This window comes from Pezoporus occidentalis, unplaced genomic scaffold, assembly GCF_034315485.1.
Source record: "Pezoporus occidentalis ecotype Australia unplaced genomic scaffold, CSIRO_AGI_Poc_V1 ctg309, whole genome shotgun sequence".
In the NCBI taxonomy this organism is placed as follows: Eukaryota; Metazoa; Chordata; class Aves; order Psittaciformes; family Psittacidae; genus Pezoporus; species Pezoporus occidentalis.
The window spans coordinates 459,709-531,797 of record NW_026915041.1 but is presented as its reverse complement, the minus strand read 5'-3'; the positions used below and the strand labels follow the sequence as shown (position 1 = coordinate 531,797).

General features: G+C 41.7%; 3 protein-coding genes across 4 annotated transcripts in view; all 3 read right to left on the bottom strand.

Moving 5' to 3' along the window:
• Window positions 1–4,687, bottom strand: part of TRIM36 (tripartite motif containing 36) — a 20,823-nt gene extending 16,136 nt beyond the window's left edge. Inside the window, exons 1-2 of one of the 2 annotated variants that reach the window (XM_062627854.1) lie at window positions 4,587–4,687; window positions 3,514–3,745 (exon numbers count right to left, since the gene is read on the bottom strand). In XM_062627854.1, the coding sequence (XP_062483838.1) occupies window positions 3,514–3,745; window positions 4,587–4,658 (304 nt within the window). In that variant the 5' untranslated portion in view covers window positions 4,659–4,687. Of the gene's footprint in view, window positions 1–3,513; window positions 3,746–4,568 lie in introns of both variants that reach the window. The other variant, XM_062627853.1, reaches the window with a different exon arrangement.
• A 28,535-nt stretch (window positions 4,688–33,222) lies between these two features.
• On the bottom strand, window positions 33,223–69,656 carry PGGT1B (protein geranylgeranyltransferase type I subunit beta). The gene is given in 10 exon segments (XM_062627849.1): window positions 33,223–33,800; window positions 33,803–33,934; window positions 37,671–37,779; window positions 38,045–38,229; window positions 39,672–39,717; window positions 45,294–45,426; window positions 46,475–46,626; window positions 54,428–54,495; window positions 63,549–63,667; window positions 69,508–69,656. Coding segments are annotated over 10 exon segments (1,125 nt in total). The 5' UTR covers window positions 69,642–69,656; the 3' UTR covers window positions 33,223–33,753.
• A 2,106-nt stretch (window positions 69,657–71,762) lies between these two features.
• Window positions 71,763–72,089, bottom strand: part of CCDC112 (coiled-coil domain containing 112) — an 8,088-nt gene continuing 7,761 nt past the window's right edge. Inside the window, 1 exon segment of the mRNA XM_062627840.1 lies at window positions 71,763–71,998. Coding sequence (XP_062483824.1) covers window positions 71,865–71,998 — 134 coding nt within the window. The 3' untranslated portion in view covers window positions 71,763–71,864.

The following is a 72,089-nucleotide window of genomic DNA, read 5'->3' as shown; positions in this document are numbered from 1 at the left end:
TCAATGTTATAAAGACTGATTCAATAACTATACTTCACTACCAGGAAGTCAGCAGTTTCACTGGAACTTGACCATGTAAATTCTTGAAAATTAAAAAGCATGGGGCAGGGGGGGTGACTGTTGGGGTTTTATTTTTAAAGGGAAGAGAGAATATGCGGTTTTGCACCCATCAACATATGTTCAGACACAAGAGAAAAAAAATATAATTCAACTCCTAACTGAATTCCAGTCCAGTTGACCTTTAAGTCAGTGTTTAACAGAATGAAAAGCTTCCCTTATAGAAGTCCTTTGCTGTACCTTTGCTCACTGCAAAAGCAATTTTGTGGACTTGACCACTGACAAAAAGCTATATGCTAACCAACAATATTTAACTCGAGATCTAAATGCTAGACTACCTCTAGCCAGTACAAGAAAGGAAGCATTTCTACCTCTCCACCCAAAAGACCTCCTCTGTGAGGCTGTGAACAATGAATAGAAAGCCATTTAGAAACCCCAAAATGAGATATACCACTGGTTTACAATGGTTTAAATAAAAAGCATCAGCTGTTTTCTCTCCTGTGGCTGTTAAAACTCCTGCAGGGCTGAAAGGAAAGAATGTTTAATTCCCTAGCAGGTGAAACAATTGTAGTATTTAAGCAGAACAGAAAAAGGGAGAAAGAAGAGACTTGGGGTGGGGTGCAGAGAGGGGTATTTCAGACATTCTGTTTCTGCATCGTTCATCAGCACTGCACAAGTGTCACCATAACCACATTACACTCTTTAACTACACCAAGACTGTAATTAAACTAACATTATAGAAAATGGATCAGCAATAAGAAATAGCCTTTATTTTCATTTTATATGCAACATACCTTTTTTGACCAAAAATCATTTTATATACAACATAAACAGTGGGTTGGTTTGTTGGGTTTTTTTTTAACCAACACATTAGATTTGAAGAAGCACATATGCTCTATTTCAACTGAGAAATGGAGAGCTTTTACATTAAAATAAATTGTATTTGTAAATATGAGATTTGCATTCACAGCAAATACAAAACATGGACAAGTTTATTCTGGCATCTCAAGAATTTAAAACGCCAAAATCATTTTAAATAGATGATACTCCTCATGGAGATAGTAGGGATTCCCTTAAGTGGGAAAAAAGAAAAAGAAAAAACCCACAGCAGGAAGTTGTCATATACATTTTCAAGTATAACAATAATGTTTTGACAGTAACATGCCCTGCACAAGCCTATCAGAAATTCTAGTGGGTTTTTTGTTCTATGTGAGGCCTCACTTTGGATGTCTCCTGTACTTTTTCTCTCTTAAGGAGCTGTTTTATTTCAAATCCCGAGTATCATAGAACAAATTAACCAAGGCAATGCACACTGTGGGTGCTTCAGATGCAGGACAAGAATTGCAGAAATATAAATTGTGAGCTGTTTGAACATTACTGGTACCAAATGTCTGAGCACAAATCTCACACCCCACACAGCAATGGAACTCTGGTTGCAACATCAGAAGTGAACAGTTTAACCTGACTATCCAAATACATTCTTTAAAGCTCCCATTTCCATATGTTTTCCGTTTTGCAAATGTGAACTGCCTGAGATGATAATTTTCCTGTGATGTGCATCTGCCCGAAACTCTTTGAAGGAAGAGGGGGAAGCCCGTTATTTTCATGTCTCAACCTTCTCTTGCTACTACTCACCAACAAGTATGAAGTCTTTAGGAAAGCATTAATCTCCCTCAACTAGTAGGTTTGATGAGAAAATAACACACATAACTTCCAGTCACTTGCTGGGACGATGGCAGGCTACTGTGGATTCAAAGATTACAACCCCAGCAACAACTCGCATGCATATATCTCACGGCAGGCAGAAGCATCATGAACAGGTCTATGATTCTAAGATTCTAAGAGCAGCCAGTAACTATGGTAGCACTGCAAACTGAAACTCTGCATATCTAGAAGTATTTAAATGCCAGGTTCTCAAGGGAGCATGGCCTCCTTTGAGTACAGGGCACACTGACCCACAGCACCATGTGCAGGCCATGTTGTCCTAGATCACTGCCTGAATGAGACCCAGCTGAGCAGCTTCTGACGGGAGATAAAGCATTACCTCCTCACTTATGCTGCAGAAGGCAGCACGGGGGCTTCTCCCCACAGGCAGCCTGTCCAATTCTCCCACACTCCACAAGCCACAGCCTTCACAGGGAGGTCAGGCTGCCCACAGTAGACCTACCACTCCCTAATCACTCTGATGTTCACGTTGTAGAAACATAAATCTGCAGTGGAAACCAGGAATCACAGTCCATGCATGCAATACCATGCCAGAACATTATGCTTATTGAGGAAAAAGGGAATAGGCTTGGATCTGGGAGAAGGTAGGCACCAGTAGGCTCTATTCATTCAAGTGTCACGTAACACTGCAGTTGGAAAGCAGCTGACATGTATGCAGAGCTTGAACAGTAGCTGTGGGACTGCACACCCCACATCCATAAAATAGGACTGTAATGCAGATAACTAGCCATTCAGTTTGGCGATTCACACAAATCCTGTAAGCTTCTACCAGCCCAGCTACAGCAAACACAACATTCACTCATCAAACTGATTTGAAAAAGTACCAGTACTAACAACTGAGGAGTTGTAGAAGAGAAGCGGAGGAAATAAAACATCTGAACTTTGGAAGCTGGGAAGATGAATGTTAGTAATATGGGAAATGCAAGACACAGCTTTAAATTTTGTCTTCTGGGCAACTTATCCAGAACATTGGGGAGTCTGGTTTTAAAGGGGATAATTATGTCAGAAGGAAGCCTAAAGGCGCAGATCACATTTCTTTCAAGAAGTACACCATGCACAAAGCACCTTCGATTCATCTATGTAAAAGCAGATCAACTTATCCATGGATTATACAGACAGCTGTAAGAATCTTTCTAGTGTGAACCCATAACGAGCGTGAGCCTGACAGCCAAGCACTCCTTTGAGCAGACCATGCTGAAGGAGACTGTTGGTACAATTTTCTTACAGTCATCTGTCCCCAATTCTGCAATGATCATCATCTATGGGAAATTATTTACTGTAAGCATAATGAAACAGGTAGGACAAAACTACCATGTGCACAGTCTGCAGGAGGCTCAGATGGAAGCTGAAACTAATGAATTCAAGCTGGCTGAAACCTGAGAAAACCACCTCAACAGTACTACTGATAGGCAATAAAACTGCTGGAATCTACATCTCAACACTACTGAACATGATACTGTTGCATCTTGATGTAACTGAAACACAGGAACAAAACCACACAATGGTCACAAAGATTTACAGGATGCCACAAAGACAAATATATTATCTACAAAATAAAGTGCATTTTCCTTGAAAATATTCCCATTGTTCTTGCCACAGAATAAGACTTGCACTAACTCCAAGTCATCATCTCTTTAACTGCCTCAAACATTTTACCAGTGCAGACAGCATTCAGCTCAAGTCAGTCCAATACATTAAGTTAGGAAAACGCACAAAAATCCTGACACATACCTGATCTACTAATCCTGTCAACTCGATCCATGCTAGAAGAGATTTTAATTCGAGGGCTACTCTGATTAGAGGATTCGGAACCTCCATCACCAAAAGAGTCTTCAAATGCAAATAGTATTTCTTTCACACACTTGTGACAGATACTGTGCTGGCAAGGAAGGATCAGCGGATGGGTGAATAATTCCTTGCATGCTGGGCAGATGAGCTCTCTTTCAAATCCCTTAATGGCAACCTTCATGACAGAAAGAGGGAGAAACAAATGTAAGAGCAGAGAACATGAGCCAGCATGGCACAGCTGTCTGTCACCAAACCCCAGCTCTGCTGAATAATCGCTGCACAGTTCTAGCTGGTTTGAAGCACTCCTCCAGTTAACCCTGCAAACAAATTTATATTTATGAGAGCACTGACAACATTCATTTCAGCTGAAACGAAAGCTGCCACTAAGAAAATTCAGTTCATCTTTAGGTCACGTCTGCATTGCAGGGGAAGAAAAAGAAGAGGGGAGTAGTCTTAATTCCACTCAAGAACCAAGCGAGATGAAATAAACCATACTTCCTAACAATAGGAATACATACGTTTAATTCTGCTCGCTCACCTGCTTTTCAAGAAGCAGGAAAAAAAGAAGAAAAAAGGAAATAAACTGTCAGGCTGGTTCAACAACAGGCTTCCCTGCCCTGTAACTCACATTTAAGGAGAAACTATTCTGACTTCATTTGGCGAGTAGCTCGAGTCAGGAACATTGTTTGTTTGACGCACAAAGACCCGCCTGTGCACCACCAGGGCAGCTCTTCGCCAAGTTAACGACTCTACAGCCGCCTGGCGCCGGCTCCCGGGCCTGAACCCACCGGCACCTCCTCGCCGCGGCACTAGCCCGTGTCCGCGACTGTCCAACCCGCCGCCAAACTACACCACATACATGCAGGGGAATGAAACCCATCCCCTGCGCACCGAACCCCGGCTGAAGGTCCCTGTCCGAGCCATGCCCGCCGCCCCACACCGCGGGCTGCCGTCAGGACCCCTCCAGCCGGACGGGGACCGAGCAAACACACCCCTACCCCACTGTCGGCTCTCACCGCGCTTTCCCGCCGGTCGCCTTCCATCCCCACGCCTCCTTCTCCTGCCGATTCTGCGGTTACAGCTGCCATCCTGACGGGACACCGTCCCCCGAGGCGGAGGCGGGGAGGCAATGCCGTGCTCTGGGGCGGGGCCAGAGGCAACGCCCAGCTCACAATGGCGAGCGGCACCTGGCACAGGCGGCGCCACTTCCGCAGCGGCGGAGGGTCCGGCAGGGGGCAGCGCGGTGCAAGACCTGCCAAAGACCCCCCAGACACCACTCCTCCGCTTCCCTCTTCGCAGCAGCGGGAAGTGTGCATAGAGTCATAGACTCACAGAACGGTATGGGTTGGAAAGGACCTTAAGATCATCTACTTCCAAACCCCCTGCAATGGAAGGGACACCTCGCACTAGACTATGTCGCCTAAGGTCTCCACACAGCCTTCTCTTCTCCAGGATGAACAGCCCCAGCTTTCTCAGCCTGTTTTCATACAGGAGGGAAAGTTGGAGGGAAAACGGACCGTAGCCTTATGCTACACAACAGACAGACGTTTAGTGAATTAAAGTGGATGGAGCCTGAACTACATGAATGATGAAATGCTGTAAGTTTGACAAACCCTAAATTTGACCTATTTGCTTGTTTGAAAGACTAACATCAGGATAAGATCCTTTCTCTGCTCAGAATTACTGTTTCGATATGAGTCAATAAAACAAACACACTTGGAATGGCTTATTTCAGTTTTGGTCATTATTTACATCTGGGATTCAGTGTCCTAGACATGAAATTTGAATGAAAAATAGCATTCAGAAATTATGAAAACAGGAGACTGTATAGCATATTCAGTATTACAAAGAACTTTCTAGAGAACACATGTAAAGATGCTATTTCACATTTACTTTGGAAAACCGCCCTCATAAAAATACAGAGCACTGTGCTTGAAATAATTCTGATATTTAGTATTTATATTCAAACTGATTATAAATGCTCACAGTATTTATATTCAAACTGAAACATGTCACTTAATCACGCATGTGGGGAGAATGGGTTGGTAAGGACATGTGTGAGGATGGAGGCGTGGACCCAGAGGTAGAGTGCAAGCTGGATCGTTTATTGAAAAGATTACACGATATTTATATGCTTCCAAGCAATTAGCCAAGCACATCTGTGTTTGCTTTGCGGTTACATCAGGTGAAAGGTCTATCTGATTTTCTTATCGACATCCTCTTTCCAGTTCCGACGTCCTTGTGCCTTGCCAGTTCCAACATCTTCCAAGTACCAGTCAGGGACAGGTCACTCTTAATTGCCTGCTGTAATTTCTCCTTCCCATGGTCTCTGACAGTTTCGATACATTCCAACCCCCACAGTTCCCCCTTCTTGTTTTTGCAATGCAGTATACACATCTTTCAAAAGCTTGGGATAACATTTGCTGCATACATTGTAATAAGCAAGGTACAACACATATGATGGCAAAGAGAGCAAGCAAAAAGATCATTCCTCCCTTAACCAAAGTCAATAGCCACCCAGTGATACCCCAATCAGAGAAAAGTGATGATAACCAATCTTTATCATCCTCCCTTAACTTCATTACACTGTCTTTTAATTTACAGATACTTTCATGTATGGATTCTGAATGGTCTGACAAATTCATACAATACATTCCTTCCAAAATTTCACACCCATGTCCATGAGCTAAGAGGAGAAAATCAATTGCTGCTTGTCCTGGGTTCAGCAGTAGCAGTCATGTTTCTCCTTCGTGGTAGCTGGTGCAGTGCTGTGTTTTGACTTCCAGCCTGGGAACAGTGTTGGTGATGCCGATGTTTTCGGTTGTTGCTAAGTGATGCAAAGTCCCTGACCAAGGACTTTGTGAGGCTCATGCTCTGCCAGGGAGGAGGGGAAGCCGTGAGGAAGCAGAGATGGGGCGCCTGACCCAGGCTAACCAAAGAGGTATTCCATCCCACAGCACGTCATGCCCGGGATGTAACTGGGAGTTAACTGGAAGGGCTGGGCGGCTGTGGGGTTGGAGGAGGTATGGGTTGGTGCTTGGTTGGGCCTGGGGGGCGAGTTTTCGGTCGGCTTGTGGTGAGGTGTTGTATTCTCTTGCCTTGTTATTTCCTTTATCATTGTTATTATTGGTGGTAGCAGTAGTGATTTGTGTTATACCTTAGTTACTAAACTGTTCTTTTCTCAACCCGTGGGAGTTGCATTCTTTTTGACTCTCCTCTCTGTCCCCCTGGGAGCAGGGGGAGGCAAAGGGGGGGGGGGGGGGGGAAGTGAGTGAACGAGTTGTCTAGTTTGGTTTAAACCACAGCACTGCTCTATTTTGCAAAGTCACATGTCTTACAGAGTCAACATCAGTGAGCAACACAGAGAGAGCGGATGCTGTAGCATTAGTTTGCTTAGCAAGCCAACATCCTAACTTATTCAATGTTGCCAAAGCTTGAGCGCTAGCTACTCCGGGAGCTAAAAATGAAGCAGCTATTGTTTCACCTGTGTTCCAAAAATTTACTTTGTCATTGCAGCTTGGTTGAAAAGCGTGCTTTGACCTTCGAGAACGCAATCCTTGTTTATTTATTATCATAGTGTTATTAGGAATAAACATGCCTAAGGTCCCTACTGCACACAGGCCATCCTTTATATGGCTTAGGACCCTTTGCCAGGCCCAGTCTTGTGGCAACTGAGGCATGGACTCTGTTTCTGGCTACAAACAAAATCCCTTACTGAGTGAGCTTACAGGTTTTTATAGTATTCTGCTTAGCGGTTAGTAGTGGTTAGTTCTTTTGGTACTTTTCCATCACAAAACAATTTTATTGATCACACACTCTTTCAGCCAACCACATTACTATCCACACAGCTTTGCTTAATTATTTCTAAACATAGTTCTCTGCTATTACTACTCATTACAATCTCACTTCCACTTCCCCTTGACTACACATTCTTTATCTTGTCTTAAGCATCCTCCTGTTTCCAAATTTACAGTCCTCAGAAATTATCTTGATGCTCTTTCTTCGGTTCCACCCAGTGTTCTTTCTCCAGCTCTTTCTAACTTGTCCCATTCACTTCTCCCAAGGTTTGTGGCTGATAAGAATCCAGATGCCCGGGCTCTCGTCCATGTCTACTGGCGCAGCTTCTTGTGCAGCATTCCCCTCATCTCCCCCTTCTTTATAAACTAACAAAACATTAATAGACTTAACAATCAAACTATTTATACGAGAAATTAAACAAGGAGCTGTGATCAAAATATATAAAAATATTTTTACACAGGTTAATGCAATGTTAATAATGTTTTTCAAGCATGCACTGATGCCCTATTCTGACAGCAAACTTTCTAGCCAATTCCAGCTACTCTCCACTCGCAACTTCTTAACTCCGTCCTTTAGGTTTTGAATTGCGTCATGGACAGACTCAGAATGATCAGATAGATTCATGTAACACATTCTATCAAAGTCTTTACAACCATGTCCTTGAGCTAATAGCAAAAAATCTATGGCAGCTCTATTTTGAAGGGTAGCGTGTTTGACTGAATCGTTATCTGATGTTAACAGACCATTGCTGTGGGTGAAAAACCTCCGGGGCAGAGGCTGGGTTTCTTCCCGCCTCTCACCGGGACGAGTGAACCCCCCGCCGCCCAGCAGCGCGCATCTTGGCTGGCGCAGCGCGTCCCCGCGCCTGCCGGAGCACACAAAGGCGAGGGGCGGCCGAGTTATCACAGCCCTCTGCCCTCGGGCAGGCAGTGGGGGGAGCCCGCCGGAGCCTGCTGCTGCCGCCGCCGCCGCCGCCGGGCAGGTGACTGAGGTCGCGGCATCAGGGAGGTGGAAGCGGCGCGCCCGTGCTCCGCAGCTCCTTATCCCACCGCTGCCACCAGGCGCAGCCCCTCGGTCGGAGGGGAGCTCCCGCCGCAGCTTCCACCCAGCTCCTGCCGGAGCGCCGTTTTCCTCCCCACCGTCCAGCCCGCGGTTCGCCTCGTGACGGACGGGATGTGGAGCATTCAGGTTGTGGGGCTGGTTCACAGCACCTTGATTTTCCGCTTGTTTTTTAATGTTTTTCCACATATCATGCGGGTCAGGGCGGTAGAGGTCGGGTTCTCTGTAAGGGTCGATTGGTCCGGGATCAAAAGGGTCATCTTTGCTTGGCTCGTTTGCTGTTGCAGCCTGCCGGCGGACGTCTTCCCACAGATCGATAAGCACGGGAGGGTGTGTGAGCACCAGCAAAGCTTGTGTCGCATGACAGCCAATGCCAGGATCAGGCGGGAATAGATCTGGCTCGGTTTCTGGGTCTACTGGCCCCGGGTGTAGAGGATCCGGAGTGTTCTCATAGACTGAGTGCCATATGGCCAGCAGTCTGGGGGCCACTGCATCATCCCGTGTGTCTGCGTCCCAAAGGTAGACCCCAATCTTGTCCCATACTCCCTTCTGATAAATATTAGTTGATGTCGCCTCTGGGGCATGGGCTGAGGCCCATATTTGTAAGTCTTTCTGTTCATCTTCATTTACAGTAACCCCCTTCTTCGCTAGGAATTTTACTAGTACTCTGTACACCGATTTGTGCTCGGTGGATGCTGAGTTTCCCATGTTCCTGTTCCCAGCCGCTTACCTCAGTCAGAGGTATCAGTTAATTGCTGCAGCCTTTCGGAGTTTGGCAGGGCTCCTCACCGGTAGCCAAGACACGGCTCTGTGTTGTCCCTGTTCAGGCGCCATTTGTGAGGATGGAGGCGTGGACCCAGAGGTAGAGTGCAAGCTGGATTGTTTATTGAAAAGATTACACGATATTTATATGCTTCCAAGCAATTAGCCAAGCACGTCTGTGTTTGCCTTGCGGTTACATCAGGTGAAAGGTCTATCTGATTTTCTTATCAACATCCTCTTTCCAGTTCCTACGTCCTTATTCCTTGCCAGTTCCAACATCTTCCAAGTACCAGTCAGGGACAGGTCACTCTTAATTGCCTGCTGTAGTTTCTCCTTCCCATGGTCTCTGACAGTTTCAGTACATTCCAAACCCCACAGACATGAGTTGTCAGCCTTGCAGCTATGTTTTGCGTAATGATTTGCAAGCATCTGAATAACTATATTTTGCCTTAACCACCTCTACTACCGCCAAATGTCCTGGTGTTACAGGCAGGCTCTGAAGAATCTAGATCTTCGTAAGCCCTTGGCTATGTTAGCATACTACCCATTGGTGACACTGGGTGTGATAGTTTTGGGGTCAGATAAACTATCGGCCACAGACCAGAACAAAGGCCCTCTTGGCTCTGCTGGTGCCTTTTGAAACAGTATGAAGAGCTTTTGTCTTTGGTAGCACAGCAAGGCAAGCTGTTCTGTACTCCATGCCAGAGGTGTAGGTGACAGCAGAAGTGGGTCTTGCTAGTGTGGACGAACTTGGATGAAGCACATACTCTCCTACTGGCTTCTTACAGCCTGCACACAGGCCACAATGCAAACTACTGCTACAGTCAAGGCTGGTGGCTCCTTGTTGTATCTCTCAATAGATCATTGCCATATTAGCTTGCTTGTGTGCCTATTTGCTCTGGCTTTGGGGTAGTTTAGAGCATGATTTTAATTACCACCTCCTCTACCACATTAAGATATTACAGGATGAAGAGGTACTTGAAGGCTTAAGAAGGGCAGAATTCCCATGTCTGTTCTCACACCTTTTGCTAGCATTTCAATGCTTCCCAAGGCTAGGACTACTGCATTTGCCAGTACCTTTAAGGTACTGGGAGGAAAAAAGCAACAGCTAGGAGTCACTGGCACACTGAAAAGGCAAGAGCACAAATAACTGCCGAAGGAGGGTCCTGTCGTTTGCCTCTGCACAGTCACCCAAGTCAGACCTGCTCTTCTGCTTTGTTTCCAGCCACTTGTGCATCAACTGCAAACCTGTTCTGCTAACAAGGGACAACTTTTACATGAAGCAGTACCTGGAAAGTGTCAAGACAGGTCAACACATTCTTTATAATTCTCTCCTGCCCCTCAGCAGGCAGGGTCTGACCAGGTGTCAAGGGCATGCCTTGAGCTCCCATGACAGCAAGCACAACACAACTTGAGTGGGGGTTGTCATCCTATTTTCCCTCCCACCTCAGGTTCAGTGTGCTTGTTAATTTAATCTCTGGTACACAGCTGTCCCCTAAGCACTCATTTGCATTAACAGTCAGTACAATTCAATGAAGGATGGTTTTCAATGAGCCTGGTTTTCAATGAGCCATAAAAATCCTAGGTTTGTCGTTACACAATGTAACAACATTTGAGTGGTTGAGGCCCTACTGCATGAAGCAACACAGCCCTGCCCCAAAGTGCTCAGTTCTGTCAGCACCTCCCCTGCCTTTAGCAATCAGGATCCAAGACCAAAGCTTTCCAGGACACTTCTTTTCATGCAGCTTTTGCAACCATGGCTCAAGCCTAAGCAAGTTCCCAGCTGGTCCACTCCTCTGACTGAGCTGCTGAAGCCTGCCTTGCACCAGGCTTGCCTCAGAGCCAGAGCCAATGCTTCCATGGCAGAGGTATGAAAGATGAAGAGTGAGATTTGTTCCCAAGTTAACGTGACTTTCTTGGGCACTGAGGTACAAGGGAGACACATTTTTTTCCCCCTAAACAACAGTTGTATTCCTGCTAAGATGGATGTAGTGGGTGTTTAGCCCACATTCTGGTCTCCGTAAATCGTTAGTGATGCAATTTGCTGTAGGAGAAGAGGAGTTTGAGCTTGGTCAGAGTACACTGAGTGACCATAATTCTTTGGGGAACTAACTTTGAGCAAGACTCTGTAATCTTAGCTCTTTGGGGAGCTAACCTCAAGCAAGAAAAGTGGAGCAAAGAAGCGCAACAGAGAGGATGAAAACGAGAAGTAGATGAAGGAACTGAGAAGCGAGGAGAAGGTTGAAAGGAAGATGTCGAAAAGGCAGACTAACCGATTAAAAGCTTTTATTGTGCGCGTGGACAGCAGCAACTAACCAATTGCATTGTCCGTGTCTTGAATCCTCTCAAATAGTGACCCCGATGTGATTGCAGAACAAAAGGCGCAACTCGCGGAAGAGGGCTGCGTACTCTGGAGGGGACTGTCTTGGCTGAAAAATCGTCTTGCTGGCCAGACTGAGCAGACCAGAAATCTCCAGGAGTAGCTTCACCTGCTTCAGAGAAAAATTCAGGTGAGCAGCCAAGAGACAGGAGGGAAAGAGAGAGGATGGGTTCAAATATCTCGAGCGAAGAAAGGATGATAGTTAGGATGATGCAAGAGATGAGGAGGAAAATATGAAAGAAACAATGTGGAACTATTGCTAGCATGGTTAAAAAGTAAAGACTTGCCCGTGGAAACACCACGTGTATTTGACTGTGAAATTTGGAAAAAAGCTGGTAATCTGATCTTTGACCATGCTACAAGGGGTGACTCAAATGCCGTACATATACAATCGACATGGCGTTTGGTATATGAGACGCTGAAACAGATGCATCGTGACAAAACTGTGACAGAGGAAGTCAGTGGAGTGTTAGTGACTGGAGACCCAAATGAGGAATCCACTCACAGTGGAGAGTCAGCAAAACAGGAAATAGCAGTCCAGATGGACAAGAGTGAAGCAGAGCGGGAGGAAAGTGAGTCGTAAAGTTCAGATGAGGAGGGGACTGTGGTCTCACAAAAGATAACATCGTTGCCACATATATGACCTGCGGTTTCATGTAAAAAAGGGTTCAGGCAGTACGATGATGGCTGCAAGCTGCAGGGAGCAAAAAGAGAAAGATGAAGGAAGTAAAATAAGAGAAGGGTGGAGAAAAGTGCATTTAGACCTAATCAAGGAAGGGGAAGAGTTGCAATTAACACCTCACTTGGCATTTCCTGTGGTGGTCCAGCTCAGTCAGCCGGGGACCCATCAATTGGGAACTGGTAAAGGAGATTCAAAAAGCTGTGATGCAAAATGGGCTACAATCACCATTTACCCAAACTTGATTGGAAAATGTCTTGGGTGGACAGCTTGTGATTGTCATCAATTAGCTGCATTGATTTTAACACCAACCCAAAAAGTTGTTGTGGAAGGACAGATGGGCAGAACTGTGTGAGCTTCAGGCTTTAGAGAACTTGAATCGGCAACAGGGTGATCCACGCCTGGGAGGAAGAGTAGATCGTCTAATGGGGGCAGGTACATTTACTACTCCTGAGGTTCAGGCTCAAATGGTGCCATTTTAGGAGACTCAGCACACTTAGCATTAAGGGCATTTGTGACTATTCTGGAAATGGGAAAAAAACCTCTCTCATTTACCACAATAAGACAGGGGAAGAATGAGCCCTATATGCAATTCATAGATAGCTTGTGAGAAGCCGTAGATGGGCAGTTCGATCATCCAGAAGCAAAAGAGTCTTTGTTACTAAAATTGTCTATTGAGAACGTGAATGTGGACTGTAGAAAGGTTTTGCTGTCCTTGCCAAAATCTGCATCATTAATAGAGATGGTAGAGGCTGCGAATCACGTAGGCTCTCTAGAACAGCAACAAATAATGTTAGCTGGCACGTTTACTGCGGCCATGCAACCCCTAGGAACCGAAAATAAAAGGTGTTGTTTGCAGCAAACTAGGTCACCTTAGTTTCCAATCCCCAAAAGGCAAAGCAGCCAAATCCACGGGCCCATCAGACTGGGTCCCAGGTTGGTGCCCCGATGCCAAAAAGGTTGTCATTATGGCAACCAGTGTCAGTCCAAATATGATCGGGAGGTCAAACCCTTCACCAGGGATTGGGAAACTGGAAGCGCAGCATGGGGCAGGGCCGCACCATGACACAAATACCCCTGAATGTGGTGAGTGGACCCCCATCGTTAAACAACAACCTTCAGGGTGTTTGGACCAACTCACCACAAAAACTTGTGGAAGTGCCAGAGTGGATGTAGTGACAACTGAAGAAGTCACATTAATGACATCTACTGTCCACATGGTAGCGCTTAATGCACATGGACCGTTAGGCTGTGACTTTAGTACCCTGTTATCAGAACATTCTAGTATAACGCTGCAAGGTATCTTTGTGCTGCCTAGCATAATTGATGTGGACTATATGGGACAGATTAAGGTAATGGTATGGACTCCAAACCCTCCAGTACATATCCCTAAGAACACAACTTACTCCATTTTTAAATCAGGCACCCACAACTGGGTCAGAGAAAAGGAGAGCTGGAGGCTTCAGCTCCACAGGACGAAAAAAAATATTATGTGGACATTAGAGATTCAACAAACAAAACCACAGATTCGAATAACAGTGAACTGGGGAAATCGATCAGTGCAGCTTGATATGCTAGTAGACACCCGAGAGGATGTAACAGTAATTGCTGAGGAAAATTAGTCCCAAGACTGGTGATTTATTAATCCCCAGGGAACTTCAGTAGGTGTAGGAGGAAACACCACAACTAAACAAAACATTCATTTAGTGATCTTTCGAACATCAGATGGATCTCAGGGTTTCACCAGACCGTATGTGACTTTAATTCCCATGAATCTGTTGGGAAGGGACTTGCTAGGACAAATGGGATGTACTGTCATAAAAAAATTTTTAGGATGGGCCACTGATGGGTAACCAGTACTCAAACTGAAATGGAAATCCGAAAAACCGGTTTGAATAGATCAGTGGCCATTAACCACAGAAAAGGTTGCCATTTTGTGACAGCTCATCCAAAAGCCGGACACATTCAGCCATCAACAAGTCCATGGAACACCCTGGTATTTGTCATCCCAAAGAAATCAGGGAAGTGGAGACTGTTACATGATCTGCGTTGGATAAATGAAGTGATGGAAGATTTGAGGCCTCTACAGCCAGGGTTACCCTCACCCACGATGATTTATCAAGATTGGAACATTTTAGTTATTGATTTAAAGCACTGTTTTTTCACAATACCCATTTATCCTAGAGACAGTGAGAATTTGCCTTTTCAGTCCCTGTAACAAACAAAGAAAGACCTATGCAGACATATCAATGGGTGGTATTGCCACAAGACATGAAAAATTCACCAACAATATGTCAAGGTAATGTTGATGTAGCGTTTTGTCCATTTCGGGAAAGGCATCCCGAACTATTAGTATATCATTATATGGATGATACACTGGTGGCTGGGGAAATTACCTAGAATCCGTTAAGCAAGAAGTTTGTTCCATGTTGCAACGACATAAATTGCAAATTGCCCCTGAAAAGGTTCAAGATACCACACCATGGAAATATTTGGGTTGGAAAATTTTAGATCACACCATTGAAGCTCAAAAATTAACCATCAAGATCGATATCCATACACTTAACGATGTGCAAGTCTTGTTAGGAAATATCAATTAGATTCAAACATTACTGGGAATTGACAACAAAACTTTAGAACCATTGTTTGAATTGTTGAAGGGTGACACAGACTTAAATGCACCCAGACAATTAACACCAACAACAAAATAAGCAATAACGATGGTAGAAACAGCATTAAGTAAGAGACAGACACATCCTGCGGAGAATGGAATTCCTATTGAGTTTTTGATTGTCAATAATGTTTTCCAACCAGTAGGATTAATCATGCAATGGGTTGAATCTGATAAGGAAAAAGTGAAAATTCTCAAGTGACAATTTTTGTCACATCAACCATCAAAAAACATTGTAACAAGACCTGAAATGTGTGCTCAGCTAATTATGAAAGGAAGAGATAGCATTTTAGCTCTATCTGGCAAAGAACCTCAAACCATAATTATTCCCATGACAGGACAATATTTGCAGTGGTGTACGCAGAATAGTTTAGCACTACAGATAGCTCTAGGAGGATTTGATGGAGCAATCAAGATCCATCATCCTAGCTATCGAATATTGATATTTATTCAGCAGGAATGTAGAGAGGAAAAACACAAGTGTAGTCTGAAACCTGTGAATGATATCACAATCTTTACAGATAACAGTGGAAAATCAGGGAAAGCAGCTATTACCTGGCAAGAACAGGGCCAATGGAAATCACAAATAATTTTTCTGAGGGATCACCCCAGACTGTAGAATTTAAGGCAGTGATTGAGGTGTTTAAACAGTGGAACACATGTCCAATCAATATAATTTCAGCATATGTAGTAGGAGTTGTACAACAGTTAAAAAGGGCTTATTTGAAACATGTTACAGTCGAAACCTTGTTTAACAATATGAAACAGTTACGGTTGTTGTTAAAACAAAGAACTGAAGTGTACTGTATATGTCACCATCGTAGTCATGCAAACTTGCCAGGATTCTGTGCAGAAGGAAATGCTAGAGCAGACCATCTAGCGCTGATAACAGCGCTGATAACACCGATTCTGTGAAGATTTTGAAGGCATGTGCTGCATGAATTTGTTGGACCATTCAGAATATATTCATAAAGCTATTCATGAGCTGAAAAAAGGAGTAACAAAATTACAAATAGATGATGGATTTTTTGGATTAGGAAACTGGATTAGGAAACTTGACTTTCTAGGACTTGGGACATGGTTTGTTTCGTTGATCAAAGGAGGTCTTACAATGCTATTCATTGTTATTTGTATCTTACTGATTGTTCCATTTTTATTGAGTTGCCTGCAGCAGATGTTAGAAAAAATGGTAAAGCAAATAATGTTTTTAGAAAAACAAAAAGAGGGAGATGTATGAGAAGAGGAGTTTGATCTTGGTCAGAGTACACTGAGTGACCTTAATTCTTTGGGGAACTAACTTTGAGCAAGACTGTAATCCTAGCTCTTTGGGGAGTTAACCTCGAGCAAGAAAAGTGGAGCAAAGAAGCGCAACAAAGAGGATGAAAACGAGAAGTAGAAGAAGGAACTGAGAAGTGAGGAGAAGGTTGAAAGGAAGATGTCGAAAAGGCAGACTAACCAATTAAAAGCTTGTATTGCGCACATGGACAGCAGCAACTAACCAGTCGCGTTGTAGCTCTGAGCGTGTGGACATAATCTAAAACATATATAATCTTTGTAATCTGAAGTAAAAGGGTCTTCGACTTGTAATCAGAGTCCGTATCTTTAATCCCCTCACTTTGCTTCTCAACCCTGAGCAGTTGAACCTTGAAGATGACTGTTTTCCCCAGGATTTTCTCAATCATGCAGGCTGAAAGATACATTGTTTGCTCAGCAATAAGGCAGGAATTTATGCTGCCTGAGAGAAATGTGCCTGTTTTGGCTCAGGAACATAGGCTCTTCTTTGTCTATTTGATGTTTACCCTTCAACTGTGTCACCCCAAACAACCAGCAAGGGCCTTAGACCCTGGGGTTTCAAAATGAAAATAACAATGATTTGAGAATCTCTTGTCATAAAACAAAAAATATCGACCCCTAACCCTTTGATTCTGCTCTGCGGAGATGTGCTACAGGCCCAGAAGCGTCACAGTTGGATGAGTTTCCTGACAGATCCCTAACTTTATAAACTGGACCAAACAAGTGTGGAAGGTCACACAAACACTCAGAGCACTCAGGCAATAAAGACTGCACTTATCAACCGCCAGAATATTTGGACCATAATCAGCTTTGGGTAGGATTTGTAGCTAGCACTTCTCAAAGCATGCTAAACTGGCTCAGTATACTTCTACTTTTTTCAGTTACTGCCATGTGTAATGTACTCTGCTTCAACCTAGTACATCCAGAAAGCAGCGGTTACAGAAGATCCAAAGAGAAGACAAGAGTCCACACAGAGGACTCTGCTGTTTCCCCCTGCACTTGCCAAGCGAATGAAGGAATTGTAATGAAAAAGCTTCCAAAAAACACATGACATTTAAATCACAATATCTTCCAGCTCTGAACTATGGAAGAACATACCTGTAAACAAATTATTACTGTTTAGCAGAAAGTAAAAGTACAGATTATTTTTAAAAGGACTTAAAATATAAAAAGTTTACATTAAAATAAAAAGCCCTGAAAACTTACAGGAAGCTCAACCACAGACTCAGTTTCTTACACGATAAAGATATGCACAAAGAAACACAAACCATTCAGACATCGTGCATGGGGAATTGCTATTCTGTCCTGCTGCCTTCCTTCCTTCACCTAGCTATACCCAAGGCTGCTGGCCCTTCATAGAATCATAGAATGTTTAGGGTTGGAAAGGACTAATGGTGTCCCCATGGGCAGGGATGCCTCACACCAGACCATGTTGACCAAGGCTCTGTCCACCCTGGCCTTGAATACTGACAGAGTTGGAGCCCTTGCCATGTTATGTCCCATGCTCTTGAAGGCACTTCGTAGAACCCACTGCTGGAGCGATGAGAACATGCCTAAGCGTGGAAACACACCTTTTGTCACACAGTCATTAGCCCTAAGTAACTCAGATTGAAAGCTGTGAAGACAAGCAAATTGGATTTTAACTTGTTTTATTTACTAGATTTCAAACTCAGGCTCCTCTGCAGCATCTAACTTGAGCTGTTAACTGAAACTCAACTCCCAAGTTATCTTCACATGCTCTTTTAACATAAGTTGCCTTTTTGTGCAAATACCCCTCTCAACATAGACATAATCTGGCACAATTCTGGGTACCCTGGAAATGGAAGAAAATTGCTGGTCAAGAGGTCTTCTCCTCATGGGAACCCAACCCCCTATTAAGGCCTTTCCTACACATAGGCAAGAAGTATGTAAAGCCTTAAAGATGAGCAGTAGAACTCCAGGTCACTTAAGTAAGGAGCCCAGAGCAACCCCCCCAGCCCCCACAGCTGCTAGTAAACTTTGCTGTATTTCTTCTCTCCAGTTTCTCATGTGATTTGTTTTTTTCATGCCTGTGTGGCTCTATCTCTTACTCTCACCTGGAGAAAAGCTGAAATGTTACCATGAAAGAATTCTGCATCAGTCAGTGTATGAAACCAGGCAGAAGGGAGGGACAGAAATCAGTGTTATCTGCAGGGTCCAGGTGGAGAACATGCAGAATTTTAAATACTTTTTTTATTTTTATATATTTTTCATGTTTATATCATATGGGGTTTAGAGCTTGGTTTTAGTAGTATCAGTTTCTGAAAACCATGTGGAGGGTAGAAATAGACAGTAAAACAAAGAAAACGTGAGGGAAAAAACAGAAGGGTCTGATTAAAGAAATGGAGCATATCAAGTTACTTATCTCAACAAAACAAGCTAGTGCACAAGGACAGTGTCAGTGTTGCTAGCCTCTCTCTGACATTCTCATTTGTATATATTGGCTTATTGAATTTAATCCACTTACAGGAAAATGATTGGAAATAGTTCTACAAAACGGATGATCAGCATTGATATCAGTTTCTGTATCAGGCACAAATGTTTCTTTATAGCATCTAAAAATTCTTCGACGTTAAAATTACAAGAGAAGCCGATGAATTCCAATTGAAAAAACATACACTTATGCAAGTAAAACAATTTTGAACAGAGTGAAGGCAAAAAATTGGAGCAGTGTTTGTGTGTTTCACTGCTACAAAACAAAAGTTACAGATTGTGAAGAAGCGGGGGAGGGAGATTGAGCCGCCTTCTGGAATATTGTCATTTTGAGACAGTAGAGTGTCCATCCTTGATGTATTTTGAACTGGGATTTCAGAGTCCTGAAAGAAGGTCATACAACCTCCTTCTTACTCAGTGTCTCTGATAGAAAATGCAGTTAATTGTTAATCTGTGTCAGAGGGGTCTTTTGCAGTGCTCAGATACTGCTGTGATATTTGTGTCATGTGCCTTGGAGGCCTAGAATATTTTACAGAGTATTGAAGTGAGCCTAAACGGATGTTATAGATACGTGGATTGCACAAGGACTATCTTATTGCGGCTAAAAGTGTTGCATGTATCTTTCTGTTCCAGGTACAATGTGCAAGCTGTGTGTGTGAATCAGAGTCATGGGGGAATAATTAGTACAGATCACTAAAAGAGATAACAGGTTTTTGAAGTGATATTCCCACAGGAAAAAGTGACATATAATGATTTACCCCATTTAAGAGGTCTGACAGAAGATGCAAGCTAAGTGGAAAAACAACATGAGTGCCTGTCGTGGTTTAAACCCAGTCAGGTAGCTTGTTCACTCACTCCCAGTGAGTGGTGCCGAGCTGACAACAATCGAGGTCCGTGTCCGTCTCCCCCCCCCCCCCCCCCCCCCCCCCCCCCCCCCCCTGCCTCCCCGCACCGGGCTCTCCCCTTCCCCGCTCCCGGAGGAACGGGGAGGAGGATCGAGAGAGTGCAACTCCTACGGGTTGAGACAAAAACAGTCCAGCAACAAATCACCACCGCTACTATCAGCTACAACAATGATAAGGGAAAATAACAAGGGAAGAGAATACGATACCACCGCCCAAGAGAAACGAACTCCACCCGGAAGCCCCTGTCCTTCCGGGTAACTCCCAGTTACCCCTCACCCCGGGCATGACGTGCTGTGGTATGGAATACCTCCCCGGCTAGCCCGGGTCAGGCGCCCCGTCTCTGCTTCCTCACAGCCTCCCCTCCTCCCTGGCAGAGCATGAGCCTCACAGAGTCCTTGGTCAGGGTAAACATCACTTAGCAACAACCGAGAACATCGGCTTCACCAACACTGTTCTCAAACTGGAAGTCAAAACACAGCACTGTACCAGTTAACACAAAGGAAAAACATGACTGCTACTGCGGAACCCAGGACAGTGCCAAAAGAGGTCACATGCACAGCATTGAAGAGCTGATATACTGTAGGGATCCTACACAGTGAGAGGTGAGTGTGAGAGTGTACAGTATTGTTATTGAGTCCTATTTCTCTAATAGTGCATTGTTCAGTGAAAGCCAGATGCTGAACAGTTAATTCAGAGCACGTTCATGCACTCAGGCTCTGTTGCAAAAGCTTTATTGATGAAGGAGAAGAAGAAAGGGAAAACCAGGGTGCTGGGACCTTTAAGCAGTAATACCCTGTCCCTAAGTAAAAATATTTTACCATGCAGAAGACTCCTTTTGCTGGCATCATTTTTGTCACCCAAGAAAGCAGCTTAATTATCCCAGCAGATACCTCCAAGCTGCTGGGTAACATCAATAAATTACAAAGGGCCTGCAATCTGAAACCCTGGTCCAGAGGTAAAGAAAGGCAAAAGGAAAACATGGAGAGCAAGAGGTCTCAGAACTGGCCCTTGGAGCGCCTCAAGTAGTGACCACCACTATGGAAAGTCTGTGAAGGTCACACAACTGCTAACTGCTCTTTTTCCACATACATCAAGTGTCTCAGAGGATGGGACCTGGCAATGTGATGCTCTATGTATAAACAGCAGTCTTGGCAATAAACATGCATGATTCACACTACTCTTCTAACTCTGTCTACCAAGCCATATGGTCTTGCATCTGACTCAAGCAACCAGCACAGGCTATTTAACTGTTAAGAATGGGCAGTGGTAGCATCGCTTTACAGGGAAATACCAGGCAAAGGGATTTTCTTGCCTGAAACCCTTTACGATTTTGTGCATTACTTAAAATGGACAAGAACAAGACAAGAGCCTGGATTCCCCCTCCTTTTTCTACAAAAGGAACATGCCAGTTTCCATCAAAATACTTGCAAACTTGGAACTATTGTGGGGGCAGAGGGAGGTGAGTTTTCTGTCCATTACTGCCCACTGCCAATTCAGCTGCGGAAACAGCCTGTGTCCAGCATCATGCTGTGTCCAGTGGTGAGCAGCCAGACAAACTGACACACACCTTGCAGAGGGTGCAGAGGTGGCTGCCTGTTCTGGGCCAAGCAACACTGCCCATTTTAGTTGTATTTTTTAAGTTTTTCATCCAACAGCCTTGGAAACACATGGCAAATATTGGAGTCATAGAATCATAGAATAATTTAGGTTGGAAAGGACCTTAAGGTCATCTAGTGCCACCCCCCTTCCATGGGCAGAGATGCCCCACGCTAGACCAGGTTGCCCAAGGCTCTGTCCAGCCTGGCCTTGAGCACTGCCAAGGATGGAGCATTTACCACTTCTTTGGGCAACTTGTTCCAGTGCCTCACCACCCTCACAGTAAAGAACTTCTTCCTTTTATACCTAACTCAAACTTCCCGTTTTAAGTTTGAACCCATTACCCCTTGTCCTATGCTACAGTTCCTGATGAAGAGTTCCTCTCCAGCATCCTTGTAGAACCCCTTCATAGGCTGGAAGGCTGCTATGAGGTCTCCACACAGCTTCTTTTCTCCAGGCTGAACATCCCCAACTTTTCTCAGCCTGTCTTCCTATGGGAGGTGCTTTAGCCTCCTTATCATCCTCTTGGTTCTTCTCTGGACTTGCTCCAACAGCTCCATGTCCTGCTTATGTTGAGTGATCATCTGTACATCAGATCTAAAGCCAAGTCAAGTTCCCCCACCCAGAAAAACACAAAACTTAAGGGGAGGACAGGCTCATCTTTCAAGGCTGGAGCCGACCCTCTTCTCCAGGCACATCTGCAGGCAGAGGCCGGTCCCGGCACTGCCACCTCCTGGCCCCGCACAAGTGTCCGGGGCAGCTACACCGCACCCCGGTACTGCGCCTGGTCCCATCCGGCAGTGCCGCAGTGCCACCGTCCCGCAAGGACCACGCCACCCCTACCTTGTCCCGCTTCAGCAGGCCCAGGACGTTGCCGAAGTGGCTGCCGGCCGCCCCTGCGGCCTCTGGCTCTGCCGACAGGCAGCCCCTGCAGTGCGGCCACGGTTACAGCTGCCACTTTGCTGGAGATGTGCTGCCTGCCTCCACGCACTGGCACCCCGCTCCTGTGGAAGGGCTCGCGGTGCCCAAAAGCACCATCTCAGCTGAAGCACTGTGCGCGGTGTTAAAGCTGGTGAGGTTACACCTGCCTGAGGTCTTGCCAAGCCCGAGCATGGCTGTATAAACAACTCCGGCTCATCGCTGAACCCGTGGCGTGAGGTTGGTGCAGTGGCCAGGTCTACCCAAAGCAGTATTCCCGATACGGGTATGCCTCTTTTAGCACAGACCGAAGTGGAATGCATGCTGAGGTGCAGTGTGGTGTATTTGTTCCAAGTCTCCTGATGGTTTTCTTAAACTCCAAGCATTTGCTTAGATGAGAAATTGTGCCTAAACACATCTGCAGAGAAGAGCACGTACTAATGTGATGTACGTTACTGCATGTATGATCTGTCTCATATTTATGTGCTTTGTCTGTATGCTTGTCTCCTATGCTTGTCTGCAGGGTAACTCAAAAAGGAAGAAAGCTTTCTGTCTTCTGTTTTTCTGCATCCCAGGCCTGATGCTGTCTTTAAGATAGATACAATGTGCCTGTATACAACTGTAGCAGAAAAACTGGTCCAAGCAATTCAAGTCCCCTGCACTGCTTGAAGAAAGCAGCAACCTTAAGGGCCCATTGAAACGTTCACTCCTGGCAAGAAGGCCAGCTACCAAGAGGGACAGTTGCAGGAGAGGCACTGCAACACTCCACCCCAGCCATCTCATGGATGGGGAATGGTGTTTGTGATGCCACAGACATGGCACCCCTGCTCCATGCCTGTCTCCATTTCATGCTGCTGCAATAGCTTGTTTCTGGTGGAGGAACCACAGGTCACTGCAGCCAGCAGCTGGCTCATTTCTGTTCTGGTCTCAAACTGCCCCAAACCCAAGGTTTTAGCTTCCCCCAAGACCTGGGGAGAGGGACAGGTCAATGTCCAGTCCACTGTTCTCTCACTAGCTCTCTCCCAAACTGAGAGCTGGAAGGGGACAAACTACCTTTAAGCTGTAGCTGTCAGGTAGCTCAAGACACACATCACCTTATGTGGAGAAAGCATAATAAAGGGTGTTTTATAAAAGTGTAATGTTTTCTCTCAGAGGCTGTATTTCCTGAATGTAGTGATATGGTGGTAATGTTATCCCAGATTCTCTCTACAGATTACCCTTTCCTTTCCAGGAAATGGGGCTCATGAATAGCTATGACTTTTGTGTTACGAGATACTGTAAAATAATATGTATCAGATGACTCATTAATCAAATAGCTTGGTATTGGGATATAGACAGGCTTTCAGTGTTCCATGTATTGCTTTGAGAAAACAGCCCAGGAATAAACAGTGGGCAGTGACACAGGGGAGAGTGAGCTGTCATCACCCACACAGCTGAGAGATCCTCAATACATAATTTAACTCAATGTGAGATATTTTACTTCTCTGATCCAATTCCTGTTTGACAAACAGCACTCATCTGGGAAATTTTTGCTGCTGTAAATTCTTTGTGTCAGTGCTGAGGGCTGTCAGACAGCGGGGCTGGGCAAGGCTGGGAAGGGGGCTGCCTGAAGGAGCCCCTTGCTTCTCCCACAATGCTGAAGTCTGGTAGTCACCTGCAGGACACTGTGCTGTTGTGGCCTTGGAAGCAACAGCACTCCCACATGAAGGAAGGTTGTACCACTATCACTGTGAACCTCCAAACATAACCAGTGCCAAGCAGCACACATACCTTTAACCTCCTTGCTCAGTAATGATAGGCTGTGTGAAAATACAAGGAATTTACCATCTTTCCTGCTACATAGTGCAAAAGGCAGCATCCAGCTTTTTACTCCACTGGAACCCTTCCACCTGGAGGCATGCCTGCAACTGAATTTCACTGCAGCTTTGTTATGTCCGTGCTGAATAATCCCCAGCAACCACCTCCCAGGGCCTGTGAGGCAAGTTTCTTCCCTGGTGTACCTGCTCTGAATTGGTGTTTTTGTCTTGCCTTGTTTGGCCATTAATCACATCATATTTTGAATTATGTGTTCCAAATTTCTGCTTATCGTCTCATGGTTATGTTGCTGCACCAGTGTGATTAGTTTTTTCCTTTTTTTTTTTTTCCTTTCTGCTACACACCACAGCACTAGCCTGAAATTCAAGGAACTGTGACAGAAAGGATGATTCCCGGTTCCTCTCCCTTCCATAAATTGATCAACAGCCCACTTACAGCTGAGTTGTACTGTCCTCCAGAAGGGAGAGCTGTGGCTCTCATTAGAGTGCTCTGTAAATATAAGAGATGTAAATATATAACGATGACAAGTGCAAGGTCCTACACCTGGGTCAGAGCAATCCCAGGCACAGCTGCAGGTTGGGCAGAGAAGAGATTCAGAGCAGCCCTACAGAGAAGGACTTGTGGGATGCTGGTTGATGAGAAAATGAACATGAGCTGGCAGTGTGTGCTTGCAGCCCAGAAAGCCAAACGTATCCTGGGCTGCATGAAAAGGAGCGTGACCAGCAGGTCGAAGGAGGTGATCCTGCCCCTCTGCTCTCGGGAGACCTCACCTGGAGTATTGTGTGCAGTTCTGGTGTCCTCAGCATAAAAAGGACATGGAACTGTTGGAACAAGTCCAGAGAAGGGCCATGAGGATGATCAGGGGACTGGAGCACCTCCTGTATGAAGACAGGCTGAGAAAGTTGGGGCTGTTCAGCCTGGAGAAGAGAAGGCTGCGTGGAGACCTCATAGCAGCCTTCCAGTATCTGAAGGGGGCCTATGGGGATGCTGGAGAGGGACTCTTCACTAGGGACTGTAGTGACAGGACAAGGGATAACCAGTTAAACCTTAAACAGGGGAAGTTTAGATTGGATATAAGGAGGAAATTCTTTCCTGATACGGGGGTGAGGCACTGGAATGGGTTGCCCAGGGAGTTTGTGAATGTTCCATCCCTGGCAGTGTTCAAGGCCAGGTTGGAGGAAGCCTTGGGTAAGATGGTTTAGTGTGAGGTGTCCCTGCCCATGGCAGGGGGGTTGGAACTAGATGATCTTAAGGTCCCTTCCAACCCTAACTATTCTGTGATTCTATGATTCTAAATGTAGCTCAAGTCATGAAGTCCATCTGGACAAGAAGGATATGGGAGAAGACATAAGAAGCTGATGGTTCTTTCATGCTTTCTTCTTGATGTGGTTTTGTTTCAGTGTTAGCTCTGTCAGTATTCCAGGTTTGGGTGGCTGCTAGTGATAGGCAAGCAGAAGGATGCCACAAAACATTTCTACATTAATTTAACAGTTTTGGCAACGGCATCCTCCCTAGCACCTCTTGCTGGGATGACCCTGGGCCCTGCCCTGTATGATAGCACTCTTTGCCATAGCCCTGCAGAAGTGTATATTTCTGTGGAGTCCTGCAAGCTTCAGCAGAGCCTTGTGGGCAGTTCACTATCTTTAATACAAACTGTCTCCATAGATCCAGACCAGTTAGGAGTTTGGGACTATTCTCTGCAGCAGATATCAATTCTTGTGGCCATTCTGAGGGCCCCTGTTTATCTCCCCTTGATGTGAGATAGTTTGTGCTAGCCTTTGCCTTGAGTGGCTGCAGGCTGACAGGGAGATCTACACTTCAAAGGCTGGAGACAGATGGGGAAACTTCATGGTGCAGCTGGTAGCTCAGAGACTTTCACTCCTCTTGGTAACCAGTTGCTGTGTTTTATATAACCTTTACTGAGGTAGGCTATGTCTATGTCAGAAATAGCTGTGAGCTCCTCAACTGCTCCACATAAATTCCAGATATGCAGTTGCTTTTCATACTTTTATTCCTTTTGTTTCATCTCCCAGGTCAGGTCCTTTCTGTGAAACCAGGGTGTCTGAAAATTAATTCAAACCTTTGGTTGTCATGAAATAATCAATCTCAGAGCAAGTCATACTATGTTAAAATGAACCAGCAGAAGGAATTTTTAATTTCCTTTCTATCACTTAAACTCGAAGTGGGTCTCCAAAATGACAAGATCCCAGGCCAGATTATCAACTGATTTAAAATAATTTGTATAATTTTAAACCAGTGGTAAAACTGGCCATGTGTTGCAATCCTGAAATGTCATGAACCACTTGATATGGAAATTAAAATAGAAAGAAAATCTCTTCTTCCTGACCTGTGAATTATGTTCATTCCCATAGGATGGCAGTGACAGCTTTAGATTATCTGGTTGATGTCCTTCTCCATCTTAATTTTCATTTCTGAACTAAATCTGAGCAGTGAAGCTCTTGTATTTCTGCTGTCCATGGATGGTGAGGTATTTTCCCATTTCCGTTATACAGGCTGCTCCTTTCAAGCATATACCCTTGGCAGTTGCCTAGTGTCCTGGGGGGGGAACTTCTCCCACTGGGCACATGTACACCATGCTTGAACTGGTTGCCCTCAATACATGTGGAAATCTACTTAGAGAGTGTTTGAAACCAGGTGCAGGTGGTGATAGGGGGCAGGCTAATGCAAATAGTTCAGTACAGAGAAGAGACAGACTGCTTCCATTTTATGGTATGCATGAGGGAAATGGATCCATGTAGGTGTACTTCCATCTCAGAGACTCTGATGCCACACACAGTTGCAATGCCAGAGCAATGGAGATACAAGAAACATGATGTTAAAGGTGATGGAAAACTCTGCTAGTATTCAGTATGAATTACTTCAGTGTTAAATTCTACATGGAACAAACATCTGAAATAATGAAAAATTAACCACTTAAATGCATATCCAATTATACATGCCTCTGGAAAGGATGTGACCTGCTTTTATTCTGCTGTGTTCAGAGGCCTGTGTCCAGCTAAACCATTCTAAAGAGAATTCATGCGAATAGTTTATGAATTCTACATAAACTGTTTCCACACAGATTGATGTGGATGGGAACTGTCAGTAGCAGAAAAAAAAAACAAAACATGAAACAGACAAGACCTTCTGATGGCTGAAAAGGTTTTACAAGCAGGACAAAGGAGACCAAACTGTATTTCAAAGCTCACAGTACCTGTATGTAGGCCCAAACCTCTCCTGGGAATAAACACCATCCCTTCTTGTTCTTTTAGGCACCACAGAGGGATTCCTTTCTCCCCCTCTTCCCTCCATTCAACTGTCACCTGTGCTACTCTGGGGAAGAAAAAGGAGCACAGCTATCTGGAGTATCTCAGTGAATGGTCAGAGAGCTGTTTGCTTCTGTCTTTACCACATTCATCCAGGGTCCCATGAAGCCCACCTCAAGCAGACAAATGCCTGCACCTTCTCCCTGTCAGTCACATTAATAAATTCCACCTGGGAATCAGATATAGCCTGTGATTTCCTGGGATCCTCAGATGTCCCTCTATGATGCAGCTGCTAATTCACATCTTAACGTTCTGTTGGAGTAGTAGACTTTTGCCTCCTCAGTGTCTCTGTTCTTCGTGATGAAAGTTTTACTCCCTGTCACTACAGACTGAAGCACATATTATTTATTTCTACATACTTTGTTCTAATAGATACTGGCAAAGGCAAAAAAGTCACTAAACCCGTAACAGTAAATATGACAAATAACAATCACCATGAGATACGGAAGCAGCTCTGCAGATGATCTGTGGCTAAGTCAACATCATCCCTTGCTAATGGCCAGAAGAAAAAGACTCACTCAGCCTGTGCCTCTCATTTCTCTTGCTTCTTCTACAGGTTCTCTGGTAGAGGCAAATGTAATAAAATTAAAAGGCAAGTTTCAAATCCACAGTACTTTGGAGCCAGACTTTTTGTTCTGCTGTGCCCAGACCTTTTTTGACACTAGAGATAGCTAGCTCTAGGCATTTTGCCTTGCTTCATTTAAAGATTTCCAGCCAAATTCCATAAACATGTTTGTTCAGTAAGTGTCAGGCACAAGACCACTAAATAAAGTTCAGTAAAAATGGCATCTGTACTATGTGAAAAATTATGTATAATTTCCCCCTCCCTGTTCCATGTGACACCAGCACAATATCACATGCCCACGGGAGCAAGCTCATTTAAGAAATATGGGTGAAATATGTAGATTACTATTAATGTTTGATGTATTGAGTATATTATTAGATATTTATAAGGAATCATCTAAAGTACAATGAATATACAATGAATACAATGAATATGTAATCTAATTGTGATTTTTTGCTACAATTCTAGTTAATCAAGTTTGACAATATAATTTTGGGTATCTAGAATTTTAACAAGTGTTTATTAAGCAAAACATAGCAGGCTTGAGTCTGTTAATTTACTGATTCTATTAATTTACTAGAAAGAATGTGATTGATGAAGAAATCAGAGACATGCAAATCAGAGAAAGATAAGGGAAAGGTGAGTACTGCTGAGCTCTACATGCAAGTGTGGTTAAGGGTGGTTTTGGGTCTTTGGCAGGAGGAGAAGGTCTGTAAGAGGGAAGGCTGTGAAGGAGATGGCACTCCTGCTCCGTGGTACCATTATGTGGAGCATGGAGAGGATCTGGGACAGCAGTTTGTGCTGGATGTGAGATGGATGCCAAGATTGGCCAGCACTTTTGGGGACCAAAATCCCAAATCATGGTTCTGGCTGGTTCCCCTTGTGTGCTGCAGTGCAGGACATGCCAAGCACCACAAGGTGCAGACCCAGCACAGGGTGTCTTGGAAATATTCCTGCCCCATGCATACTGCAGTGCAGAGTGAGCTATTGCAAACCTTGCCATGTGAACTCGGTTGCTTGTATCATACAGATGGTATGCAGAAGCACAGTCCCTGTTGTGGGAGCCTGGGCCCTGCCATGGCAGCCAAGCACTATTCTGGAGTTTCTAGAAAATAAAATCCCCTTTTTTTCCATGCAAATGTATTTTCATTCTTTTGACTTCTGTAGGCCTCTTGACAGCTTCAGCAGCTTTCCTTGGAATACTTAAAAAGGCCTCCTTGATGCAGCAGCCTAGCTGAGTGCAACAGATTTCCTTCCAGTCCAGCTATAATGCCCCAACTTCATGGAGGCAAGATTGCTTTGCACTGCTGTGAAGGAAAGTCAAATGCATCGTGGTCTGCCAGGGGTGGCTCCTCCCAGTGTCTTCCTCAAGTGACCTGCCACCTAAGGATTTCAAATGGATTGAAGACAAGGCAAACCTTTCTCCTGCTAGCTAGGAATATTGCATTATTTATTACCTTTTCCCTTTTTCACATGGAGATGGGTTGGGTGAAATAAAGTATGTTGTCAAAAGGACATTTTAGCCTGGTTTATTTTTTTTAAATGTAAAGCAATCAAGAATAATCCACTCCTGACTGACACCAGTAGATGAGCAGAAGTGTGTAGGCTAGAGCTGTCTCAGCCCACAATACAACGCACCTTCAAAGTGTCTGAAACTTCATAGAATCATAGTATAGTGCGGGTGAAAGAGACTTTCAAGCTTATCTAATTCCAGTCCCCTCACCCAAGGCTCATTCTTACCTGGCCTTGAACACTGCCAGGGATGGAGTATTTACCACTTCCTTGGGCAGCCTGTGCCAGTGCCACACCACCCTCACAGTAAAAAACTTCTTCGTCATACCCAGCCTAAATCTACGCTCTTTCAGTTTAAAGCCATTCCCCCTTTAAATCTTTCTTTGCCAGTGTTTGCAATGTACAAATTTTTACCGTAGTGACAGGCATTGGGGCATTTATTTTTGAAAGACAAAAAACCTCATACATAACTTCCTTTTTGGTCCCATTCGCTCCAAATCTGGCCAGCATCAAAAAGCACCAGAAGGCTCATCTTGTTCCAATATCCAAGAGCTATCTGTAGCTAGCTGGAGTAGGCAGGGCAGCCATCAAGGGAGGGGAATTGAGTACAGGCTGGGTATTAGATCAACAGCTGCTACAGAATTTAATTCCTTTTATAGAAAGGAGATTGTGGGGATATCTCCTCTTCATAGCCTGCAGTCTGTGGCTTGTAAAACTGCTCTCCCTGGGGATCAGATTGTACATAACATCTCAGAAGCAGGTCTGCCTGTATGCTCAGATTTCTGTCACAGCCAAGAGTAGCGTACTTGCCATTGCCTCCTGCAGGGACCGGAGAAACCTCCCTGTTGTGTGGCTCACGGAACATGACTTACAGCCATGGCAAGTAAGAAAGCCTGCATCAATTCAGAGGGATCACAGGCAGATGCACAGTCAGGCCTTCCAGGAGCAGGAGGAGAAACATGAGGAGTACGGGCTCTGGAGACTGCCAGGATACTGTGGGGAGGGCTGCTGGGGGCAGCTGCAAGCCAGCAGTGTTACCAGGCTGGGGACAGCCATCCCCATAATAGCTGCTGTTTCCAACAGGCCCCACAGCTGGCAACATCTCACAACAGGGAAGGTGTACACCAGAGATCATGAGCCCCTGCTGTGTGTTTAATACCCGTGTTTTGTAAGAACTGATTAGCCCAATCTAGCAGAGGGAAGGGGACATAGCCTGCGACCAGGGATGCTCACCTTGTTAACACTGTTTACACCTTTCCTTTAGATTCTCATCACCATATTCCTCACTCTTACCAGCAGCTCCTCATTCTGCACAAGGAAATTGCTTGAGACTGGGGTTTATTTACATTGAAAACAAATGTCAAGGTGCAGAGCCATCAGGAAAGACTGGTGGTAGTAGCAATTCACATGGTCTGTGTAGGAAGCTATCTCTAGCAACTGGGAAGCCACAGGCAGGCACATATTATCCCCACTCTGCAGGATGCATTCTGTCTGGCCATATACAGGGAGTTACATATAGAACCATACACAAAAATAAAGAAGAGCCCTGTGGCTGAGCTGGGAAGCCTCACCGAGACAAATCTCTAGTGGAATCCCATCCTTGGCTCCAGCAGAGAACTCTGTATTTCAGGGTCTGTTCCACAAGGATGCTGATCTGTAAAGTATGAGCATACAGACCAGGGTGCAATCTTAGGAATCTAAAATTCCTAATTTCCTCCGAAATATCCGCGCTATTTATAGAATCCCTCCCATTCCCATCTACATATTTTGTAGATCAGCACTGCATCAGTCCCATCAGCAGAACTCTTCATAAGGTAAGAGTTTACAGGCTGGAAGGGGGGAGGGGGGAAAGAGAGTAAAAAAAACCAACAGTGCTAAATTAGAACTTAAGAACTGTAAAAAATAGTCCAGGAGGGTTCTTTAAGATCTTAAAAATCCACCATATTTCCCTAAGACAGGATTAACTGTCCCTTTGTCATTCCCAATAGTTATTAGGCTATATTGCTGTGAAGGAGCACCCCAGACCCTTCACCTCCTCCCCAGTGAAAGCTCCCAGGTGAGTAAGTTTACACAAATGCTTTTCAACACGATGCTCCTCCACAATGAGCCTGCTGAAGTTAAAGGAGGATTTAATGGTATAACGAGCAGTACAAGTGTCAGGTCCAAATTTAAAATGTAATTCTGTAAAGGGAGCCGACTTTAGTAAGGCATGGGCATAACTCAAAGAAGGTTGCTAAACAAAAAGGCCTGGACAGTGTAACAATAAATAAATATAGCTTTATGTGTAGGGAAATATTTCAACTAAGCAAAGGCAGCATGCAATTTTAACATCAGTGCTTCATATTCAGCTTTCTAGGCAGCATGAGTACCGCTCTTTTCTCCCAAGCATTCAGGAAGGGTGACAAACAACAGAATGCTGGGCCTCAACTTGGATTCTGTCACTTTCATCTCAAATTGTCCTTCTGCAGATTCACAGAAAAGGTTAAGATGGGATCCTCCCTCCCAGGGGAAGGGAGAGTCTCTGTCCTGTATGTTGCAGCAAAGGGGACATAGCGAGAAACCCAGAGGTGGCTCTTGCAGAAATAGCTTCCTGAAGGCCTCTGTGCCCACTCAGACTGCAAGCATGTGAGGTGGTTATTTTAACTGGTGCATAGGGTAGTTCCTTGTTCTTGTATTTAGAGCAAAGAGTGAAGAGGTACACATTTTGCAGGCTTAAGATCAAACTTTGTGAGGTAACGGGAAACAAATACATCTTTTGCAGCCTTTAAAAAAGGATAACTGCTGTCAACATTCAGCCTGAAAAAGTGCTACTACTCAGCTTGGAAAAAAAAAAGAAAACCCACCTTGTAGAATAACTTGGGCAAAGGATATGTGAAGTGTAAAATCTTTACAAACAACACAAGATAGCGAACAGATACAGAAAACAAAACAACAAATGTTAACAGCTTTTTGAAGTAGAACACTGTTATATTACTTGCTACAAGGAATTAACTTATTATTCACAGAATATAATTTTTCATTCTTTTCCCCTTACTTCTGCTCCTCCACCCTGATGTCCCCCACAGATGAGAACCCGGTCACAGACTGGGAAACTCCAGAAGCGTAAGTTTGGAATTTGCAGGTACAGATTTTCCCCAAAATAATCAGATACATCATTCCTCATGAAGCCAGGTAAGAAAGTATCACTATTTGCACTGTTTCCCAGCAGAGACTTAGAGGAATTTCAGAATATTTGAATATGGTGTTCTAACAGGGGATGTAGTAAAAGCTAAAACAGCTCTCCATGAAGGCAGAGAGGAACAGGGAGGGATGGGTAGCTACAATTACATCTTCACTGTAACTTAACCATGAACCAAGAACCCATCCCACTCTACCATTGGTCAATTTGTGGCTACCATCTGATATCAAGAACAAATGTGGTAAAAAATGATTTATTTTTACCACATTTTGTTGTTTTTTTTTTGTTTTGCTTTTTTTTTTTTTTTTTTTTAATGGATTCTCTTCTAGGTAGACCCCCATGACCTGACAGTCTTCTGTTCAGAGGAGCTACCTCAGCCTTTGCTGACCAACATCCCATTAAGGCTCTCCAGGAAAATGGACTCCCGCAGGAACTGCTGTAGCCCACCTCCAGGATGCTAGATCCTCTTTTAGATATTTCTACTTGCACCTGAATTTCAGGTCATCTCAGGATGTGGGAATGAAACAAATTCCCAAACTCCATCTCTCTTACTTCACTTCCTCACATCGCCGAAGTCTTGCTCCCTTTATCTCTGCACTTAACCTTAGGCAGCTCAAATCCCTTTCACCATTTTGGTTCCACTCTTTTTCCACATTCCCTTCCCTATTTTTCTCTTGCCTCCACTTTCTGTATCTCCCAGATACAGATATCCATTTAGTAAGGCCACGCAACTTTAAAAGTACAGTATATTGAATAAAATAATTTTATTTGCATTTACTTCATTTTTTTTTAAACAAAGTTTACGGAATCTGAAAGTAGATAATAAAAGGTAACTTTTTACTGATACTTTAATTTGGGAGCTTCTCCACTCCAAAACATGTTGAACATCAAGATCATAAAGAACCCCGAGGATTTGTGCTATACCGTATGATATGTAAACAGATTTTGAAAATACTTTCCCATTATGTATTTTGACACAGTAAGCACAAATTTAAAAAAAATAAAAATGAAGTTTAAATGCCTCAAGGGATTTCTTAGAAGTAAAGCCATTTGAAGAGCCATTTACAGTTTGCAGTGACAAACTTTTATATAATCAAAATACCTCCTTTTTCACAATGTAGAATATTCTGCTGAAGGCAGCTCCCTATTGAAGTAATGCCAGCAACAGAGATCTGATTGTATGACTCCAGCACTTAAAAGAGCACATTTGCTAGACATGGCTTTTAACCTTGCGCTACAATTATGCTACCAGAACTAAATTCAAGTCTAAATCAGTCATGTAGTGACGTATGTGTCATCTGAACACTGTTTAGAGTCCTTCTTTTCCACATCTGATGAAGGTGGTGAAGGCGTTCTGAGGTTCTTACGCTTACATTCAGGGCAGGATGAACTTTGCAAATACCAGATTCTCCAATTAATGACAAACCACAGATCCCAAAGTAGGCGTGTAAAGCGTCTGAAAGAAGAACAGAAAAAGAAAATTATGTCAGGCTGTCAAAGCCAACTGTTCCTGGATTCCAACTCCCCTGAATAATTACAGCCAAGGAAAACAAACAAATAGGTGCTTCATTTTAAACAGAAGTTTTGACAGAAGAAATAATTTTCTGCCCAAAGTGACCAGCGTGAACCAGTCAGTCATCTCTAGAAACAGAGTCTAGTTTTCTTTTTATAACAATTCTTGCCCACTACTTTGTTTCTTCTGAGAGCTCAAGTCAAAGAGCAGAAGAATTTGAGCATTCTGAAAATAATTCTTGTCCGTAATGCAAATTTTTATTCCCCAAACATGAATTTTTTGGCTGAATACCAATATTAGTGCCAGTAGCTGTCAAAGAGCAAAATTTAGAAGCATGAAAGAAGTTATTACTTTACTAGCTTTACCCCTTCCTGAGATAACACCCTAAGGACAGGAATTTGTGAGGTGGCTTGATCAGTCATAACAGCTGACTGCCATGAAAAAGGGATGCACTTATCTCCCTATCCCATCCTGCTCCTGCAGCCTACCTTATACCAGCACTACAGCTTGCTGAAAACTCTAAGCAATTGAAAAAACATGGAAGAAAATTAACCCAAACAGGATAAAATGGACAGTTTTCTGATACACTAGTGAATTAAACTGGTTTTATTTTGCTACACACCAAAGCTAGTGCAAAAAAGAGAAAGCAGGTGAAACTATACTTGGGGAGTCTGGGAGGAAGAGAAGCGAGTATGCCTCCTCCTGGCAGCAGCAAGTCATGAGATTGGAGTATCTCCCCATGAAATCACAGGCTAAAGATGGAATGAGGATGTGAACGTAACATGCCCCTTGCAAATTCTCAACACTTAGTAATCTTTCAGAGGTGTCAGTAAATTTTGATCTGACTAAAATGGTAGTACAAGGAAGTACCTGGGTAGTAAGACTCTGAAAGAAGGCTTCTGCTGATCAGCATTAACATGCAGACAAAAGCATGCTCAGAAGATACAACACTACTGACCTTGCAGAAAGTATGTCAGGCAAGGAGACCTCAGCTTCAGGAAATAGTGTATTAACCCCTATGGACAGCTGTATTGAAACCATATACAAACCGGATTACCCCTACATGGCTATTTTCTGGGTTCAGTGACAAAGTTCAGCACTTGTGCAAATCTGTGCTAACTTAATACTCTAGCTAGTTGAAGCCAAAATAAACATACGCAGCCTGTGTACATCTCTGTTTCAAGCTATAAAATACATCAAGTTTTTCTGGGTCAAAAACCACAGGTCCAAACATTTTGTTTCAAAAGTAACTCATAAATACAGAATGCAACATGCAAACTTGCAAATGCTCTGCTGCTGTCTTAAAAACATAACAAAGAAAGGTGTACGTGCACCTCTACAGGCGCAAATCTCACTTCAGTGTTTTACACATAGTAATTGTGCGCACCTATTTTCATTCTGTCATTCCTTATGTTGTTTTAATCCTTCATAACCCATAATTCACATGTGCTTCCAATTCTTTTAAATTGTGCAACGTTTGAAGAGAAGAAGCGACATGCATCAGAGTTCTGCTTGACCTCCTGAGGCATGCAGCAGTACATTTAAGTAATTTAAGATGAAAGTTTATTTAAATATAGTCATGACTTATGCACAAATATGGAAAAAAAAAAAACCAAAACCCAACCCCAAATGGGTTAAGTATACTAGCTAGTATACTAGCAAAATGTTGTGGATTAACCCTGGAAGACAGCTGAGCACTGCAGAGCTGCTCACTCACTTCCCCCAGCCCTAGTGTGAGAAGAGGAAAGGGAGAGTAAAAGTGAGAAAAACTGCAGGTCAAGATAATGGTAATAGGTAAGGGGAAATCTGCAACTGCAAGCAAGAAATCCAAGGAATTCATTCTTATGGATCAGCAGGCATGTGTTTAGCGGCTTCCCAGAAAGCAGGGCTCCATCATGTGTAATGGTTAGTTGAGAAGACAAATACTGTAACTCCAGACATTCCCCCCTCTTCCTCCTCCTTCTCTCAGCTTTTATTGCTGAGCACAATGCCATGTGGTATGCGGTTCCCTGTAGTAAGCTGGGATCAGCTGTCATGGCTGTGCCCTGTCCCAACTTCTGGTGCAGCCCCAGCCTGCTCACTGGCAGGGCAGCATGGGTAACAGAAAAGGTCTTGATGATTTTAAGCACTGCTCCACAACAGCTAAAACATCCTTGTGTTACCAAGATTATTTTTGGTCGCAAATCCAAAATGCAACCTCGTAAGGCTCCCTAAGAAGAGAATGAACAACTGAGCTGCACAGATGCTTTGTATTAGTGAACTGTGAAATCTTCATTGTGGAGTCATGCAACAATCAAAAGACAGCTTGCCTTTCAGATACTAGACTGAGCTTGTATGAAGCTCAGCTGTGTATATATGACAATAAAATCACAGTTATACAGAAGGAATGCTCCATTATAGTAATTCTTCACATTAGAACTGCATTAACATTTTTCTCCTTCCTTCAAAACATGAAGACAGACTTATGTTACTATCTGCATGAGGAAAGAATGCTGCAATAAACTCACCATCATAACAAAAGAGACAGCAAAAGAATGCTTTATGAGAAACAGTGGTGCTCAGGCTGGAACACTACACAAATCGGAGGAAAGCAGCTTAAATCTTGCCTTTCTCAAACCTTATCTCAGATAATCACAGCTATGCTAAGACAGGTTAAGGAACTGTGAACATTACTGGGGTTTTACATAGTTTTTTTTTATCCCTAGCTCACTAAGTAAATAGTTCATCAAGATAAACAGAAATATTTCCTCCAAGTGATACTTACCTATATAATGCACAGTAAATACATCTAAGGAACCCTAAACTGCTTTTTAGGTGTGTGGGGGGACAAATCTGTCACAAGCACAGCATTTTTAGTTTTGGGTTCACCTTAAAAAATTCTCAACTGTGTTCAAAATGAAATTTTGAAAGGAAAAGTATCAAGGCACAGATTCTAAACAGACTCACCCACTTTTATCACATTTGGTGAGTTTACAGTCTCTTTATCTTTCTGTACAAAATGCCACTGGGCATAATTTTGGGTTTTCGTTTGTTTGTTCATTTGTTTTTTTTTTCCCCACAAGTTTGCAGTACTTCCACTGAATTCTAGCAGCTTTTAAAATTATTTCAAATTAGAAGATTTAGCATCTTTTCAAGTTTTTCACAACTTTAAATTATCTATTTGTAAAGGATAATTAACTTACATACTATATCTAATTGATATGCGTAACTACAATCTAAATCATAATGTTGGTATGTAAACTTGGACTGTTTTTTTACATATATCAATGACTTCTGAATAAGCTTAAAGGAATTCATTTATTAAGTAAAAGCAGTTTTGAAATATTTTACTCAGATAATTTGCAAAGATACCCAACTGCATGATATTCTCTTTAACTAGAACAGTTACACACATATGAAAAGGCTTGTCCAGCTCTAAACAGACAGTGACACCCTTAGCAATAATCTAAACAGCAGCTCACTTGCTCTGTGGGTGTGGTGAGCAAGGAAAAACTACCTCCCTCTTCCTATTTACATCATGAAATCTCATATTTTGTTTGTTTGGTTTTGTTTTTGTTTTTTTTTTCTCATTTTTTGGAAGAAGATTGAGGAGAAAACTTCCTTTACATCTTTCCAATGTCTTACTGCTAGAGTGTGCTTGTAGGTTAGAAAGCACATTAAGTTTGAAAAACAAATTTACCTGGATGGCTATCTGGCCACTTGGCAAATCCCCCAACAAGGCGATCTTGAGTTGACAGGATGTAATTTCGGTTTTTCTCAAAATTTGTATATTGGAATATGTTCAAGAGCTGAAAAGAAATTAGACCATTACAGTAATATACTAAATCTTAGTCTATTTTTAATACTAAAACATAATACCTATTTATGAGATAAGCAGTGATAGCAGAGATAGCACTAATCTGGTAAAGCTCCGTATTTTTGCAATATGAAAGACCTTTATAGTGATGTGTGCATATTCAAGCACTTGGACCAAATATGTACCTCTTTTGAGAAAAGATGCTTAAAGAAATCGAAACAAGGCAGTAACTATCCTCTAGCTGTTCTGTACACTACCTTCAATGTTGCTCCAACCCAAAATGAATAGCAGGTGTCTACAGGTTTGTTGGGTCGTCCATGGTAGCCATTCTGTTGTCTCATTATACACCACCTTCTTATTCTGTTCAGTTCTTTTTCTGAAAAAACTTCTTCCAGTTTACCCATCAAACACAGCGATGCAATGCCACAAAATGTAGAGCCACCTGTGAAGACAGAATTGTTTTTGCAATGTTTTGTTACACAGATTTTCACTGAAGCCTGTATGATCTCAGTCAGAACTAGGGTGGTAGCAATAGCATCAATAGATTTTCAAAAATATGAAAATATTTAGTCTAATCTCCAAAGATATAATAGCACTTTGGTTCAGAATATATGTCAAAGGGGATCCCACCCCCAAATCAACTCTTGCGTTATGTTTACTTTCTTAAAGATGGATTCCCTCTCTCAATGCCACACAATTTACATTACACACCAATTCAGAAATAAGCAAATTGCAGAAAACATTTTTTCATATGTAACTTAAAAAAGAAAGCTATTGGGATGCCAGCAACCAGAATGAAGCAGACATGCCAAAGCAGTCTCAGATGCAATCCCCACATGATACAGACACAAGTGTCTGATGAACAGAAAGCAAAAAAACTAGGAGGGAGGAGCACAAGAAGAAAAAATACAATGGCAATCACTTTTTAAAGCCCATCAAACACCATTCTGAGTATACTGCCTGACATGACAAAATTATAGCCCGGAAAGACTGTAAGCAAGCCATTGATAGAAGACTGGGGCCCAGAGCTCCTTACACTATCATAATGCTAAAAGACCCCATATTTTCATTTTGATGCTGAAATGCAGCAGAAGGATGCCGAAGTAATGCAGTCTGTTAGGCACAAGCATTCTATGGTACCTTAGCTAACTGATTTCTTAAATACACAGGGATATAATTTATTCCTTTCAACTTGATCTATCCCATAGGAACAAAAAAACAGATGTGATCCTATCAAAGCTCAACACTAAAAACAAAACTAATAAAACTAATAAACGTTTGACAGATTGAGTATCAGACATAAAACTGAACAGTTTCTGCCACAATCAGACCACTACTTCATGGCAAAGAAACATTTTGCTTAAAAAATGCCAGTCCTTTGGGAATTCCTGTCTTCACAACTACCAACTATTTGCAACAACTAACTGCTGCTTCAAGATTTGAGCCCCCAATATATGCTTTAATCTATCAGAGGAAAGGTTTCTAGGTTTTACTAAGAACTGCTGAAATTGGAGATTATCAGGTGCATTGCACAAAATCTGTTGCAGATAAATCCACAGAGTATCAATGGTACCTGTGGAAAAGTTTCATCTTTCAGCAAAAGACAAGAACCAGAACCAACACCTTTCAATAAAACATTCATGAGGTAAGATTAATGGAGTTGGTATATTAAAAGCCTATCTGATCTGATATTAAGCTGGAACTAAAGCAAGAAGGCAGAAGACAGACAATATTCTGAGGCATGTTTTGGATTTGTTTCTCATCACAGTTCCCTAAATCAGAAAAGGACAGATATGACATGCACCTGCATGAGGTGCCTGCACCTCTTACAGGATTTCCAATCCCAGTCATAAAAACAGGTGTAGAACATTTTAACATTCTTACCATGAGATTCTAGTCCAGCTCCCTGTGCCAGGCCATTATCGTAAGACTGAAGACAAAAAAAGCCCACAAACCAGTTACTTTGGAATCACATTACTTTCACAGACATTGCAATTTCTCTGCCCTATAAAATATTACTATTAAAAAATACCTCACCAATGCTGAAAAGTCACTTTGTTAAGTGAAAGAAAAAGGAGAAAGCTGAGTCTGATGAACAAAGCACCAAAAATATTACAGTACAGATCTGTTAGGAGCAACCTAGGAGCACATGATATTTTACATGTAGCAATAACAATCCTTTTTTCTTAAAAATTCATTAAATTATTTTGTATAAGAAACAAGACATCATAGTAAGATACCTATAAAATGGAAAATGGTTATTTTACAAGAGTTCAAGGGGCCTACAAGGATGCTGGAGTGGGACTCTTCACTAGGGACTGTAGTGACAGGACAAGGGGTAATGGGCTAAAACTTAAACAGGGGAAGTTTAGACTGGATATAAGAAAGAAGTTCTTTACTGTAAGGGTGGCAAGGCACTGTAATGGGTTGCCCAAAGAAGTTGTGAATGCTCCATCCCTGGAGGTGTTCAAGGCCAGGTTGCACAGAGCCTTGGGTCACATGGTTTAGTGTGAGGTGTACCTGCCCATGGCAGGGGGGTTGGAACTAGATGATCTTACGGTCCTTTTCAACCCTAACTATTCTATGATTCTATGATTCATCAAATACTTCAAAAATTATCACTGGACAAATACCCAGCTCTTTAGGAGGAACAAAGATGAAGTTTAACTCTTGGAATTAAATTACATAGCTCCTAAATCTTCTATATTAATTGTTCAATTAATGATTGGTTCAATATCTGATCAGACAGTTAGAAAGCAGTTTTAAACCCCACCTCCAGGTGCCAACTATGAATTTCTCTTGTTTTCTCCATAACATTTAACAGTGTTAGCAGATACAGGACACCTTGACAGACTACCATCGAATCCCACAGTCCTAACTAAAGAATGGTTACAGCACCTAGCACGCCGTTAGGAATGACCTAAGGATTGTTTTTAAAGCTGACATTGAGAAGAAAATAGGAAACAGCAGCAGACACAGAAGCTACTTTGAAACTGTATTTCTCAGTTCTTTAGTTCTTGCTGCAAGCTCAAGCAACTAAAAAGACTAACATCTGATACATACACTTAAAGCTGCAGCTTGACATTCTGATCTTTGAACCCGTCAATTTTAAGTAATTCTGATGAACATCAGAATGCTAAAACAGTGTAAACGTGAATGCAGTGCAAATGTGCTACCACATTCCACAGGCCCATTAAGCAAAGGCAAGCTGATTAGCAAAGCTATGCTGGCAAAGCTAATTAACTCTACAAACACTGATTGTAAAGGGAGGTGTTTTACTTTACGTATGACAAAGTAATTAGCTCTGGAGAAAAGCTGTTAAGTGTGCATCCCAGACCTTGTACTACGTTGGGCTGCACAATTAGCTTGTAATTTTAACAGATAATTGTTAATCTTTGGCTGACTGGTGCCTGTTTGCAGACAGCAGCTGCTCTTTGGGGACTTGTGAGTTTGGGGAGCTACTGGCTGAAGAATGAGGGAAATATTTTTGGTTCTTTGTCCTTTTTAAAAGACTCATGAAATTATAAGTGAAAAGAGGCTGTAGGTTACTGCAATGTGAAAACCGCATAACTGAATACTATCCTCAGGAAATGTGTAAATCCAGTTGGGTACAATCTTTGCATCACAGTCTAAGAGTTCTATAATTAGGTTAATCATATCAACAGACTCATACACCTGCATTTCAAGAAGACTACTATAGTAGAAGCAGCATATGCTACACTTAAAAAGCTTCTAGCAACATTTCCACTTAAAAAAAAAAAACAACAAATTTGGGGTAAACCAAGCAATGTTGCAAAAAAAGTGTATTTTAGAGTCTGTAGAAGTCATTAAAAATTTCAGCATCTTAGTGTTTGTTGGTTTTGTGATTAGTGATATATCTGACTTTTGAATGTGGAAGCACCAAAAATCAACCTCTGTTGATAAAAATAGTGTTCCTGGAATCTGACTATTTTACCGACAATAAAACTGACCCAGAATTGGTTTTGTGATCAATTTTAGTCAAGCCAAGTGACAGTCAAGAAGGCTATCCATTCTGTATAAAGATTCTTTTTAACATGGTTATTTTTCTGAATAAAGCAACACCATTGATTCAATCTTCTGCTGTTCTTGACAGGCCTAACTACACAAATCCACTCCCTCCTTCAGATATGTTGAATTTTATCTGTCACAAATCTTACCCTCCATCACTAAATAGAATAAATTCCAAAGAACAAGCTAAAAAAATACAGAAGCTTACATACAAAGATTACTGTGTTTAACCAGTCATGTTACTCTCCATCCAGATTAGCTGCACTTCACATATATGCCAATTTGAATTACTGAAAAAAAGTTGATCACTTGCTTCAGCTGTGTGTATTCAGCTGTATGATAACATAGAAAGTAAAACAAAGACATACCTTTCTGTCACAGCAGTTTACTACTGAGCAATGCACTCTTTTTTATAATTAACAGAAGTAGTAGAATGAGGTAACATTGTAGCAAACCAGAAATAGGCATTTGCAAGAAAGTCTACAGCAATACTCACAGTGTAGTTAACTAACGTTACACAAGGAATAACAAATGAAATATTCGCAAACAGAAATTACTTTGAGTTGTAATATATATGCAATTCTTTTTAGCACCATCTATGATATCTGTAGAGGAGTGTCCTGGGTTCAGCAGTAGCAGTCATTTTTCTCCTTCTTGGTAGCTGGTGCAGTGCTGTGTTTTGACTTTCGGCCTGGGAACAGAGCTGATAACAATGATGTTTTGGTTTGGCCAAGGAGTTTGTGAGCCTCATGCTCTGCCAGGGAGGAGGGGAGGCCGGGAGGAGGCAGAGACAGGACACCTGACCCAAGCTAGCCAAAGAGGTATTCCATATCACAGCACGTCATGCCCAGGATGTAACTGGGAGTTACCTGGAAGGACAAGGGGTCTTCTGGGTCGGACTCGTTTTTCAGTGGGTGGTATTGTATTCTCTTCCCTTGCTATTTTCTCTTATCATTGTTGTTGTTGGTGGTAGCAGTGGTGATTTGTGTTGTACATTGTTTGCTGGACTGTTCTTGTCTCAACCCGTAGGAGTTGCACTCTTTCGATTCTCCTCCCCATCCCTCTGGGAGTGGCGGGAGGGGGGCCTTGATTGCTTCCAGCCCGGCACCACTCACTGGGAGTGAGTGAACAAGCTGTCTGGCTCGGTTTTAAACCACGACAGTTCTTTCTGGCGCCCAACGTGGGGCCCGAAGGGTTGAGATAACAACAGATCTGTCCGGATTAATAGTCAACTCGTCACAATGCTGATTTATTGGTTCTCAAGGTTGTTCCTCTTCATCTCACGGTTTCAGTATATCGTACCTTACTTCGAGCTGGTATTTGCTGTATTAGTGTTTTTCAAGTGTGGGGCTTGGGCTAAGGTTTCTGTCTCATTGTACTTTATGGTAATGACTTGTAATACAATAGAATCATCGATCATGAAACTGATCTGGCTTATGTTCCCAGTGTGGTCACCACCTTTATACTTTGGGAGGTATATAATAAAAGTGCTTAGCAATTACACATCTTTTTTCTCCTTCTTGGGTGGTCAACCTGTGAAGGAGACATTCTTTTACCCTCCCAGTCCTCTCCCCAGACCATTTACAGCATCATTTGAGAGTTTTGAAGTTTTTGAATGGCCTTTTAATGCTGTTGAGACTTGTTTGCTGGGTAGTGATTTGTGTTATATCTTAGTTACTAAACTGTTCTTATCTCAACCTGCGGGAGTTGCATTCTTTCCAATTCTCCTCCCCATCCCTCCAGGAGTAGGGGGAGAAAAAGAAGGGGGGAAGTGAGTGAACGAGTTGCCTGACTGGGTTTAAACCACGACAAGGAGAAATCAAGCTAAGATTCCCGGATACCGCATTTTATATTCATTGTATTTATCTTAATAAATAATACACTTTAAGAAATATTTGGTTCATGTGAGAGGTAACTGAATTGGAACATATCTCAAGGAAGGTGGTGGAAAGAGATGAATTAGAGGAAGGAACAACCACAACTATGAAATGATTTTCACACAGGGCTATTCCCTGAACATCTGAGACTTTTTCAGACACATCTCTGGCACCACAATGTGATTGATCAGCATGCAGATTTTGTGTATTTGCTAAGAAGTACCAGACACTTGGCAACAAGTCAGTGTATTGAAATGCTGCTCTCACAAGCAGTGCACATGCAGAAAGCCCAGGCAAAACTAGAGTTACATGTGCATACTAGCTCTGCAGAGAATTAACAGTGTCCTTTAGGAGGACTCCTTTTGCCAAAAGGAGTCCTGCTAAACACAGTGTATAGTCAATCTGCCAATTCACAGTAAATCTGGACAAAAATACAGCATCTCTTGTTATGTATTAGCACATGCTAATACGACTGCTGCCCAGGACTGTATAAAACTTGTTATGTGGTGTTTTCTGGGGAATGCAGGTGTGTGAACAACTTATTACAGGATGGATAGGGAAAGGACCAACAGTGAAAAAAGGAAAGATCAAAGCAGACTGTGGAACAAGAAATGGAAAACAGAGGGGAGAATGGTATGAAAGGTACCACTCTACTAGGAACAGACTGCTGGTCTGTCTGTATGCTTATATGACTGAGCCTTGCCTTGATCACCTTGGTTGGTCCAAGATTATGGCAGAATCACATAAAGCTTCTTGTGATAGACAGTAACAAATGCTTATGCAACTAACTACTTCCCTAAAAAATAAAACCCAAATTGATCAGCTAGCAGCAACTATTAAAATACACTGGTTTACAACAGAAGTTGTATGCCATGATACATTTGGCTCTCTGAATCACAGAAATTTACTATTTATGTTTACTCACATTCTGGGAACCCTAGCTTTCAAGCTTGATTCAGGTTCTTTGAAAAAGATTTATTTTAATTTTGGAAAATGAAACTCAATTAAACTAATGAAACATCACGAAAACAACCCTGAAAACTCTCTTGCTCCAATCAAATACGAAGTCATCTTGCACAGACACATGAATAAATATGTATGTTCTAATATTTTCTTTCATTCCAATATTTAATAAATAATGAAGTATATGACTGGAAATACTTACTGAGCTTGAACTGATGCCAATACTTATTTTTTCCTTTGATTCTGTGTATCATTTAAAACACACGACTACAGATCACTGAAATACAAGAATTTTACTGATGCAGTGCTATACTTACATATTTTTTCTACATTAGAGGAACATCAGGCCCCAATTTTCAAAAACTTACTTTTGATTTTAAATTGAGTTTTAAAGAAAAAAGATCAGATTTAATTTGCCACTAACAAACATACCAGATAATTTTATCTTGCTAGTAGACACATTACAATGAAAACAGAAATGCAAAAAAACCCAACACACTTTCTCATTTTCAACTTGCTAAAGTAGGAACAAACACTGCCACATTTAAATTTAGACACAGGGATTTTCAGTCATAGTTAAGAAATAAAGTTAGCAAATTTAAAATACAGTAAGAAATAACACTTTGTGAATACTCACCATACTTTTTCTAATGTAGTCTATAGCTTTTTTCATATCCATGCCTGACCAGTTATCAAGCATGTAGCAGATGCAGGAAGCACAGTACACAAACCTCATATCATTCTCACTTCCTTCCAGCACTGCACAGAAACTGAAAGAAATGTTTTGGTCATTGTACATTGTATAGCCTCTTACATCAGAAAATATGAGAAGCAGTTTGAGGAATTGTGTAATTTTTCACTTTAAAAATGAGTTACTTCTATTTACATTATTTCCATAAATATAACCTAAAGCTATGCTGCATCTTCTTTCTAGAAGATGTGATTCTAACTAAGCCAAGTAAAATAAATAAAACTATTAACATTCAGGGGCCTGGGTGACTATCTCCAAGAATGTAATGACACCTGTCTTTATTTATTCAAAGATGTTAATGATTAGAGTATATACTGATGTATAAGCTACCATTTTAACATTTACCGTTTTAGGCAGAATTCTTTGCCTTCCTAGAAATCTTACTAGCTGACCAGGCTTTCTTTCCTGACTGCAAATTCAGGATCAGTTTTCCATTGTATTTGTGATTGTCACCATTCTAATATGAATGGCAAAATGTACCTTCAAACCAGTTTTTGATTTCTTATAACTATCATATTTCCAAACTCTACAAACATTTTAAAGTTGTTGTATCTGTGTTGTCTAGGTAAAATATTGTGCTCTCATAGCCTCAAAATGAAGATGGATGCTATGATTTGGATGCCTGTACCAGAAATAGTTTGGCCAGCAAGACAAGGGCAGTGATCATATCCCTGTACTTAGCACTGGTGAGGCCACACTCTGAATCCAGTTATGGGCCCCTCATTACAAGACAGACAACAAGGTCCTGGAGAGTGTCACAGCTTGGTGTCATCCGCAAACCTGCTGAGGGTGCACTAGATCCCACTGTCCATATCGCTGCCAAAAGATGTTAAACAGCACTGATCCCAATATCAACGCCTGACGAACACCACTAGCCACGTATCTCCACATGGATATCAAGCCATTGACCATCATCTTTGAGTGTGACCATCCAGCCAATTCCTCATCCACCAAATGGTAATGCTATGATACTCTCTCTTTGACCCTGAAATTCAACTGTGTCCCATTCTACATCTGGGTTTTCTATTAACCTTCCAAAGAGTTGCAGAATATAAAAGATCTTTTACCTTCCATCCTCCAGCTGGAGAGCTCTCAGTCCTGCCAGTATGGCATCTTTATTTACTCTACTTAAATCATCTCCAAGGATAACCAGACATGACAGACCTGTGTAAGTCATTGCTATGTGCCCGCTATCATAGGGGTGAGACAAACCCGGACCCTAGAAAAAAGGGAGGAAAAATTAAAACATAAAACATATTAAAACATCATTCACACACACACACCAAAAAAAAAAAAAAGAAAGAAAGAGATAAACAAAGTTCTTTTCCCATCACTCATTATGGCTGAACTAGAGGCATTCCACACAGCTTTTCTAATCAAACTAAGCTACTGCACAGCTCTGCTACCCTTGTAAACAGTCAGTTAGTAGGAAGATTTGGAAGAAAGCTTTGCCAACAGTATTATTTATGCAAGATTTATTTTATTGTTTTATTAGTATTTATTTTGCTTTTAAGCAAAAAGACAGAGTGTGCTCATCCTGATACTGGGCATTAGCTTCCTGGAAGCTGGGTAAGCACTGTGAAATAGCCAAAACTCTGGAGATACGTTCACCAAAGACTGTAGAATCTAATGATCTACAAGTAGAAAGCAGTGTGAGGGATTATTAGCAATCTCTCTGCCAACTGAAGAAATACCAAACCAGCCTCTCATCTATTTTCATCTCTATTCTAAAACAACAGAGCTTAAAGAAAGTTATTTACATAACAAATAATGTCAACAGAGAAGCGAAAATAGCATTAAAATGCAGACTAGTCACACTACAGAAACCACTTTAATGTTCAGGGATTGATACAGCTGTGTTAAATTACTAGTTTTCATTCTGATATTTTATAGGCACATCCTGGACTGTACCACTTCACAAAAACAGAAACCACATGCAACAAGATGACTCTGGGTACTTGGGATGGCTCAAATTGGAGCAACTGGAAGACAGCTATTTTGAACAGGATAAAAGCTATTTCAATACTGAGTAGCAGACACAAGCAAGTTTTTAAATCACACTTTACTAGCATTATTGCCTAATCAGCTGCTTTTTTATTTTGCAATTAATCCTATAAACACATTCAAAAAGCAGGATGAAACCTAATTTAAGATTATGTTATGTGTAATTGGTATTCTTCAAGCAAGTCACACTTATTTCCAAAACCAAAAAGCTTTGCTTCTAGCAAGAAACTGGGAGAAAAATACTAGAAAATTACCCAGTAGACAGCAAGGGACTGTTCTCATGCTAGGGAAACAAACACAGTTGGGAAAGGAAGGCAAAAAAACAGGTGAAAATGGCTGCAGCCTCACTGAAAAAGCTCTAGCTGGGGAAACAAGAGGAACAAAGGAGTGCTGAAAGCTGCTCCTTCTCTCCCTCACTTCCAGCCCAGGATCTCTGCTGAGAAGGGGGCACCAGTCTCAACAGCTCCCACTCCTATCCCCGAGCTCCTAGTGCCCCTATCATCACTGTCACCTGCCCTACACATCCAGCCACAGACACACCATCACACGGTGATGGGAAGCTGGCAGGGACCTCCGGAGCTGATCTGGTCCAAACTCCTGCTCAAGCAGGGTCATGCAGAACCGGCTGTCAAGGATCTAGGGTCTTTTGAGTATGTCCAAGGATGGAGACTCCACTACCAGAGCCACCCGTGTCTGTACTCAGTCACCATCACCATGATAGTGTCTCCTAATGTCCAGAGGAAATCTCTTGTTTCAGTGTGTGCTCATTGCCCGTGGTCCTGTCACTGGGCACCACTAAAAAGAGCCTGGCTCCATTCTCTTTACACCTTCCCTGAAGGTATTTATGTACACATTGACATGATGCCCCTGAGCCTTCTCTTCGCCAGGCTGAACAGTCCCAGGTCTCTTGGCCTTCCATGTAGCAGAGGTGCACCAGTGCTTGACAGACCTCCCCATGGAGCATACCACAGACTCAAGACAGCTATGCCCTCAAATAGTGTAGAAAAATCTACTGCAGTCATGTTTTTCTAACTTGAGTGGATGAAAGGCTCTAATTCCAGAAGGAACAACCTGGCCTATCACACCGATTTTCATGCTTTTAAATCAATCAAAACAAAAAATCTTTTCAGAATACCTTCCTCTTGGAAATTTCATTATAAGCAGCTTAACTCTTGTGATGTCTCAACTTATTTAAAATATAAAATTCTGCACAAAAAATCCAGACACATAGGGTGACATGATTTTGCCCTTCCAAAGAAGTATTCGGTTTAATGTAATTAATTAGTAATTTTAAGCAAAGCATGTCTCCAGTTTAAAAAGCCAGTTTTGAAGCAGTTCTTGCGTTGAAATGATTCTCTGTATCTGTAGCTAAAGCTTTGCACATACTTTGTCAAATGGAATACAAGACACACTATTTGATGAAAAATTCCTGGAAAGGTTCTCAATATTAGGACCAACCACTTATAAAATGTCCTGGCAGTTCCCATCAGCAGTTACCAAATGTGTATAATTGAAATTAAACTGGATTGAGAAGAACACTTGATTTCTTCCTACTTGGATGTACAGAAGATGCATCTGTTTCACACAGACACACTGAAAAAGGCAGAGTATGCATATCAGTGTTAACTGTTCACCACTGCTGTTCACACACTTTAACAGGTAGTTCATCTCCAAATCAACTGATAACAGGAATGACTGAACAGTAATACACAATAGTATAAAAGTTTGACTTTATATTTGAAAACACAATTTCCAGAGGGAAACTGTATTTGCTAATCAAGGAAAGTTTATTCTAAGGATAAGGATATTCTAAGGACTTGCTTTTGAAAACTGGGGTAGGAAAGGTAGGAAAACTCTACCCAGATGTTCTAAATACTACAAGTGTGCTTGGATGTTCAGGAAGTTTTCTAAGACATCTGTAGTTCTCAAACAACATTCTCTCTTTCAAGAGATGATTTTTCACACAATGTCTACATAAACTAAAAATGCCCACTTCACAAGGTTTTATTTTTTTTTTAATTGTACTTTTCTATACATGTGCTAATGCCATATTGCCTGTAAAGCTTTGGTAGCCCACAAGCAGGTTTAAATAACTGCGCCCCTTATTTTTAATGAATTCTGTATTTTAGTAATTCTATTATACTATTACTTGCTGCAGTAAAAACAAAGCGCAATAACCACATATACTGTATGCTCATGAAACTATGTATTATCATCCTCCGCAAACCAGTTGCATCAATCCCCATTGTATCCAGACAATGCAAAAATTCTAACTGTACTTCATTTTCTATGCAAACATTTCAAAATGTAGCAGCAGCACATTGCTTTTTCCAGAACAGGGTTTCAGCAGTTCCAGAGCTATACAGAATTTTGCAAGTCCGGTAGTTTTAATAAAGACCACAAACTATGCTTGTATGATGCATACAGATGCCTGTACCTACAATCAGTTTAAAGTTATTTTAAGAATAGTAGAAGTTACACCTCAAAAACTGGCACCAAGAAAGCTATTAAGCTGTGCATGGATTGTTGAACACTCAGACTGAACAGAATAAATATATTTAATCTAGCAAGGATATACTACATGAAGGAGTAATGCAACAGGAACGGGGCTGGAAAGCAGAGCAGTAGGTGCTGAGGTGCAGCTGCCTACATCATATACATTACACAGTCCATGCAAGCTGTAGTCTGGCTCTATGGATGAGCAGCCCACTAATGGAGAAGTTCACTCAGAGTGCAGCTTCTGGTTTAGTTTGACTTAAAAGGGGCCTAGTTTGTGTGTCTTGCTGTTTTGGAGCAAGCTCTTTTTAAACTGCTCTTACCAAGTGCTCTCTACTGATCTGAACTAATACACTGGTGCAGAGAGGGTCAGAGGAGACAACAACAGTGATACAGCCTGGTCTTGTTCTCTCTTACAATTCACCTGTTGTAATAAGTACAGTCTGTAAGAGTTCCAGGATTCCAGGTTGAGATAGAGCAAGCGAGAGATTTCTGGGGAGGAGCCACCACAGACCATTATCTCATGTGCCTTGCAACTGGTATGAGACTCCCCTTTGCTAACAGGGGTGTTAACTCCCCTATTTTCAAGGTTACGGTCCCACAATCCCTGCCAAATAGTACTGCTCTATTTTTGTCTGTTTCACCACGGACCATTATCTATTGTTGCTGACAGTAAGCCACACAGTAAACAGATTAACTTGGATGCTGGTGACAGAGTAAAATAGTTCTGCTACATGGGTATTACCACCATTGTCTCCACAATCTGAGTCTTCCTTAAAAGAACTGATGCTTAAAGATGCAGGGTGAGGGGAAGCTTTCAAACATTTAAATCTAGTTCAGTGACGTGATAATGTTCCCTATCACATGGTCTAGAACAGATATTTAAACATAACTCATGGTCACCAAAAATTCCCACTGACCACTGCAAAGACAGCTGAGAAATTCTCGCTGCTGCAAAACCATTGGTAAGATCTCTCCAAACATTTTTAAAGAATGCTAGTAACCATACTCCTAAACATACTTATAAACAAGCAGAGTTCCACTTTCAAAAAACTTTATTCTCCCACCTCGCATCAGTGTTACAAATATGGATTCTTTAGCTTTGAGAATATACAGTGTGTTGGGAACAAAATCATACCTTTCTTCCCCAAGTAAAAGCACGTTATTTACTGCAATCTTACACAGAAGTTCCAGGTATTCAATCTAGCCTCAAAAACTGTTTCATAACACTTTAAGGAGACTGAAAAGACCTAAGCCCATCTCTTCACCTCTAAAGTAAAAAGCCAGTTTAAACTCCAGTAACACCTGATCAGACAGACTGCAGAACCTGAAGCCATTTCAGAAAATAACTGTTACCCTATTTTAAATGATTCATTTTAAATGCAGTGACAGAAGCAGCCCTCTGCATTCATGTACACTTAGGAGTGTTAAGGCTTGTTATGGCTGTGAGTGTCGAGTTGGTCATGTGGATAAGGTTTTGCTCACTTTTACTATAGTCACAAAGAGCTTCATAGCTACTACACTCAGGCACTGAAAGGGTAACAGCTCAAAAACCCCAACTAACCCCAGACCAAAATCAAATGAGCTATCCTGGTATTATTTAGTAAAGTTGGAAATTGTAACATACCCCTTGGCTTTTTCTATTATTTTGGAGGGTCCCTAATGACAGAAGACATTTGGGGACCTCCAGTGTGGCATTTTCTCAGAGTTCAAGAATAAAATCACTGGAGTGTAATAAATAGTAATAAATGGTAACTGTAATAAATAGTAACTGTCAATGCAAATCCAAAATGCTTACAGGCTTTTCCGAAAATTGTTTTTCAAGACAGAGATTTAATAGAATATTTTAAAATGATGAACAGAAAAATAATAAGACCTTAAACATAATTCAAAGTGGATTTCCAAGTTTTTCTGAGTAATTTCAGAACATTTCAGCAATATTACTGAAAATACTTTGAATATTTGTATGCTGATAACTCAAGCAGATCTGATCTCTCTAAAGTAGATGCAATGAAAAAAGTACAGCAATACTTGAACAAAAAACATGTCCATTTGCAAAAGTGTTTTCTAAAGATAATGGCCCTGTAGGTAACTGCTGCAGCCTATTTGATTCCACCCCTCTATCCCTTCTGCAGATTGGCTAACATATTACAAGACACTGATGGGCCGCAACACATTTCTTGAGAAGAGAATATTTAAGTATGAGGCATGTACTATTGGAAGTCGAGAGTTAAAGTAAAACACCAGAAAGTGATGGGAAAGGATAATGATGCTTTGACAATCTTATGGACTTTCCGTCTTCATGGACCTTTACAAGATGTCAAACTATATCCAGAACTGGCTCTTCAACTGGGGAAGATTTGAAAAAGATTGTCAAAAGAATGCACCACACAGCACTGACACAGATCTTTGAGGAAACAGGACTGATAATTTTTTATCATCTCAGTCTGGTAAAATTTGGTCTTCATTCATTTTATAATGCTGCTATGACACAATAATAGAATGATCTCAGCTTCTTTAAGTGACTTATCAAAGAAAAACATCTTCCTTTTGAGGAAAACCAGTCTTTTTCTTATACAACTACACTGAAATTGTTATCTACTATCTTGTCTTCTAGCTCATTTTTAACAAAGCATCCCAGTAAGTCACTAATACAGATCCCAAACTGGTTTAGGTTTATGTAGAAGTTTTCCTATTTTCAAGCTCATCAGGTAGTTGGATTGCCAACTAAATTGTCAATTCCAAATAAAACAGATGAATTCATCTTGCTACTACAGTGTGAGCATGCTGAAGACACCATCTGTAGTGTAATACCAACACAAACTAAGAGACAAATTACCTTCCCTGTCATGTGCAGCTGTAGCACCCCATGTAGAGATGTAAAAAATTTTTTTCACAATTATTTTCCCTTGTTAGAAAGTGCTACTCCTGAATATTACTGCTATGAGTACTTGGATGATTTGCTATGCAAAGAGCATATGCAGTTATTACTCCAATGTAGATTAACATTCATACAAATTACTGAGAAATATGAAGTTATGATGTTAAGAGTAAACAAAAATAAGGTCAAAACAGGCTGCTGTGCTACCTTCACAGCCACATTAGTTTAAGCATTTTAACAAACATTTTTACAGTCATCAGTGTATCAGATGTCTATTCTTGCTTTCAATTTCAGATCCCAAGATCCATTTATTTGTATTTGAAATCTTGCCACAAAAATCAAACACTTGGTGATACATTAGGGGTCTTGCAGATTTTTCATCCACTCTTTGGTGAGATTTGACTTCTCAATCTTAAATACAGGATAGAACTACCGTATCTTTCATAGTCCTTCCTTGCACACTGGCTTCGACTTTCCTCTTCCGACCCCATCAGACCTCTATACTTTCTTTTGCAGCCTCTGCTAACCTTCTTTTTCTCTTGTATTAAGGGCACTTTCTTTCTGTATACAGATTTAACTCTCTAGAACCCCAGTTCCATGGGTGTCCTGGGTTCAGCAGTAGCAGTCATTTTTCCCCTTCTTGGTAGCTGGTGTAGTGCAGTGTTTTGACTTTCAGCTCGGGAACAGAGCTGATAACAAGCGATGTTTTGGTTTGGCCAAGGACTCTGTGAGGCTCATGCTCTGCCAGGGAGGAGGGGGAGCCAGGAGGAAGCAGAGACAGGACACCTGACCCAAACTGACCAAAGAGGTATTCCATACCACAGCACGTCATGCCCAGGATGTAACTGGGAGTTACCCGGGAAGGGCGAGGACGGCAGGGTTGGAGGAGGTATCGGTCAGAGCTTGGTCGGGCTGGGGGGGCGAGTTACCGGTTGGCTGGTGGTGAGATGATGTATTCTCTTCCCTTGTTATTTCCTTTATCATTATTATCATTGGTGGTAGCAGTAGTGATTTGTGTTATACCTTAGTTACTAAACTGTTCTTATCTCAACCTGTGGGAGTTGCATTCTTTTCGATTCTCCTCTCCGTCCCTCTGAGAGCAGGGGGAGGGCAAGAAAGGGGGGGAAGTGAACGAACGAATTACCTGACTGGGTTTAAACCACGACAATGGGCTTCAAACCATCCTCTCTTATGGTCAAGAAAAAATGGGATGAGCAGAGACTTGACTATCTTTGAGTGGATATGCTTGTTTCATCACAGGAAGAAAAATACTGAAGTACTGTGTATTAAGCACCACTTAATATGGAGGTTTATGTCCTTCTCTGCCAGGTGACAGCTCTTGAGGTAGAGAAGTTTTCCTACTTCAGTAACATCAAACAGGGAAAGTACACTGAGACAAGCCCCAGTTTGCAGATCAATTTTTTCACAGTCCTAGAAACGTGAGTGGTACCATTTTAGTATGTTTCTTATACATGTTTCTTAAAAGGTCTGCAAACATTTTGGTGCATTAACAGTGCAAAAATCCCTGTTTTCCAGGTATTCCGTGATTATGCAGTTAATATTATAAAAAAAACACATGATCATTTATTGCCTATCTGAAAATATTTCAGACACGTACACACATTCTCAATGAACTGACCTTGGAGGGACTGAATGGCATTCCCAAATATGAAGAGCCTCTGAACCCACAGTGATCCAAATTTGATCCTGGAAAAAAAAAAAAAATAAGGACTTAACTAGTTTGTTTTGCTGAAGCACTCATTATAAAACAATAATTCTCTAGTCAAGCTTAAGACCTGTTAGTTCAACACCATTGACAGTATTACTAGAGTCTGCATGTATCTTTCAGCATATTCTCAAACTCAGTTTGTTTTCACTCTAATAAAAAACAAAACAAAACAAAACAAAACAAAACAAAACAAACAAACAAAACCACAAGCAAACCTGATCCTGCTGTAATGACAAAGCAACAGATTACTTTGATAGGGTGGAAATACAGTGTTCATATCAGCATAGACCTGTCTTCCATACTTGCCACAGAAAAAAAAAAAAAAAAAAAAGTGATTGCTCCCCTGGAAAAGTGGCCAGAGCTAGAGTTAACAGATTTTTTCCTCCTCTCTGGATTCCTGCCTGGTAATCCCATCAGTTCCCAAGCAAAGTTGTTTTAAGATGCTTTGCAACATGTAAAAGGACAAACCATTTGCAGTTGTGAGATGCAACTGATCTAACTCAGTACTATCAGAATGAAATAACTAATATGATGTGAAAGGTAAATTTTCAATTGGAGCCATTTTTATCTCACCCAAAACAAGATGGTACAAGAGGCTGCAGCTATCAAACATTTCTGTAGGGATTCAGTATAATGAAACATGTCACAATAACTGAGCATCCAGCATAAAGAAGTGTGCACCACACAGTCTAGAAATAAGTGCAGGTTTGCAGGGTTCAAATCTGCTTCTGCATGGCAGAAAAGAAACAATTACTTTGCTCCTCAGCCTCTAAAAGTAAAAGTCTAACGAGTGCCATAGCTCAATGTCACTTCGGTGTTCTTAAATTCTCTCTCCCATCTTTCCCACTGCCCATCTGCCCCTCATCTCTTCAGCCTTTAATCATGAAGATTAAGGAAAATTGCACCACACTAACCGAACAAAAATAGTTATAAAGCTGAAAGTCCTAAAAACATCACTATGAAATGTGGTCTACCAGTTCTGGTGTCATTTATCAGCATGTGCCCTGAGTTCAGCAGCAGCAGTCATTTTTCTCCTTCTTAGTAGCTGGTGCAGTGCTGTGGTTTTGACTTTCAGCCTGGGATCAATGCTGATAACACCGATGTTTTTTGTTGTTGCTAAGTAATGTGTACTCTGACCAAGTACTTTCTGAGTCTCATGCTCTGCCAGGGAGGAGTGGAAGTGGTGAGGAAGCAGAGACAGGACATCTGACCCAAACTAACCAAAGGGGTATTCCATACCAGAGCACATCGTGCCCACTATATAAACTGGGGGCAGTTACCTGGAAGGGCTAGCTCTGTGCTCGGGTTGGGCTGGGTATTGGTCAGCAGGTGGTGAGCAGTTGTGTTCTCTTCCCTTGTTATTTCCCTTATCATTATTATTACTGGTGTTAGCAGTAGTTGTTTTGTGTTACACCTTAGTTACTAGACTGTTCTTATCTCAATCCATGGGAGTTACATTCTTTCGATTTTCCTCCCCATCCCTCCAGGAGTGGGAGGAGGAGGGGTAGAGCGAGCGAGCGGCTCTGTGGTCCTGCGTTGCCGGCTGGCTTAAACCATGACAGCATGTTGGCTTCTAATTGTAAATACATTCTGCATGTATGCAACATTTAAACTAGAAGCTCTTATCAGTCTAAGTACTTTGCCTTCATTAAAGTATGTAAATTAGTTTCTCTACCAAACAAGTCTTTGTATCTAATTTACATGGAGTGAACCACCTTCAATTCTCCACTTCCGCCACCTTTCAAACAAAAGTACTTTTTGATGATATTACAGGTGTAACAAAGGTCATTTCAACCTGCTCCAAAACTGGTAAGTCATATCCACAAACAGAAAACGAGTATTTGTAGACAAGAAAAAAAAAAAAAAAAAAAAAAAAAAAGCGTGCACAGCTGACAGCTGTCCTGAGAGACACTGGCCCAAAAGCATCACAATATGAAAAATGGGACAAAGTAGATAACTCAGTAAGAAGAGAACTAGAATTCCTACCTCTTATACACCAAATTCCCTAGGTGACATCGTGGAAAAAAATCACCATTCACTTGGCCCCTTTTTGATAAAAATGAATCTGTCTTAACTGCTCAAGTAAACTACAAAATTCAGTTTGAAAAGGCACTAATGTGGAAACCCTTCACCCAGAAAAAAGCTGCTACCTTACCAGCACACAGCTGTTCTGCCCTGCTGCAAATTAAAACATGCTACAATCAGGACAGCTCTGCAGTCAAACTGAACTCAGCTGTTAGTTGCTAGATGGAAGGATTTACCCCAGAAAAACTGATCCCCATCACTGGACTTCTAAACTGTAGCTTGTAATTCATTACCAAGGTAGAAATGGCAATGTGAAAGCCAAGTGCTCAGGTTATTGTCAGGTTATTGTTATTGGGTCACTTTGACTGACTTCTGACTTGACAGCTACTCTGAAAAAAAGAGTTTAAAATAAAGTACATGAATGTTACTTGCTTTAGATATTCAATTTTCATGTAATATTTAAAAACTTTTCTTGCACTACTAAACTGCTACTAACTAAAACGCAGCATTGGTAATCTTAAAATACTGTTTTTTTAACTGTATTGCTGTCATTGATTTAAAATCTATTCTGACTCTTTATGTAAAGTCAGTGACTTCTGATCTCACATTCCAGAATTTACATGCTGGATCCTAGGAGAAAGAGAACAGCATGGCTCTTCAATGCCCTTACTACTGCATAATCTTTAAAAGGAATTTTATCCCCTCCTCCAAACAAAAAATCCTTAGTCATTAATGTGTATGCAATAGATGCTTCCCAGACCTTTGGGATTACAAGTAAATTGCTAAATTTTTAGTTACAACTCTTGAATTAAAAAACAGCATGCTGAGCAAAGGAAGTGTAAAAGCATATTAATTTCTAATCAGATGACTCTGGAGCATTGCCATCATATCTCAATTGGTGTTTTTTAGCTTCCTCTAAACATACCAGTTCAAAAACAAATAGAAAACAAAGTGGAATTGGGGAAAACCCACTGTCTTTCAGTTTATGCACATCACCTCATCTTCAGTGAAACGTGTTTTATGATTTTTGTAAAAGTACTTGTACTTCCTATCTCACATAACAGTTTCGTAGAGCTAATCAAACTTTTGCCTACTTTCCTGAATCACAAACAGCTTGTCAGAATCAGAAACAGAATTAGAAATTAAACATACACTAATTAAAAGGATATGATCACAGTTTATGCCACAGAACCACAAACAGTTAGGGCTGGAAGGGACCTTAAGAGATCACCTAGTTCCAACCCCCTGCCACAGGCAGGGACACCTTCCACTAGACCAGATTGCTCCAATCCCTGCCTAGCCTGGCCTTGAGCACTGACAGAGTTGGAGCATTCAGAACTGCTCTGGGCAACCTGCGCCAGTGCCTCACCACCCTCACAGGGAAGAATTTTTCTTAACGTCTAATCTAAATCTCCTCTTTGCCAGTTTAAAGCCATCCCCCTTGTCCTGTCACTACATGTCCTTGTAAAAAGTCCCTCTCCAGATTTCTATGGACTCCCTCTTGTAGGTCCCTAATAAAAAACTGCTGGAGTGGAGTTCAGCCTCAGCACAGTCTGTCAGCACAGTCTGCTAAAGCATCAAGTATTAGCTGCAGTTATGAAACGGCACCAACTAGTGTTCACTTTCAGAATTAAGCATATTTAAACACTGAAAGAGCTTGGAACAGTGCAAAAAAATAAGACATTTCATCAACTGCTGCATGACTACTACTACTACTACTTTTGCACACTGATCAAAACACACCTGGAAAAACTTTTCACATCCAACAATGCAACTAAAGAAAATTAACCCTTTTCCCAAACCAAAAGACTCCATACTTATATCAAGAGCCAAGACCTTCCCATGAATAAAGCCACATTACTTATGTGTATATAGGTCAGAAAGTCCTTAAAACATGTAACAGAGCTTCAAGTCATGACCACAGATGACTTATCCTGGCAGGTCTTTTGCTACAGATAGGACATTTTAGTTATTTATCTTTTATGATTTATCTTGCATGGGAAGATCGGTAACTTTTACCACTGCTTCATCCCATTCAGTTACCAATGCATTCCTCTCATTCCAAGGCTTTTCTCATTTTGCCAAGTACAGACAGAAGCAAGCTTACATACATCACTAAAATCTTAACATAAAAAGTCACAGCTTTAACACAGGCTGACACAGCGGTACATCCAGACAAAAGTAAGCATAAACAATTCTTCCTGAACTAGGGCTAAAAAATAGTTATTCTTACAAATCAAAGCACTAGAATATGTCATAAAATGTAAAGTTGCATTCTCTAACATCAAAGTCCATTACACATCCAGTTAAACACTTCATATGTAGCCACTGAAGAAGGTTATGTTGGAGCAAAATTGGTATTTTTGCTGAAGAAACTCACAATCAGAAAGGTCACATATAACAATGATCTCAAAAAACAGTCAATGACATTTTATACATTTTCTTCAGTACTGATGCACAAGTAAAGAAGAATCATTAATTATCTAAATTTAGACTTTGACAGAAGAAAGTTTTAGGTCCCTCATGTAGTGCAATGGTTTTCAGCCTTCTATGCACGGGTTTTGGGGGTCCAGACCCACAAATGAAATACGTTTCAGCTCTCCTTTTGCAGGCACTCCTTAGTACAGCAAAGCTAGTGAAGTAGCCTGCTGTCAGAAAGCACAATCTTCTCCCTCCCTTTTGTAAGGCTGGCACTGGCACTAGCACTCCCAGCCAACACGGTTCACAAGCAGAACACAAAGCTAACCTTCTGTTAAGACAAATAAATGGATGCTTTCTTCCACTTTAACAAGCTAAACCAGCTCTCAAAAAGGGCCAAACACATGCCAGTGTTGCTGTGGGGGCAGATGGTGGATAAGTGTCTCCACTGTCTGTCTGTAGTTAGATTACTTGAACACAGAGCCAAGAGGTGTACTTCAATTGGAAAGTCTGTCTAGGAGCTGCTTTATGAGAAGAAAAATAGTAAAAGTCTTGACATAACAATAATGTTAAGAACATTCAACTGAAACAGGATCTCCTGTCAACCCTTTTCCAATTTTACTAACACTTTCAAAAGCAAGTCTAAGTCTAAATACACATAATTTCTGATAAGGCTTGTAAGAGAGCACCACCCTTCTCAAAAAAAAAAAAACTTTATTTTTTTCAAGATTTCAACTTCTTTCTGAAAGGAAACACAGCATGGTCTTTCCGCAGTGAACACACGAAAACATGTATCAGCCATGGGCCTAAACAGAGCATTTACTAAAAGCACAGGTAAAGCACTATGGCCCAAATATAAGGACTATAAAGCCAAACTATTTTGCAAGAGTTATAGAAGACAGGGGTCCTTCAAAGACAGTAATCAGATTAAGCCTACAGCTAAAGATGGTAAATTTCTGTGGAGGATCAGCTTGCATGTGTGACATGCCATTCTCTCCTAATTAGAATTGGTACTGAGTCAGTCTCTTGAATACTTCAACTGAAATTATGGTACCTAAAGGGCATTATTTTTGCATCAGTTACAATAAACTCACAGAAGAATATAGTCTATCCTGACAGACCTTAATCTTTACCTTCCTTTAATGCATTTCAGTTGGGCTCATTAGAGTATATATTTGCTTTCTTACCCAGCGAGATCAAGATCTCAACATTTTGCATTCGTAAGCTTTAGTTTCACCCAAAATTTTCAAATGCTACAAACCTCTGAGTTGAAGCTTTTATGAGCCAACAGACATATCACATACGAGTAAATACAAACATGTTACCTAAATCTATCACAGTATGCTGTGATATTTTGTCTAGTAAGTATTCTAAACCACAAAATGCAAAATTTTTTCTACCAGGTTCTGTAATGCCCTGCTGTGGTGGGTTGAACCCAGCCAGCAGCTAAGCACCCACTCACCTCCCCCTCCCATGGACAGGTGAGAAAACAGAGAGAAGGGGAGAAGGCTCACAGATTTAAACAGAGACAGTTTGATAGGCAAAGCAAAAGCTATGGGAACAAGCAAAGCAAAGGAGGAACTCATTCACTACTTCCCATCAGGCAGGCAAGTGTCTAGCCACAACCCAGAAAGCAGGAGCTCAGCACATCTAAGGGTTATACTCAAGAAGACAAATGTTACAACAAAAACATCACCTCCTTATTCCCCCCTTTCCAGGGTTTTACTGCTGATCATGATGTCAGATGATATGGAGTATCCCTCAGGTCAGTCAGGGCCTGTCCTGGCTGTGTCCCCTGGCTATATCTGCTAGGGGAAAACAGAGTGCAGATATGGAAAGAGAGACAGCCTCGACGCTGTGCAGGCACTGCTCAGCAGTAGCTCCAGCACTATTGTGTTAGTTACCAACACTGTTTTAGCCGTAAGCCCAACACACAGCAGCAAACAGGCTACTATGGGAAAAATGAGTTCTATCCTAGCCAGTATACCTATTGTAACTGTTACTGATAAAAACAAATAGATACTAAGTTTGCAGAGCATCAACTGTTCTGTCTCACATTCATTTGAAAAATTGCTAAGTAGCAGTAGTGCTCAAACTAAATTGAATTTGCCATCTTAAAAAGTACTTCAAATAAAAGTCAACTGAAGCGCTATGGATATGGAACCTTTAGAGGGATAACATGCACAGCAGAGTTTATTTTTTCTGATGAGAATTACAGGAATTCTCTTTTTGCTCACTTTAAGATTTCAAACAGTGACAAGATCAAAAACAAGCCCCAAGACTTAGGTTTTCAGTCACACAATCAGTGAAGACTTGTTTAAAGTACAATACGCTTACTTAAGGCAAGATTACTGGAATTCATCATTCCAGAAACTACAGCATAAAAGCATGATTAAGAACATTAAAATTCTAAATCTTCCATTAAAAAATACATTTATCAGCAAGCATGTAAAAAAAGTTGCAATAGAAAGTTTATTTAAAAGCGATGTAAAGGCTTCTTTTTTGTTTTTTCACCTGGAAGGATTCTGATGCATCAAGCTAGCAACCGTTCTCTAACTAGAGATGCACAAGCATTTCAAAACTAACAACTTGACATCTACAGCCTACCAGGGTTTAGCTACTTCAAAGAGGAAAAAGAGAGCATCAGGGCTCTAATGCTGGGGGGCTGTCAATTAACAAAAGGTTGCACACACCCAGGATTAAAAAAAAAGAAAGTGAATACATTTTATTCAAAGTAGACTCTATAGAAGGGTATACATTCTCTTCTGCACATGTAGTCATCCAATATCTAACTTGCTGATGCTGGTATAGTTTATGTTTTGCACCCTCGATTGTCCATTAGATGAAGTAAAAATGGAACAAAAATAATGCTGAATTTTAGGGGTCAAGTGATCAGATAGCTTTATCACCAAAAGCCTAAGCGTGTAAGAACAGCAGAGTTTTTACAATCTGATACAAAAATATAGTATTGAAGGGAAGTTTGTTCTGGTGAAAAGGAAATACTAATTACTTAAGAGCACAGAATGCACTCCCAATAGAGCCCTCCTAAAGCTACTCTCCCGTAGTTTTATGATGACAGCCCGAAAAAAGAGGAGCATATCTCAGCTGTGCCCTTGGACTTGGCTCCACATCTGCATGCTGAAATTCATACTGCTCTTCCTCTGAGGCTCTTGACAATTGGACTATTCCAAACATTGGCTAGTTAGAACACCCTCCCAAGAACTATTGCATGCTATTAAACAAACAAAAAAACGCCTGTTCTACTCTCTTCTTGCAAATTTCACTGTTCTTTCAGAATACACTCCTGAAAACTGCAATAAAGATCAGAAAGTGAGCAACTCCTGAAAAACACCCACATGTTCATCATGGAAAAAATTTTTAACCTTAAGGGAGAGGAACCTTCTCACAATTAAAAATGTTGTGAGAACAATTACGTGATCCAAACCCCTAATTTTCTAGAATCAGTCCTGGAATACAACACAAGAAAACAAATCTATTAGCACTAATGCCTGAGGTGGCTCTCAAGTCTCCATAATAATAAAAAGGACCTTTTTATAACTGTAAAAACTAAGCACCGTCAATCTTGACTTCCATATGCTTACTTCATAAAAATGCTTTTCTTTCATATAACTGCTTTTAGGGAAGACACCTATTTTAAGTATATAATTAGACTAGATATTATAAGGAAAAAGACAATTTTCTTTCTACAACCATGCAACATATGAAGTACACATTCATGACTTTACAGAGGGGTACCTGGAATCACCTTTTCTCTAGAGACCAGCATAGAGCACCATCACTTCACATTTCAGCACCTCCTGCCAGAAAGCAGTAGTCATCTCACCTGCATCTCCCTCTCTTTCGCTCCCTCTATTGTTATGAACCATTCACCTGCGCTGCCATATTAAAAATTGCCAACAGCAACTAACCACAGAAAGAGCACCTCCCTGACTTCTGCCAAGTTGCCAGGAAAAGGACCCTTCCTGTGTGCTCCCTCTCTGGCTTGGATCTGCACCTTCCAATCTGAGGACAGCTGGGCTGCAGAAGCAGCATTACTCCTAAAAACTTAGGTAACTTTAACCTTCACAGATCTAAGGAAAAGATTATTAATTTTAAAGCAGGAACTGAGTTCATCCTTTTTGCTTCTTAACTGATAACCTTCCATTTTCCAAACGATATTCTGAATAACCATAACCTGTGAAGTTCCTGGCATAGTTACAATTAGTGGAAGTCAATATTTGTAATCTTACATAACATATGCATTTCTTTTAAAACCAGGTGAAATGTTCCTCTGAGATGCTTAAAGATGCAACTTTTTTATACTGCCTTATCTTCAAATAAATTCCAGTTTTTCAACTTGCATACATTAAAAAGCTAAACTAACTGCTGCTTCTTGCTTTATTTATTAATGTAGAGAGATGTATTTCTAGGACTCACTTAACATATCCATCTGGAATTACCAGGACAGCACTTCAGGAAGGCCAACTTTGTATATTATAAAAACCAAGAGGCTATTACCACTATTCCCCAGGTAAAAAGCAAAAGTAAAGATGTTAATATCAATAAAAAAAACTAAAAACTCACTCACTGTCTTCTGTGGGAAGGACCTGCAGGGAATAAATCCATTCTATTATATCATCTTTGTTCACCACATCTAAGGAATCCAACATATCCAGACCAGAGAGTGCGAAAAATGCAATTGTCAACCTAAAAGAAAAAGATAAGACTTACACTTCCCACCATAAATATCATGGGGAAATTAACAAATGGCTGCAGAAACAGATATATCTATGAATTTTCAGCCGTTGACAGTGGTGCAACACACAGAACCTAGCTCAGAAAGCATGATGAAATTATGTTCTTTGTACTGTAAACATTTCTCTGTAAGATGTCAAACAGCAAGGCTTCCTTTGTAGCTAATCAATGTATGAACAAGCACACAAGAAGAATCACCATCTAGAGGTACTTATTTCTTGCAAGCATAGATAACTAAATTAAAACATCAAAAATCAAGCACTTCAAATCCAAGTGTCCAATACAAGAGTGAAACAGCTAGCATGCTGAATGTCTTTCTTGCATACAGCCCATTTCCTTGTATAAGCATGTGCTACCATACCTGCATGCTAACATAATACCTTCTTTGAGGGTTTCGTTTTCACCCCAAACCACTGCAGTCATCTAGCTTAAAGTATGTCACCTAGTTTAAACCCTCAAGCAGCTGCATTACTTGCTCTGACAGACCACCAAAGCAACAGCACTGTGTTAGGAATTTGAGATAGCTTTCTATGAGAGAAAATGTTAATGTAATGGTACCTTGGAAGCTCTGAATCAGATTAAAATTAGAGGGATGTAATATTCTGCCACCCACCCTTGCATCTGACTATTCTTCTAGGAACTCCTGCTCTCCTTTCACCATGTAAGATGGATTGTGAAACAGCTGCTAAGCAGACAGAAACTACACTTCAGCAAACTAACTTCAGAAGTTAATGTCAGCTTTCCTTTGGAGACTTAAGTTACAATTTGCAGTAAGTCACAAGTTGATGAGCCACCTTGTCTGCCAGTAGTAGTAGGCACCTCTGATGACGACAGACAGATGTAGACAGAAGATTCTGCAGCCACGTAATTTCTGCATGTGGTTCTGCATCAGAAGCGCCAACAGTAAGAACAAAGACAAAATGGTGATGTCAGCCCAAACACACCCCCAACAGAATTCATCTAATTAAATAACAGCAGCCAAATAATGATGCAGCAGGCACTCATCTCACTACAGTGACACAACCTCAAAGGGTGACATTGCTACTGGAGGGCTGACAGGCTGCTATAGTCATTGCCTAGCCATTCACAACCAGAATTTAAGTCAACAACTGCTGTTTCAAAACTGCTAGTATTACATAACACAAACGATGGCCAGAACTCAGGTGAATAGTGGTGACTTGTTAATCTGAAGTTACTTGATTTTTTTTTCACCTTTTTTGACATCCTTTGATTCTTTTTTTCCCTCTATCTTTTACTTTAAATCTCAGCTTTTCCATTGCTTTTCATACCATTCTTGCAAACAAAAGATATTAATCTGTAACCTGCCTGGATATTGAACACTGACATTAACACAAAATCACAGAACAACTACAGTTGGAATGGACCTTATCATCCAGTTCTAATCCCTCTGCCACCAGCAAGAACGTCTTCCTCTAGACCAGCTTGCTCTAAGCCCCATCCAACCTGGCCTTGAACACTGCCAGGAATGGGGCAGCCACGGGTTCTCTGGCCAATTTGTGCCAGCACCTCAGCACCCTCACAGTAAAGAGTTTCTTCCTAGTATCTAATCTAAACTTCCCCTCTGTCAGCTTAGGCCATTCCCCTTTGCCCGGTCCCTACAGGCCCTTGCATAAAGTCCCTCTCCAGACTTCTTTAGTCCCCCTTTAGGCACTGGAAGCTCCTCTAAGGTCTCCCCTGAGCCTGCTCTTCTCCAAGCTGAACAAGCCCAGCTCTCTCAGCCTGTTTCTATAGGGGAGGTGCTTTAGCCCTCTGATCATCTTCATGGTCTCCTCTGAACTTGCTCAAGCAGATCCACATTCCTTCTTCAAAAAATCCCTCCATGGAACTCTAAGATCCTCGCAAAAAATTAAAACTACAAACCCCAAACCCCAACATGGAACAGCGTACACCTCCACCAGTAAAAGTATTCATGGCAGAAAGTGTAAACTTGCTCTATATCATTGGGTTCTAAAACATGTCTTTTTCCTATTATTATTATTACAAATAAAGTTTCGAGTATTGAAAGCCAAAAATGTATGGTTTACACAAAGGTGGAACAAGAGTATCTTTTAAGCCACCTGATGACTAAAAACCTGCCCTTCGAAGTGCAAAAATTAACACTTCAATGCTTGTATCAACTTTTGTTGTTTATCAAGTCTTTGTAACCCAAAACCTGATTCTGGATAATAACCCAATTTTTTCAAGCAAAACCACTACTTTTATAAAAAAAAAAAAAACAAGGAAGCTACTGTTCAACTACAGTAAATTATTTCTTGGAAACCTCGCATGTATTTTCTGATTTTCACAAACAGCATGTTAGACAATGTTGTACTGAAAGCTACTTAGAGACTTTTTCACACTGTGTTACCCAGCTATGCTACTTCCAGTGAGGCACAAATAACATGTCAACTTCAGCAGTAGAAACTGCAGCAAACTAGGTACAAACCCACAAAGCTGTACATACAAGACAGAGAATAACTGTCATCTATTCTTAAAAATACATAGAATAGAAATATAGAATAGTCAGGGTTGGAAAGGACCTTAAGTTCACCTAATTCCAACCCCTTTGCCATGGGCAGGGACACCTCACGCTAGACCATATCACCCAAGGCTCTGTCCAGCCCGGCCTTGAACACTGCCAGGGATGGAGCATTCACAACTTCCCTGTGCCTCACCACCCTTAAAGAATTTATTCCTTATATCCAATCTAAAATTCCCCTGTTTAAGTTTTAACCCGTTACCGCTTGTCCTATCACTACGGTCCCTAATGAACCCCAGGGATGCTGGGGATGGATCAGAACATGGATCAGATAAACGTAAAAAGTGGGCTTACATATAGTTAAGTTTCAGTTTACTTATTGAGAGTTGATCTTCTGTGTTAACAGCACCAGCATGACTAAAGAACACCCCACATAGTGTGCTGGAATTTACATATAATAGCCAAGAACATCTGGCACCACTGGACGTAGAGCCTGATGCAGCCACCTAGCTACTGCATCCTTACTCCCTCACCGAAAATTAACAGCTACATGTTCTAAGCCTAAAAAAGAAACTCTTAGCAGCACCTTAGCTGACAACATATCATGAAGCATAAAAGTTTTGTATACAGCTATTTCCATAGAGGGCCACCCTTTATAAGACAGCCCCCAAGTCTGGCATCACTTTTGCTGTTACTTTTCTTCAAACCTCGTACCACTTTAGTTACTACATGTGTATTAATTCAGGAAGACAAGGATCACAGCTTGGCAGCTGAAATTTATTTAACCAACTTACAGAAAGCTTACAAAACAGGTATCATTTGTCTTAAATTCCTGTCCAAGACAAGCAAGTAAAGATGTTTCTGATGACAGATTCAGTGCTCTTCATCTTCAGGCATGGATAAAGATTACTTAAAAACTACTGTTGCTGATGCTGCATGCAGTAGCAACAGAAATAATTATAAAGGCTTTGAGCCAGTATGTTGAGTAAAAAAGGTAGTACTGAATTCCTTTTATCGCTGTACTTACTCTTTTATTGTTTGACAAACTACAGATTAACTCAGAACAGACCAGCACTGTGTGGAAAATTTCACGCTCTACTACACTGCCTGGTGTCCACAAATGCAGCCATTTCTGCTGCAGTGCAGTGAACTAAAACCAACTCACTGACATCTTTTTTTAACAATTCTCTCTTTAATTTACTTGAGTTTCCCCATTTACTTCACCACAAAGTGCAGGAACAAGAGAAGTAAGAATAAAACGGTAACAGCATTTCTTTCTGCAGCAGTGCCAGCTCAGGCAGCTTTCTGAACCCACTGACGTTGTACTTGTCAAAAAAAAAAAAAAGCCTTAGTACCCTCAAGGTCAAACTGGGGATGACGCATTTATGGTTCAATCCCCTGCTTAGAATTTCTTAACAGATATGTATGCATATCTGCAGAACACTGATCTAAAAATCAGTGTGAGAGAAGTAGAAAACCTCTGGCTGAGTAAAAACTCAAAAAAATGCGTAAGTTTAGATGACTGCTATTTTTATCCTAATTGAAGGGCTAAGCTGTGCTCGTTACCCCAAAATTAAGTCATCCTGAAAGAGATGCAAATTGACAGTTTCAGTTTTCAGAAAACGGTGTTTTTTTGCAGAGCTGCTCAACTGTTGTGTACAATACATGGGGCACTGGTTATTTAATGTACTGTGGTCACTATGACCACACATTAAGCTTAAGCTCAGGCAACTCCTTGTTTGCTCAAGAATTTTCAAAACAATTGGCATTATAATTACCATTATTTAAAAAGAATGGGAAAGACCCCACGAAAACCAGGGCCTCTGCTTCAGCTCACTAGCAAACTGACAGCTTGGCAATCTAAATCACAGAACAGAACAGAAACATCCAGGAGATCACCAGTCCCACCTCCTGCAGAGCATAGGGCTGTACATGAGAAGATACAGGACCCTGACAAGCCAGGTCTTCAAGGAAGACTCCATCACTTCACTGTGCAACAGCAAAGAACATCTTTCCTACATTTAAACAATTTGCCCTGAAGCAATTTGTTCCCATAGCCCAGGACACCCACCACCATGGTCCCTTGTAACCAGTGCACTCCTACCTTTTCTGTTACTAGTTTTCTTGGTAATGGAAGGCTGTGATCAGATCTTCCCTCTTTAAGGCAGAACATTTCTTTAGCCTTTCTCTGCATGACAGCGTGGCCAAGGTTAGCCCTTTGCGTTATGATTCTAGTATAAATGCATGTTATTGTTAACTGTAATACTTAGAGTTAAGAGTACAGCATGCCTAGACCTCCTTGTGCTGTCATTTAAAATAACTGGCAAAGTATGCTGAAACACCAGTTAATTCTTAATGGCTTACATCTCTGAAATAAATATTTCAGAATTCCCTTTTGAATATAAAGTGTTATTCCACACAGTTCAGCACTATCCATAGTAGTTCTTACACGTTTTTACCAAGTGTTTGTACTCTCAACTGAAATAAAGCTTGATTCAGCAGGAAGACTTGATCAACAGCATTTTTCACAGTGTGACTTGCAAAACATTAGAAAGTGAAAAGCATCTGGTGATTTTACTGGCTGAATATCAAACCCTCTACACGTCTCCAAGTTTTTATCAAGTGCACCTTGACAATCAAAATATTGATTCTCTTGTGCCTCAGATATAACTATGCTATGTAAAGACTAGGAATTTTAAGTAAGTGGATCCTGAAGCCATTAAAACTGTCCCTCAAATTCCAAAGGAGATACATACTTCTCTAGTACTTTAACTCTTCTACTAGCTAATGAAGATTTAAATTAATTCTGCTACACTGAAAAAAAAAAAATAATAATAGTATGTACTCTGACTTCGATCAACAAAAGGCTTAAGTCACTAATTTTAAAATCGGCTTTCAAGACTGAAGCACAGACCTTAAATACATTAAAAGGATCAAAAAGTCTTTCCTCGTGGATAACGGGGAATTTAAGCGCGCACAAACGAAGCCCCTACATTCACTCGTATTTTGGGGAGAGGTGCGATGGTGGGCAGATCCTACAGGCAGCCCTTCCTTTCCGGCCACAGCGGGACGCGACCGATCACAGGGCCGCCACGGCGTGCTCCTGCTGTAGCTTCCCGCTCCAGCTGCCGCAGTCTCTCCAGGACAGGTTTTCTGTCAGCGCGACCACCCGCCAGAGAAAAACGGTTGTACGGGGAACAGGTAAAGCTGGCGAACGGCAAAAGCCCCGCCCTCCGACCGGGCTGCCCGAGCGTCACGCCAGGTCTCCGGCCCCCACCCCTGTTCCCAGAGGCGCAGGATACCGTCCCGCTACCTGCTGGTCTCGAGGGAGCAGTACCGCTCGGGCAGGATCTGCAGGCAGCGCTGGAAAAAGCGCACATGGCGCTCCCGCAGGAAGTCCAGCCGCTCCGCCTCTCCCGACCAAGGCGCCGCCGCCGTCGCCGCCATCTTGTCACCGCCCCTGACCGGCGCGCTAGTGTTGCGTCACGCGCGGCGACACCCGCCCCTTCCAGGGCTACGTCACAGCCCGCGGGAGACGCGTGTTTCGCAGTGACGGAAGCGCGTGGCATCCGGCTGTGTTAGGTGTTTCACACCCGAGCTCACACAATACAAAGGCAGCACATGTCATTGGGTCAGTTAAGCTCTGTGACAGCTCCCAAGGGCTGCCAGCCGCTCCACTGCTGAAAGTCACCCTCATCCTTCGACAGGCTCATCTGTAGCCCTTGTCTCCAGGCTGGGACAGCTATTAAAAAAAAGGAAAAAAAAAAAAAAAAAAGAGGTCAGAGGTCATTTATAATTATATTTCATCATGCTGCGCATCCATCATTCTCCTCCTTACCTGCAAGAAATATGTAGAATGGGTTTTGAGACTGGTAGTGTGACCTCTTTTGTGCATTCCTCCAACCCCTTGGTAAGTCTGTACAGGTCTTTGTTAACATGAACCTCAACCTCAGAATGAAACAAACAAATCGAGCTTTCCATTGATCACAGAATGAGTTACAAACCCTTATCAGGTCCTCATCAAGGCTGCACTTCGAATACTGTGCTCAGTTCTGGGCCCCTGGCCTTGGTTCAGCTCTAGCAGTCATTTTCCTCGTCCTTAGTAGCTGCTGCAAGTGCTGTGTTTTCAACTTTAGCCTGAGAGCAATGATGATAATACATCGGTGTTTTCAGTTGTTGCTAGAGGAATGTTTACCCTGATCAAGGACTTTTCTGTCTGTCATGCTCTGCCAGTGGGGGGCACAAGAAGCCGGGAGGGAGCAGCATCAGGGCACCTGACACAAACTAGCCAAAGGGGTATTCTATACCACAGCCCATCATGCCCAGTATATAAACTGGGGGGAGTTACCCAGAAGGCCCAGATTGCTGCTCAGGTTGGGCTGGGTATTGATCAGCAGGTGGTGAGCAATTGTATTGTGTGTCATTTGTGTTTTTTATTTTCCTTTCCCCTTTTAGTTTTATATTCTCTCCCCTTGTTATTTTGCTTATCATTATTATTACTGGTGGTGGTAGCACTAGTAATTTTGTATGGTACCTTTGTTACTTGACTGTTCTTATCTTGACCCATAGGGTTTACATTCTTTTGATTCTCCACACCATCCCTCGGGGAGTGGGGGGTGGGGAAAAAGGGAGGAGAGTGAGCAAGTGGCTTCATGGTTCTGAGTTCCCAGCTGGGCTTAAAGCACAACAGACCCTCACTACAAGAGAGACATTGAGGTGCTGGAGCAGGTCCAGGGAAGGGCAACAAAGCTGGTGAAGGATCTGGAGCACAAGTCTGATGACTAACATCTGAGGGAACTGAGGAACTCTGGAGAAGAGAGGGCTCAGGGGGGGCCTTGTCCCTTTCTACAACTTCCTGAAAGGAGGCTGTAGTGAAGTGGGGGTAGGTCTCTTCTCCCAAGTAACAAATGGTAGAACAAGAGGTAATGGCCTCAAACTGTGCCAGGGGTGGTTTAGACTGGATATTAGGAAAACTTTCTTCACCAAAAGGGTGATCAGGCTTTGGAACATGCTGCCCAGGACAGCGGTGGAATCACTGTCCCTGGAAGTATTAAAAAACTATGTAGATGAGGCCCTCAGTGACATGGTTTAGTGGTGGTCTTGGCAGGCCTGGTTGGACTTGATGATCTTAAAAGGTCTTTTCCAACCTAGTTTATTCTGTGATTCTCTGATAAAAAGTACAGAGTAAACCAAAGCCAGGTGGCCAGGCAGAAGAGATGTTTTTTCCCTTCACAACTTCACAGGAAACAGCATGAATACAAAATCAGTAAGAGGGGCAACAACTGCTTGCTGTCATTAAACTTTAGTGATTTAAAAGGGTAAACTCCAAGAACTCAATGTTCCCAAAACTCTTCTGGAAGCCAGTCTACTTATTTAACTAGTCACTGAAAACCATTGAAACCCATATTGCAGCCCATTTGTATGAGCTGTAGGCTTTACCCAGAATAAATACTGCTGGGAGACAAATTAGTAAATTCTCCATTGCCCCTTCCCCACCCCCACTCCCCCCTGTTTTTTTAAAGGATAGCTATGCCTGCTGCAATTTTGTTTCTTGGGAACAAGCATGACTTTTTTTTTTTTTTGCATTTATCAACCATTTTGATAAGGAAAAATAATTATTTTTGTCTCAGTGAGGAAAATGGTTGCTTAAACAGCTAAGCTGCACACACGTCAGATTAAAATAAAAAAGAGGTTACATTCTGTCTTGTTTGCCAGCCTTTTTTCTTTTTCTTGTTTTTCCTCTTCTTTAGCTTGTTTTTGTATAATCCTTAGCTCCAGTTTCTGTAGATCCCGAAACGTAAAACAAACAGAAAACCAAACATTTTTTGGAAGTAAAACAAGTTGTATGAAATATGTATGTAGCCTTTTCAGTTATAGTTTCTTGTTGTCTTGAAA